This window comes from Neoarius graeffei, chromosome 2 (assembly GCF_027579695.1).
Source record: "Neoarius graeffei isolate fNeoGra1 chromosome 2, fNeoGra1.pri, whole genome shotgun sequence".
NCBI classification, from domain to species: domain Eukaryota; kingdom Metazoa; phylum Chordata; class Actinopteri; order Siluriformes; family Ariidae; genus Neoarius; species Neoarius graeffei.
In genome coordinates, this window is record NC_083570.1 from 96,724,990 (window position 1) to 96,797,078 (window position 72,089).

A 72,089-nucleotide genomic window follows, 5' to 3' on the forward strand; every position below is an offset into this window, starting at 1 on the left:
GAAAAAATTGAAAACGCCTTCCAGAGTGGATAAGTTAAAAACAGCCCCCATTGCATATCCGTCTAAACTACCCAATACGCGAAACTCTGCTCGGATCTGCTCACGTCGGGTACGCGTTTACGTCATACATATGTCATATACTGTACATGCCAGCCCGGGAAGTAAGAAAGTAAGTAAAAAAGTAAGAGCATGTCTGATTACATCGATCCAATGGACCTTCAAGCTGCTCTGGCAGCTTTAATAAACGTCCAGGAGTCCTTCGAACATCTATACCGAATCTGCACATACTGTATACCGTTAATGAACAGAGGCGGGTATAGTATGCTCTTACTTTTTTACTTACTTTCTTACTTACCATAGCCAGAGTAGTCAAAGTTTTCGCGGCGCAGATGTGCAGATCAGACAAGACGGAAGAAGTTGCGCATGCGTACAGACACAGCGGAGGTCTTTCACAGCACCACCTAGCCGCCTGGCATGCACATCCAATTGAATTCCATACATTTATGCGTCACCGTATAGACACAGATTTCCTCCTTGAAAACGGTCGTGTAGACGCAGAAAAAAAGTGAGAACGAAAACGGACTTCTGCGTTTTTGTTTCAGACCGTCCCCGTGTAAAGTGGGCCTAAAATATGAAACATATCTTGTTTTTTTAACACATTTTTTGTTTACCACATAATTACATCTATGTTCCATGTGTTATTTCATAGTTTTGCGATCTTCAGTATTGTTATACAATGTAGAATTTAGTCAAATTAGCAATAATGAATTATTTGTTGGAAATACTAGTGTTCTCTCGTTAATGTGGCGAGAAATCTTGGAAATTTGAATTTTAGTGTCCATCTAACTAAGTTGTGTAATTTAGCTTTTTACTCCTTGCATAATATCAGACACATTAGGAAATATCCTGAAGACACTGCCTGGTGCTCAGGAAACAACCTTTTACTATTAACACCGCAGCTGTCGTGAAGAAGGCACAGCAGCAGCTGTACTTCCTGCTTGTGCTTAGGAAAAACAACCTAGAAAAGAAGCTGCTGCTGGCTTTCCACCGCTCCTCTGTGGAGACTGTGCTCATGTACTGTCTATATGTGTGGTATGCAGGCTACACAGCAAAGGACAGGAAAGCCCTACAGAGAGTGATAGATACGGCACAAAATATCATCGGCTGCTCTCTGCCCTCCCTGGATGATATCTCAAGGTCCCACTGCCTCAGAAGAGTCGACTCAATAACCTCTGACCCCTCAAATCCAGCCCATCACCTGTTTAACCTGTTGCCCTCTGGGAAGCGCTACAGGTCAATCAAATCCCACACCACTAGACTGTCTAACAGTTTCTTCTCCTGGGCCATACGTACCAGAAACAATCACTGACACCTCCCCCCAATTTAATTCAATTCCATTCCATTTACTCATGCACACACACACACACACACACATACACACACACACACACACACACACACACACACACCTTCACCTGCTTCAAGGACCATTACACTATTTTAAGAACTTTTTTTGAAAGTTTTAACTTGTATTGCACACTGAGAATGCCACCTTTTATATGTTGTTTTTTATTTATTCTTTATTATTGTTTTTATTCTATTTGTTTCTGTACACTGTTTTGACTAGAGCGCCCACAATTTAATTGTACCCCACTATGCAATGACAATAAAAGTCTATTCTATTCTATTCTATTACACCTCAGTCCACACAAGCACTAATACATGCATTAGTCATTGGTAGACTGGATTGGATTATTGTAACAGCCTACTTTATGGATTACCTGCTGCACATATAGATAAGCTACAGCAGGTACAAAATGCAGCTGCTAGGTTGACTTCCAACACCCTGTGCTTTTACCAGATTTGGCCTGTTTTGTATGAGTTACACTGCTTACCAGTAAAAGGATATAGGATTATGTTTAAACTTATTTTAATTATCCCCCACCCAAGCAAAGTTTGACGGGGAATATAGAAATGAGTTCTGTCCGTCCGTCCATCCGGTCACGTTTTCGTTTCTGGGCCATATCTTTAAAACTACTGAAGATATATTCATGAAACTTTGTATACACATCAAGCAACATGTGATCTGGTGCCTTTTGCTATTTTGGATTTTTGAAAAAAAAAAGATTTTTAAAATTTTTACATAAAAAATAGATTTTGACTTAGTTTCTAAGAGCAATGTTCGTTTCCAGAGCATATATCCAAAACTATTCATGATATGTATTTGAAACTTGGTATACATGTTAACAAGGTGATGTAGATGTGCCTTTTCATACTAAGAAATTTGAGAAATTTTCATTTTTCATGTTTCCATGGAAACAATTTCAGACTTAGTCTCTCAGGTTAGTCTTGGGGTAGGTTTTGTTTCCGGAGCAGAACTTGAAAACTATGAGTGGTATGGTCTTGAAAGTTGGTATATTTGTTGATTAAGTAATGTGTATGTGCCTTTTGATACTAAGAAAGGTGAGAAATTTTAATTTTTAGCTCACCTGGACCAAAGGTCCGGTGGGTTTATGCCATGAGCTGCTGCGGTCAGTGTAAAGAGGTAGGGTTGGTTTCCTGTAGCAGAACTTGAAAAATGTGACAAATAATATCTTGAAACTTGGTATATAGTTGGTATATAGGGTAGAGGATATAGATGACTGTCTTTTTGTTACTTTTAAGGGTTTACTGGACCATGCCCCATCATACATCACTGACCTTCTATGCCTTAAAGTAGCGTCAAGATATAAATTGCTCTCAAATAATGAACGGTTACTTGCATCTCCTGTGCTAAGGACTAAGAAGACTATAGGAGATAAAGCTTTTGCTGTGGCTATGCCAGTCTTATGAAATTCGTTACCCAGCCAGCTTAGAGCTGATACTATTTTAGATCATTTTAAATCTGCTTTGAAGACACATTTATTTAAGGTTAGTTTATGATTTATAACATTATTGCTCATTATTTCCTATAAATAAGCATTTCAGGATAGTCTGTATATTCCATTTTATTTGATATATCATATTTGCATGAATTTTGTGCTCAATAAGCATGAAAATTATTATATAAAGTTATAGAAAATAGTCAAAATACAGACAAACCTCTGAATGAGTAGGGGTGTACAAACTTGACTGGTACTGTAAATGTGTTCACATGTATTAGATGTCAGAGTATGCATGCATTTTCAATTGATCCCATATATCTAGTTCACATGTTTGAAATAATACATGAGACTGTTCTGGTTAATGATTCTTTAATTACCCATGATAGATTGCACTTGTTTTATCAACTCCAGCCTTATCCTACTTACCATTCAGTGATGGCTATTTGCAAGATCAATTTCCCTGAACCATGCCGCTTCATTGGTTTGATTGACTGAATAGAAGTCTAAACACAGTGCAAATCTAATTTGTGAAATGTCACCTAATTAACATGCTATTACAAATGCAACTACACATAATGCACACTGTGATGCATGGCTATGTTCAACTGCTGGCAGGAAAACTAAATCATATTCCCAAGCTTGAATGCATACTACAAATTTACAAATCCCAAAGAAAAAAATAATAATTAAGATAAAAACTTACAGATGTTTTATCAATTAATTTGGATACGATGTGAAACATTTAAGATAAGATGAGATAAGATAAAACTTTATTTAATCCCCAAAGGGGAAATTCACTTATCACAGCAGCCAAAGAATAGATCAGACAAAGATAAGAATAAAAATATTTAGAACTACTACCTAAAAAAGTAGTAAAAGATGAAAACAATAAATAAATAGATTAATAAATCAATAATTTACACATTTTGGATTACAACATGCATCCCCCTGCATGTAGTAGATCCTGGCTTATGATATATCCAATATAAATATGATGTACACAACCAGAGATATGATATGCACAGTTGAACATGAAACATGATATATATACACAGTCACATCCATCGTAAAAAGCCTGATAAAAAGTCTAATATATAGCAGTACAGTATTTCATAACAGCAGTGTTGTACAATCTAATAGCAGATGGAATAAAAGACCTACGATAGCGTTCCCTTTTACACGCTGGATGAAGTAGTCTACTACTAAAAGAACTGCTGAGTGCAGTCACTGTCTAATAAAGGGGGTGAGAGGAGTTGGCTATAATGGATGCCAGCTTATCCAACATCCTTCTCTCACCAACCACCTCAACTGTGTCCAGGGAGCCCCCAAGAACAGAGCCTGCAGTCCTGACCAACTTGTTCAGTCTTTTCCTGTCCCTCTCTGTGTTACCACTGCCCCAACAGATAATGGCATAGAACACTACTGACGCCACTCCTGTATCGTAGAACGTCTTTAGTAGTGACCTGCACACACCAAAGGACCTCAGTCTCCTCAATAGGTGGAGGTGACTCTGTCCCTTCTTATACAGGGCATCAGTGTTGTGTGACCAATCCAGTTTGTTATTCAGGTGGACGCTGAGGTATTTATAGACTAACACAAATTCAATGTTCTCCCCCTGAATGCACACTGGTACAGGGGATGGCGCCTTCCGGCGAAAATCCACCACCATCTCTTTTGTCTTCCCAGTGTTCAACTGAAGATGGTTCTTGTCACACCATTCAACAAAATTGGCAATGACCTCCCTGTATTCCCCATCATTCCCCTTTGTTACACAGCCAACAATGGCTGTGTCATCAGAGAATTTCTGGAGATGGCAGGTATGTGTGTTGTATCTGAAATCTGATGTATAAAGGGTGAAGAGAAAGGGGGACAGTACTGTACCCTGTGGAGCCCCTGTACTGCAGACCACCACCTCAGACTCACAGTCACGCAGTCTCACATACTGTGGCCTGTTTGTAAGGTAGTCAGAGATCCATGTAGTCAGATGGCAGTTGACCCCCGCTCCTTCCAGATGGCAGGAGCGGGGGTCAATGGTTTATCAATTAATTTGGATACGATGTGAAACATTTTGCATGTCTCTAATCAGACTGAGCTTCAATAATATGCAAATAAAGATAACAGAGTCACATGCCTAAAAGACGCATTGAAGCTTTCTGATGCAATGTGTTCATGTCTGATGACATTGCTTATTTTTTTTTTCCCCCATCACAAAGCGTAGATGCTTAACTCCCAAGTCAAATCTCTGCTCCCACTTCAATTACAGTTCCAATCATTAATGGTGATGTTAAATCAGATCCATCACTTTCAGTTAGGCTCTGTGATTTCAGTCTGTCGCCTAAAGTGGGCTGTAATCAAGCATGTTCCAATCACTAATGTCACTTGGGATGTTTTCTCATCTCCTTTCAAATGCAGCATGCTTTTGGCCTTCTGCATCTTCATTCGTTTGACTTTCCCAAGCCACAGCCTAATGGTCTATTTTCATATCGGCTGTAAACAAAAGCAGGGAAGTGCTGAGGAAATTAGAGGGAGACGGAGTGGCTTTTGACCTCTTCCACTACCCTTACTCCTACCCTCAGCTCCAAACATAATGACGTATCCAGATATAGAAGAATAGATGTGAGAGAGAGAAAAAAAAATTATTATGGAAGACAAAAGGGAAAACAACAACAACAACAACAACAATAGGAGTTTCATAGAGGGGAAGATGAATGATATGTTGAAGATGATAAAGCAGAAAGAGACAGGAAGGGACTGCAGGAAGTGAAGGAGATGTGTTGGACACAGACTTCTCAGGCCCTGACTTCTTTTAAAAATGGCTTTCCCTCAGGCATTTATCATCAGACCAATGAGTTTTGCATTGCTTTTAGTCAGTCTCTCTGTCATGGGTGGGTGACCAAGGAAGCTGTCCTGGGTTCAGTTTAGTAGTCCATTGATATGCAGAAAAAATGTGAACTACATCTATTTGATCAAAATATGATGCTGTAGACCTCTGTGTGATTTCATTAGATTAGTTAATATTTCGCCTATTTTGTAAAATGACTTGGTGTCCTGTGTTTTCATGGCATAACCGCTGAAAAATGTTGGCTAATTACAGACATTTTCTCATATGTAGAGAGGATAATTGGATAATATTCTATCCACATTCACTGGAGATGAGCAATCACATGCTCTGATTGGCTTACTACTATGGATATCAGCTCATATACCATGAGTAGAGAAAAACAAAATGGTGGAGCGCAACAACTCAGATATATCACTTTGTTATCAACAGAGGTGGAAAAACTGGATTGACAAAGTAAAAGTCCTGCTTAGGTTTTCCTTCTGCCTGTGCTCTCAACACAGGTGATTTCACCAATTAGCTCATCAACCTGGCTTAGGGGATGTGGTAATTAGGATCAGCTGGTTCATTGAATTGGCTGGAGCAAAAATGTGGCAGGGTTTTTACTTTCTGCACCCGGGTTTTTACTTTCTGCACCCGGGTTTTTCCACCTCTGGTTATCAAGTATTTAAAAGAAACTGAAATAGCTAAAAGAATATACAGTGGTGCTTGAAAGTTTGTGATCCTTTTAGAATTTTCTATATTTCTGCATAAATATGCCCTAAAACATCATCAGATTCAACATTTTCACACGAGTCCTAAAAGTAGATAAAGAGAACCCAGTTAAACAAATGAGACAAAAATATTATATTTGGTCATTTTGAAGGTGAAATTAGAGTCAGGTGATTTCAATCAATGGGATGACAATCAGGTGTGAGTGGGTACCCGGTTTTATTTAAAGAACAGGGATCTATCAAAGTTTGATCTTCACAACACGTTTGTGGAAGTGTATCATGGCATGAACAAAGGAGATTTCTGAGGACCTTAGAAAAAGCATTGTTGATGTTCCTCAGGCTGGAAAAGGTTACAAAACCATCTCTAAAGAGTTTGGACTCCACCAATCCACAGTCAGACAGATTGTGTACAAATGGAGGAAATTCAAGACCATTGTTCTCAATGGTCAACCAACAAAGATCACTCCAAAAGCAAGGCGTGTAATAGTCAGCAAGGTCGCAAAGGACCCCAGGGTAACTTCTAAGCAACTGAAGGCCTCTATCACATTGGCTAATGTTAATGTTCATGAGTCCACCATCAGGAGAACACTGAACAACAGTGGTGTGCATGGCAGGGTTGCAAGGAGAAAGTCACTGCTCTCCAAAAAGAACATTGCTGCTTGTCTGCAGTTTGCTAAAGATCATGTGGACAAGCCAGAAGGCTATTGGAAAAAATATTTTGTGGATGGATGAGACCAAAATAGAACTTTTTGGTTTAAATGAGAAGCGTTATGTTTGGAGAACGGAAAACACTGCATTCCAGCATAAGAACCTTTTCCCATCTGTGAAACATGGTGGTGGTAGTATCATGGTTTGGGCCTGTTTTGCTGCATCTGGGCCAGGACGGCTTGCCATCATTGATGAAACAATGAATTCTGAATTATACCAGTGAATTCTAAAGGAAAATGTCAGGACATCTGTCCATGAACTGAATCTCAAGAGAGGGTGGGTCATGCAGCAAGACAACGACCCTAAGCACACAAGTCGTTCTACCAAAGAATGATTAAAGAAGAATGAAGTTAATGTTTTGGAATGGCCAAGTCAAAGTCCTGACCTTAATCCAATAGAAATGTTGTGGACCTGAAGCGAGCAGTTCATGTGAGGAAACACACCAACATCCCAGAGTTGAATCTGTTCTGTATGGAGGAATGGGCTAAAATTCTTCCAAGCCAGTGTGCAGGACTGATCAACAGTTACCATAAATGATTAGTTGCAGTTATTGCTGCACAAGGGGGTCATACCAGATACTGAAAGCAAAGGTTCACATACTTTTGCCACTCACAGATATGTAATATTGGATCATTTTCCTCAATAAATAAATGACCAAATATAATATTTTTGTCTCATTTGTTTAACTGGGTTCTCTTTATCTACTTTTAGGACTTGTGTGAAAATCTGATGATGTTTTAACTCATATTAATGCAGAAATATAGAAAATTCTAAAGGGTTCACAAACTTTCAAGCACCACTGTAGTTGTCGTCTCCCCCCCCCCCCCCCCCCAGTATCTCCTGTTTCACACTCCACAGCCCAGTCGGTGGGGGTAATGCACCACAAAAACCCTAAAGAATAAGAAGAAAATGGCGGTGCATGTTGCTGAACCAACTGAGGATGAAATAAAAACTACTTGAAAACAAAACCCCAAAATATACAAAAAAGGCAGCAAAATATGGAATAAAAGTATTTGATAGTAAGTATATCTTTTTTATTGTTCAAGAATTATTATTCCAATAGCATTTTTCACAAATTGCTACTGTCATTTCGCTGGTTTGTTTACATTCTAAGCAGAAATGATTTTGTCAGACATTTTGTATAAAGTTTTTATTTATCGAATTTGCAAAAAAAATGCTCTGTTTCTCAAAATCTAGTGAATGTGGAGTGAATAAAACAGTTATTCCACTCAATCTTGTCGTCCATGGCTGACAGCTGACTAAGTGCTACATGCCTCATCAGCTATCCGCTCATGTACAACCCCGATTCCAAAAATGTTGGGACAAAGTACAAATTGTAAATAAAAACGGAATGCAATGATGTGGAAGTTTCAAAATTCCATATTTTATTCAGAATAGAACATAGATGACATATCAAATGTTTAAACTGAGAAAATGTATCATTTAAAGAGAAAAATTAGGTGATTTTAAATTTCATGACAACAACACATCTCAAAAAAGTTGGGACAAGGCCATGTTTACCACTGTGAGACATACCCTTTTCTCTTTACAACAGTCTGTAAATGTCTGGGGACTGAGGAGACAAGTTGCTCAAGTTTAGGGATAGGAATGTTAACCCATTCTTGTCTAATGTAGGATTCTAGTTGCTCAACTGTCTTAGGTCTTTTTTGTTGTATCTTCCATTTTATGATGCACCAAATGTTTTCTATGGGTGAAAGATCTGGACCGCAGGCTGGTCAGTTCAGTACCCGGACCCTTCTTCTACGCAGCCATGATGCTGTAATTGATGCAGTATGTGGTTTGGCATTGTCATGTTGGAAAATGCAAGGTCTTCCCTGAAAGAGACGTCATCTGGATGGGAGCATATGTTGCTCTAGAACCTGGATATACCTTTCAGCATTGATGGTGTCTTTCCAGATGTGTAAGTTGCCCATGCAACCCCATACCATCAGAGATGCAGGCTTCTGAACTAAGCGCTGATAACAACTTGGGTCGTCCTTCTCCTCTTTAGTCCGAATGGCATGGCATCCCTGATTTCCATAAAGAACTTCAAATTTTGATTCGTATGACCACAGAACAGTTTTCCACTTTACCACAGTCCATTTTAAATGAGCCTTGGCCCATCTGCACTTCTGGATCATGTTTAGATATGGCTTCTTCTTTGAGCTATAGAGTTTTAGCTGGCAATGGCAGATGGCACGGTGAATTGTGTTCACAGATAATGTTCTCTGTGTCAGGAGAAACAGACGAGGACCCAAGAGTGCAAGTTAAATGTTGAGTTTTATTGATAACAGGGGAAAGGGAGTTGGGAGGATATGCGTGTGTGAAGTTCAGTGGCAGGAGGACTGAGAGGCAGGGATGGCTGGTGGGAGCATGGTGGTGATGTCTGCGGTTTCCCATCCAGGCACTGACCAGGCTCAATCCTGCTTAGCAGCAGAGATCAGACAGGATCAGGTGTTGTCAGAGTAGGGAAGCTGTAAGCTGATAGCACTAGGTGTTCAGGCAGTCTCCCAGCAAGCAGTCCCTCAGCAGACAGACAGGACAGCACAACAGACAGGAGTGGGGAACAGGCTGGAACACAGAGTCACAGATCAGGTAGCAAGATAAGGGACAGAAATGCAGGGTCAGGTTACCAGGACTGAAATGTTGACGGAGTTGATGCCTAGAAGACGATCTGACACTGAAGCTTGGGAGGACAGCAGCTTAAATACACACAGAGGAGGAGCAGGTGATAGGCAACAGCCAATGACAGCCACTGAGAGTTAATAAGAGGAAGTGAATGCGGGCGTGGCCGGTAATGCTGAGTGGAGAGGAGTGGAGATGTTATCCGAAGAGAGGAAACCCACAGGTAGGACCATGACAGAACCCCCCCCCCCCCCAAGGGACGGCTCCAGAAGTCCCTAGCCACAGATCCACCAAGACGGGCGGGAGGAGGGGGAATCCCGGTGGAGGGTCAGAATTCCTCTGACCGGTCAATGTCCATAGCCTCCGCACCATCTTTACTGTCGAAAGACTCATCATCCAAGGGCCCCCGCCCAGGATTCGGTTCAGTGTCAGGCTCGGGCACTGGAGCAGGGGCAGGGTCCGGAAGGGGATCCGCATGGTGAGAACCCCTACGTCAACCCCGTCGGATGGAGGGCTGGTCAGGGTGTAGTCGATGGAAGTCGGTGATGAGGGCCGGATCCAGAATCCTTCCAGCAGGGACCCATGCCCTCTCCTCAGGACCATAACCCTCCCAGTCTACCAAGTATTGGATGCCCCTACCCCTACGTCGCGAGCGGAGCAGTCGCCGGACTGTGTAGACTGGTCCACCATCAATGAAGCTTGGAGGAGGAGGTGGCGGTGTTGCTGGGACCAGGGGGCTCTCGTGCACTGGTTTGAGTTTGGAGACGTGGAAGGTGGGATGTATCCTCATGGTCTTGGGCAGCAGCAGCCGAACTGCCGTGGGACTGATGACCTTCTGTATGGGAAAGGGTCCGATGTAGCGAGGCGCCAATTTGCGTGACTCCACCCATAGTGGTAGGTCTCGAGCCGACAACCATACCTTCTGGCCGACATGGTAAACAGGTGCAGGGGTCCTCCGCTGGTTAGCCCCAATAGCATAGCTGGTACTGGACTTCAGGAGTGCGGTGCGGGCCTGGGCCCACGTGCGGCGGCAGTCCTTGCCCCATTCTCTTATCGCTCCAGTGGCCCAGTCGAGGTGAGGACTGTGCTGGCGGAGCCATGGATAGCCCAGGATGAGAGGTTGGCCGGGGGAACGGAGCAGGTGAAACTGGATGGTTTCGTGGTGGTTGCCTGACAGAGTCATCGGAACAGGGGCAGTGAGGTGGGTGACGGTGCCAAGGAGATGGCCATCCAGTGCCCTGGCTGGAACGGGAGAGGATAAGTGATGGCTTTGCAGACCCAACTGGCGCGCAAGCTCAGTGTCCATGATGTTAGCCTCGGCGCCAGAGTCAACCAGGGCGGCCAGGGTGTGGGTGGAATCCAACAGACGAAGACAAACTTGGAGCATAGGTTTCTGGCTGGTGGAGGAATGGATGGTCATTGAGCTCAGCTGGGCCCCTCCTATGTCCGTTGAGCTCGGGCTTTTACTGGGCAAGAGGCAGCACGGTGACCGTCACCCCCACAGTACAGGCACAGATTGGAGGTGATCCGACGCTGGCGCTCTGCCAGGCTGAGGGAAGCACGGCCGATCTCCATGAGCTCTGACTGGTCCAGAAGGCTCGGCAGAGAAACAGCAGGAGACGTAGAAGGGGCTGGGTTACTCCATGCGCTGGTGACTTGCTGAGTCTGGTGGGCCCTCTCTCGTCGACGGGTCTGGACCCGGCGGTCAATGCGGATGGCCAGGGCAATGGCCTCATCGAGTGTCGATGGTTGTTCATACGAGACCAATTCGTCCTTCATGTAGTCGGCCAGGCTGTGCAGAAAGGCATCCACCAGCGCCTGCATGTTCCACTTGCTGCGCCGGGCCAAGGTCCGGAAATCGATCGAGTAGTCAGCCACTGTTCATCTGCCTTGGCAAATACTCATCAGTCCTCCGGATGCCTCTACTGACGATGAGCCCAGGTCGAAGACCTTAGTCATCTCCGCTGCAAACAGGGAGAAGGAGGCACACGCCGGTGTCCGGCGTTCATACTCAGCAGTCCCCCACAGGCGGGCGCGGCCAGTCAGACGAGTGATGATGAAGGCCACCTTCGCCACCTCCGACGTGAAGGTTCTGGGCTGCAGGTCGAACAGCAACCGGCAGCTGGTCAGGAAAGCACGGACTTGGGAGGGGTCACCATCAAAACGCTCCGGACTGCCGACCTTGGGTTCTGGGGCATCGAGTGCAGCAGGATCACCTCCTGGAACTGGCACGTCAGCGGCGGGTATGACAGGGGCTGATGCAACGAGGCTGGGTTGGTCACGGAGGGCTTCCCGCACTCGTTCTTCGATGTCCCAGGTCAGAGCAACAACGATACAGGGGTCAGGTAGGATGGGAGCCGGATCCTTGGAGGGGGCATCATCCTTCTGGAACTGGCGGGAGAGTGCGTCAGGCTTGGTGTTGCGAGATCCGGGCCAGTACGAAAGGGTGAAATTGAATCTGGTGAAAAAGAGAGCCCAGCGGGCCTGTCTGGGGTTGAGTCGTTTGGCGGTGCGGATGTATTCCAGATTCTTATGGTCTGTCCAGACCAGGAATGGGACTATGCACCCCTCCAGCCAGTGACGCCATTCCTCCAGGGCGAGCTTGACCACCAGCAGTTCCCAGTTGCCTATGTCGTAATTGTGTTCGGCCGGCGATAGCCGGTGAGAGAAGAACGCACAGGGGTGGAGTTTGTTGTCATCCGCTGACCTCTGTGATAGCACTGCCCCGACTCCCACATCCGAGGTGTCCACCTCTACAATGAATTGCCGCTCCACATCTGGCATCCGGAGGACGGGAGCAGTGGTGAACCGAGCCTTGAGGGTGGCAAAGGCTTCATTGGCAGCCAGAGTCCAGGCGAAGGGCTGTTTGGTGCTGGTCAAGGCGGTGAGGGGTGACGCAATGGTGCTGTAATTATGAATTAATTTCCTGTAGAAATTTGCAAAGCTTCTTCCTGCTCTCTGGTACTGGCCATGAAGTCACTGCTGAGACTTTGGCAGGGTCCATCTGGATGCTTCCCTCTGCCACGATGTACCCCAGGAACCCCACAGACTTGGCATGAAACTCACACTTCATCACCTTGACAAAGAGGGAGTTTTCAAGGAGATCAATGGCGCAGTCATAGGGCCGGTGAGGAGGCAAGGAAGTGGCCTTGGCTTTGCTGAATACCTCCCGAAGGCTGTGATAACACACTGGGACATTAGTGAGGTCAGGGGCTGAGTTGGCAGGTGGAGTACAGGGCTGTAGAGTGGCAGCTCGTAAGCAGGTCCAGTGGCAGTCCTTGCCCCATTCTCTTATCACTCCAGTGGCCTAGTCGTTGTTGCTGCTAACCAAGCTGGATCAGGGCTGCAATGTCAGCAGACATCTCCTTCAGTGCGCTGCAGCTGGTTCAGGTGCTGACTCCATGTCAGGTCAGACTGTCAGGAGAAACAGATGAGGACCCAAGAGCACAAGTTAAATGTTGAGTTTTATTGATAACAGGGGAAAGGGAGTTGGGAGGATATGCATGTGTGAAGTTCAGTGGCAGGAGGACTGAGAGGCAGGGATTGCTGGTGATGCCTGCAGTCTCCCATCCAAGCACTGACCAGGCTTGACCCTCCTTAGCTTCAGAGATCAGACAGGCTCAGGTGTTGTCAGAGTAGGGAGGCTGTAAGCTGATAGCACTAGTTGTTCAGGCAGTCTCCCAGCGAGCAGTCCCTCAGCAGACAGACAGGACAGCACAACAGGCAGGAGTGGGGAACAGGCTGGAACACAGAGTCACAGATCAGGTAGCAAGATAAGGGACAGAAATGCAGGGTCAGGTTTCCAGGACTGAAGAGTTGACGGAGTCGACACCTAGAAGACGATCTGACACTGAAGCTTGGGAGGACAGCAGCTTAAATACACACAGAGGAGGAGCAGGTGATAGGCAACAGCCAATGACAGCCACTGAGAGTTAATAAGAGGAAGTGAATGCGGGTGTGGCCGGTAATGCTGAGTGGAGAGGAGTGGAGATGTTACCTGAAGAGAGGAAACCCACAGGTAGGACCATGACACTCTGGAAATACCTGAGCCCATTTTGTGATTTCCAATACAGAAGCATGCCTGTATGTGATGCAGTGCCATCTAAGGGCCCGAAGATCACGGGCACCCAGTATGGTTTTCCGGCGTTGACCCTTAGACACAGAGATTCTTCCAGATTCTCTGAATCTTTTGATGATATTATGCACTGTAGATGATGATGATATGTTTAAACTCTTTGCAATTTTACACTGTCGAACTCCTTTCTGATATTGCTCCACTATTTGTCGGCGCAGAATTAGGGGGATTGGTGATCCTCTTCCCAGCTTTACTTCTGAGAGCCACTGCGACTCCAAGATGCTCTTTTTATACCCAGTCATGTTAATGACCTATTGTCAATTGACCTAATGAGTTGCAATTTGGTCCTCCAGCTGTTCCTTTTTTGTACCTTTAACTTTTCCAGCCTCTTATTGTCCCTGTCCCAACTTTTTTGAGATGTGTTGCTGTCATGAAATTTCAAAATGTCTCACTTTCAACATTTGATATGTTGTCTATGTTCTATTGTGAATACAATATCAGTTTTTGAGATTTGTAAATTATTGCATTCTGTTTTTATTTACAATTTCAGGGTTCCCGCGGGGTTTTAAAAGGTAGTTAATTAAAATAGGCTAAATTATGGCCAGTAAAAAGTAGTAAAAGGTAGTAAACGTAATCTGACGTGGTAGTAAATTTTTTTGACCCCCATCCAACTGGGCCTATGTGTTTTCTAATTCGTTTAATTAACCTGCATGCCATAATATCCATAAATTACTACATTTGGGCGAATTTATTTTTATGTATCGAGGAGGACCGCAGTGAGGAGTTGGTGGCGCATGCGCACTGAATTCCAATAATGGTCGAATCCAGTATAAATTTATACCAGAGATTGTTTAGTACGAGACTGACTTGTTTATACAGCTGTAGTCGAATCTATCTGTTAACCCGACTGGCAACATCTGCACGAGAATTAAACAATGGGGAAATGCAAATTTTCAGACCTCTGGCTGGAGGAACCTGATTTTAAAGACTGGCTAAAGGCGGTAGATGGCAATTGGCGAGAGGCGTTCATTGAAAAGTTGATCGAAGAAAAGGTCAAACAACTGAGGCACATGTAATGCGTTGTGTGCGCGCGCCTGGTGCGTTGTGTGTGTGCGCGCGCCTGGTGCGTTGTGTGCGTGCGCGCACGCCTGGTGCGTTGTGCGCGCGCCATTTGAGGCATCCAAAATGTGATGAGCAAATCTGTTGAACTGTTCAAATGATTAAGATTAACCCTCTAAAACACTGATCTCTGGGAGGAAGGTGTTGACTCTGCCCACGGGCCTTCACGACTACAGGACTGGTGCAAATGACTATCTTAGGCAAACTTGGCAATGTGTTGAGAGACTGCCAAAATAGGGCTTGGGTTATGTGTGTTTTGTATCTTTAGGGTGTGTGTCTTGACTTTGTCATGTGTGTGTGCACCCATGTGTGCGTGCGCCTGGTGCGCTTTGTGTGTGTGTGTGTGGGTTCGTGTTTGCCATTTGACCTGATCTAAATGTAATGAGCTGATGTACCTAAGCACATAAGATTTTTTGTGCAAATCTGTTCACCTGTTCAAAAGATTATTCCACAAACAAAATGTTGGCCATCTTGAAAGTGTTGGCCGACAAAATGTAATCAGATCTTGTACCTAATGTGAAGTGTTGACCAGGCCCGGCGCCAGGAACAGTTTACTAAGGGGGCAATTAGAAATCGCAAGGGGGCAAATATTTTTCATATAGTGTGTAGTAGTGATGGCGGTCTGACAACGTGTTTCAAACAATTAACTGCGCCAACCACAAAACCACGGCCCCGAAGGTTGCTTTAGTCTGGGAAAATCATCATGTGGCACATTACCAGGGCAGTTGCGCTTTACCCATGCCCACCTGTTAACCCTCCCCTCCAATTTTCTCACAGACGCGCGTTACAACCGGAAAGATGCCAAACATAAAACAACACACACAAACCTACAGGCAAGTCCTTTACATTTAAAATACATACAAATAGCTCCGTGGCATGAAAACAAAACGTCAATGCAAGTCTAAGGTACTTGGCTCGGCAGCCAAAATCATAATTTAAAAAAAATCAACAGACCCCGCGGCTGCACCAGTAATAGCCTTCCTGACTCGCACCGAGTCAACGCTAACCACTTAATCCGCGATCCCAGTTTAGGCGTGAAGGGGACTAAACACTCTGAAGTGATGAATTTCACCCCCGCTGCATGGGGTGTGATGTCAACGACACATATTCTTAGGCTATTTGCGCACAAAGCGGACCATATATGAACACATACACCAACATAAACGGAGATAAACTTAGCCTACAAAGAAAGAAAATGGATTCACAATATTGTGATTGAATTCGTTTAATTCGGCGGGGGAAAGACTACTCCCGTAAACTGACTGCATATTACAGGATATTGCAGAGACAGTGCACTTGTAAGTGTGCATGTAAAACCCCCGCCCGCACGACCCCTCCCCTTGTCCTTATCACAGGTCTGTGTGTGCGCGGCTGTGTCAGCATTTCACACATACACCCACAATAACTAGTAGTCCCCAGTAGTTAGGATTGATACATATGTCTAAAACAGGGTTAATATTAAATTCAGGCTTTTTGAAATAATCCTACTTTAATACAGTTGAATTCTACGATTGCAACGTAAGAATCATAACAACCAATCAGATTTGTTCTACCGTGCCAGTTTTAGTAGTGATTTATGTGAAATGTGTTTTTGTGCAATGCGCAACCACTTAATATTTCGTATTTGAAAATGCAAATTATTAATACATCTATAATACATTATATTTTCATAAGAAAACAATTAAGTGATCTGAGTCTCCGTTGAGGGGGCGGGGCTGTAGCCACGAGGGGGCGACGCCCCCTTTCACCCCCCCATGGCGCCGGGCCTGGTGTTGACACACAAGGTTTAGTGCAAATCTGTGTACCCGTTAAGAGGTTATGGGCCACAGTTTCACAGTTCAATAAAATTATAACTTATATGTGGAAGTTTGTTTTCTTTTATGCAAATATGCATTACTCCATGTGTAGCCCTAGCAATGGGAGGTTCTATTATGCGTCCAAAGGGAAAGAGTTACACTACCGGTACGTTCAGATTTTCTTTCTATCTTGTCTCATCAATCCAACTCTTTGGGTAGAGTTGTCGCTAACTTATATGTAGCACATTCACTTGGACTAACACATACACTCAAAGATTACCTTGTTAAATTGTGAGAAAATGTCCAAATCCAAATTGTCGCTGTGGTAGTAAAAAAAATTGTGAAGGTAGTAAAAAGGTAGTAAAAAGGTAGTAAATTCAACATAAAATATCTGTAGGAACCCTGAATTTGTACTTTGTCCCAACTTTTTTGGAATTGGGGTTGTACGACTCGATTTCATGGAATAACTGTTAATTACTTTGGTTTGTGTAAGTTTGATAAGATTTCACAAAAGTCAGGAAAAAAGAAAAAGGACTGGTTGACTTAAAGCTAGACTGACTTTTGATTTCATAAAATTGGTGAAATTTAGTTCCCTCTGAAATTTGTTCATTGTGATATGTTTATTTCTGTAATATCTCACAAAATATCAGGCCATTCTGTGGCTGGGAAGTTATTTAATTTGAAGGGATTCCCGAGCAAATAATGTGCATGAAATCACTCGCTTCGCACAGTTAAGCAGACAGAGGAAGTCCAGTGTGCGCATGCGCAAGTTTACCTTCTTCTTTTGCCTCTTCTTTTGGGTTTTACGGCAGCTGGTATCCAGTGTTGCATTACTGCCATCTACAGGTTTACCTTGACTGTGCACTGACAGTTACATCATTCTGTCACATGGAGGTGCTGATCACATGAAGGTGCTCGCTGACTGTTGATATTTATTATTTTGGTCCTACGTTTCCTGTCCTTCGCAACATAACGTCTTGTCTTCTTGCTTTCCGTTACTGTAGTCGGCCTTTCACATTTAATTTCCTCCATTTTCCTCTCCTGTTTCAAATTTATATCCCTCAATGCCTTGCGCAAACAGGGAAAGCCCACCACGTGACGCATGATGTTGTATCTTGAATTGGGTTATGGTGAAGCAGGAAAAAATAGCAGAGAATTTAGGGCCATGTGGCCCTAAATTCATTAATTGTTGTATTTAAAAACAAACAAACACACACACAAAAAAAATAATAATAAAATTCGAAGTCTGTGATTCAAATTCACTAGCTTTTGGTTCACTAAATAAAAATAATTGGGTGTCAGGGAAAATTCTTTTTTATGACCTACACTTGAAAAATCTGAATGGCAGTCTACCTTTAAGGGAGTGTATAACTAAATTCTTAACGAAATACTGAATATTGCATAAGGATGAGTTGACTGATTATGCTTTCCATCTTGACATCCATTCACATTGTGTGTGTGTGTAAGTTTGAGCATGAATATTTCCTTGTGGGTCGCTTTTGAAAATGGTTTGTACCAGGTCTAGGTTTTTTTTTTACCATACTGTGAAACTACTGCTATCAACTTTCCAGCAACTGCTGTACAGCATAGGGGTTCGAAAACAGTGTATCAGATTTATTCTGATCCTTACAGACATCAATCACAAGAGCTAAATTTGACTCGAAAGCTCTGACCATGGGCAACATCGGCTCATGTCCCAGAACACCAGGCCATGCTCTTCATGTTTATGGCAAACATCAAAAGTTTTCTGATGGAGGAGGGGAGCGGTGAAACAGCGCTGCCTCACTGGCCCTGTGCCAGAGGCATAAGAGCAGCTGGAGATTTGACAACAAATAGACAGAGCCAAAGCCTTCCAGCAGGAGAGGTGAGCTCACTTCAGTCTTCAGTCACTTGAGACATTTACAGGCACGGTTTAAGATCGGCATTCAAAACAACAGCTTCATCTCCAAAGGCTACAGACCTGTGACTTCTGCCGAGACAAGAATTTGTACTTAGCAAGAAGCTAGAGCATGAATACTGTTCAATGGTGTTTAGTGAAATGTCTCAGCACTCCCTTCAATCCAGCAGGCAATCGCTAGGCTGTGAACAGACTACTAGACTCTGAGGTCAAGCCTGTGCTTATTCTCAAAGGAAATTAGTCAAACCCTGATGGGATCGTTGTGTAGGGGAGAGTGGGGTAAGATGAGCCACTTTTTACATTTTTCATCATAACTACATGTTAAAGCCATTTTTGCTTCCAGTCTACACACCATACCAAATTTCAAAGTGTACTGTTACTATCTGAGCAAAACATAACTGATAAGCTCTTATGGTTAGAGTGATATTACCTCTTGAAAAAAAAATGTCAAGTGGCTCAACTTACCCCATGCACAGGGTAAGATGAGCCACTGTGTGGGGTAAATTGAGCCAACACAAAACATGTTAGGTTAACAAAGTAAACAACTTTTATTATTAGAAATGCAATCAATGAATCAAGTCAAGTCAATCAAGTGGGGGATAGGGCCGTTGCATAGAGAAGGGGAGATGAAGAGAGAGGTGATAGAATGAGGGATAGATAGGGAGGGATAGATAGATGGATAGAGAGAGATATATGCGTAGATAGATAGAAAGAGGGATGGTTAGAGAGGGAATGAGAGATATACTATATTATAGAAATTACTAAAACAGTAGAACAGTGCGGCGGCACGGTGGTGTAGTGGTTAGCGCTGTCGCCTCACAGCAAGAAGGTCCTGGGTTCGAGCCCCGGGGCCGGCGAGGGCCTTTCTGTGTGGAGTTTGCATGTTCTCCCCGTGTCCACGTGGGTTTCCTCCGGGTGCTCCGGTTTCCCCCACAGTCCAAAGACATGCAGGTTAGGTTAACTGGTGACTCTAAAGTGAATGTGAGTGTGAATGGTTGTCTGTGTCTATGTGTCAGCCCTGTGATGACCTGGCGACTTGTCCAGGGTGTACCCCACCTTTCGCCCGTAGTCAGCTGGGATAGGCTCCAGCTTGCCTGCGACCCTGTAGAAGGATAAAGCGGCTAGAGATAATGAGATGAGATGAGTAGAACAGTGCCAAAAAAATCTTATTTCTTTCAGTAGGTTAAAACATGCAGCAATCATTCCATCAATCATTCAATCATTTCATCATTATTCAATGTTCCAAGCGTTCAAATTGCAAGGGAACACCATTTGCCTCTCCCTCCGTGCTGTCCCCCCAACAGTAAAGGGGCGGGGCAATTTTTTCACAATATCCTGTCTTGACAGGACAGCCTCATCTTTCTCTTTGAAGACAAAGGTTGGCTTTCTTGCAGAGCCATGGCATGACCGGCTTCTTTTGAAAAATCTTGCCTCTATTTCGAAGACATCCAATTTGATTATCTGGCCAATGAAGAAATGCACTTTCTTCTTCCCCGTGTATTTTGCCACAACATAATCCCCCACATCTAACAACTGGTCTTCCTCATCTGATGTCATATATATATATGTTGTTGTCATATATGACCAGTAAATGTGAAAACTTAAGTGTCATCCATATTGGGTAAGCTCAGCCACCAATGGGGTAAGTTGAGCCAGTGGCTCAACTTGCCCCACATCTAATGGCTCATCTTACCCCATGGCCACCATTTTGTAGAAAAATGCTAATAAAGGGGATTAGGCTAATCAAAATTATTTTTATTAGCATTCATATCATAGCTTAGAAAGCCACTAACTTAACCCTAATGTGTCTAAATATTATTCTACTTTTGTCTTCTCTAAATCATCTTCACTGTGGACAAACATGGAATTGACTTAGAAAGCACAAAAACACATTTTTATAAATATGTCCCTCACCTAGTTTGACATGTGGTGCTCCTCTCCACAAGTGTAAGTAAATGGTCCCGGCCCCCTTTGAACGTGGTCACATGGTCACATTTGTTTACTGTTTCTTAGAAACAGGGGGTGGCTCATCTTACCCCCTGGCTCATCTTACCCCGCTCTCCCCTATATGTATTGTATAAAGCATGTACGTGCCTCTTTTTCAGTGTCTAAGTGTCTTTTGACACACTGCATACTGTAAGTGTCTGTACAGGCTATGTATTTCATATACAGCATGTCTACTATGTTTAAAAGTCTGTGTGGACTCTCTTACTACATACTTTGTGTTTAAATGTCTGTCTATACTCTACTTTTAATACACTGAATGTGTACTGTCTGTAAGTGCCTGTTTAATAATAAGATCTTCTTTTGATATTTTACAGCCTACTGTATGTTTGAATATCATTTGGATTTTTTTTTTAAGAATAGCTCATAAAAAATGCACTAATTATCACATAAGGAGTAAATTCACATACATACTTTACGCGAGACTTTTTTTTCCCCCATAATCAAGGTGCTTGTTGGAGAAGTAGTACATAAACTTCTTGGTTAATGAGCTCTAAAATGGGGTGCTTAATAAATTGCAGATGACTCTAATAGAATTACAAACAAACAGTTTCTTACAGCTGTGTTTGTGTGTGTTTTGTATACTATAAACACTGCCCTCCATGATTACTGGGACCCCTTGAAAAGATTAGTAAAAACTGTTAGAAACAAATCCAACTTTTGGTGAAATCACTTTATCTCATACTGAAAAAATGAGAAAAATCCAACCTTTAATTGAAGTAACTTTATTCAGAGAAAAAAAAAAACAAATACCTCATCAATTTTTTTTTTTTCTGGTTGAGAGTACACTGTTTACATTTTGGCTGCTGCATCTCACCAGAGCTTTTTATTTTTCTTTTTTCCCTTTGTTTTTCTTTTTGTACTTGTACTGTATGGTTTGATCTTTGTTTGAATGTTTTGTCCGCCGGCTGCGGCGTAGCTCTGGACCCAGTTTTGGGTTTGCCATGGGTGATGCCTTTGCTGCTCAATATGCACTGCAGCAAGCTCGTTGATCTTTTTGACATCAGGGTTGTCCAGCACTCTGTACGGCAGTGCTTCTGTGCTCACTTTCTGTATCTATGGCGCAGTGTTCTGAGCAATGTTGCCCAGTAGTGTTGCGGCGGCTGTGCAGGTGGTGTGCGACATACCCTTGTATGCTTTTTGGTGTGATTGCAGGCAGCTACGCCACTGAAATTACATCCTGACCCTCTATTTATTTATTTTTTTAATTTTTCATTTTTTTGTCAAGCAACCTTGGGTGTGAGAAAGGCACTATACAAGTTGAACTTTATTATTATTATTAAGAAATAAATATAAAAAACAAACAAACACGTGCCACTATTATTGGCACCTCTGCATTTCATACCTTTGGCAGTAAAGCAGCCCTGAGTCCCTCCTATAACATTTTATAAAGGTTGGAGATGCAGAACAGGGCGTCTGCGATCCTTCCTTTTTAAACAATCTCTCCAGATTCAGAGAAGGAAATTTGATATGATGAAAAATAAATTTGGATCTGTCTTGATTGTTGTGAAATTTCAGATGGAAAATTATTACCTGACCAATCAAATTTCACCAGGTTTCACCAGGTTCCACTGATGTCACACACTAGAATGACGAGCAGAAAAAAGCTGGCAAAAATGGCTTTGAATATAGTGGTGGGCCTCTGCTTTGTGCCAGTGTCACTCACTTCCAGGAGCTGGGTGGCTATATTCACCCGTGAACACACAACACCGTGAGCATTGCTTTCCTTCTTATTGTCTAACATCCCATCTCTCAGCTTCAGCTCTTGAATGAGATTACGAAATTCTCCCTGTTATCCCTGTCTCCTTTCAAACTAGGGATGGACCCCAAATTGTATCTTTCTTGAGAGCATGTCTATTGCCGCTTTTCCACTACAAACGCGGCTGAGTCGGGCTGAGCCGAGCCGTGCTGAGTCGGGCTGAGCGGGGCTGTTGGAGTTGCATTTCAACTACAACCGCGCTGAACCGTGCTGGCTGGAAGTGGGTGGACACATTGGGTGGAGTTAGTGAAAGTGGGTGGACGTCAGGTGATGTCGTTAAGCAGCGCAAACAGTGACATCAGTGAGCTTTTAAGCGGTAGTCTCACGACCCGAATAGTAAACAATAAACATGGAGGACATGGAGTCGTTAGTGTTGCTGGTCTTGGTGCTGTGGCTTGTTGTCACCGACAACGCGGACAGATACTGGCAAGAGCGTATAGATGAGGCGAGGCGCATAAGGCTTCAGAAATTCTCGTAATTCGTAATTATTCTCCTTCCGGGTTTGCGGTGTTTACAGATCCCAGCACGCTCGCGGGGCGTGTGTGGGCATGTGAGGACACTCCTCCTCACCAATCAGTGCACAGGGGAGTGTCTGCTCACGCCCCCAGCCTCACTCGGCACGGCTTGGCTCGCTTCAGCCCCACTCCAAAACGGTGCGAGTTTTAGGGGCTAAGCAGGGCTGAAACGAGCTGAGTCGTGCTGGTTTTTGGTAGTCGAAACGCGAGCCGTGTCGGGCTGAAGTGAGCTGAAGCGAGCTGAAGTGAGCTGAAAAAGGGTAGTGGAAAAGGGCCATATGATTATTAAAGAGATCCTCCCGCTGATTTATTCTCAAACTTATTTTATGTAAAATTAATTGTAGATTTCAAAAATCAAATTCATTTTTGGAGCCCAAATAGTGTTTGAGAAAAAGGAATTTTCATTAACATGCCAGATGGTGATATATGCGATGACGTCAGGTAGTGGTAGCTTGGAGCAACTGAGTTGTTGATTTTCTCTGTTTACATCATAGTTTTGCTCGTTTTACAAGTATTTTACCAAATTTATAAGTTTTTAAATAAGTATGCCTCATTGTGTAGCATATAAATGCCACAGTGATGCTGAAAAGAAAGCACAAGCTGAAGCTAGACTGCATTTCCACAGAGAAAATGCAAAGTGTGCTTGATTAGCTCTGTGGCAGAGGGTTACTGACAGAAACTGGATCAGACAGGAGACCTCACACTGCAATTTTTTTTTTTTTTTTACGTGATCTCCAGATATATAACCCCGATTCCCAAAAAGTTGGGACAAAGTACAAATTGTAAATAAAAACAGAATGCAATAATTTACAAATCTCAAAAACTGATATTGTATTCACAATAGAACATAGACAACATATCAAATGTCGAAAGTGAGACATTTTGAAATTTCATGACAACAACACATCTCAAAAAAGGTGGGACAGGGGCAATAAGAGGCTGGAAAAGTTAAAGGTACAAAAAAGGAACAGCTGGAGGACCAAATTGCAACTCATTAGGTCAATTGGCAATAGGTCATTAACATGACTGGGTATAAAAAGAGCATCTTGGAGTGGCAGCGGCTCTCAGAAGTAAAGCTGGGAAGAGGATCACCAATCCCCCTAATTCTGCACCGACAAATAGTGGAGCAATATCAGAAAGGAGTTCGACAGTGTAAAATTGCAAAGAGTTTGAACACATCATCTACAGTGCATATCATCATCAAAAGATTCAGAGAATCTAGAAGAATCTCTGTGCGTAAGGGTCAAGGCCGGAAAACCATACTGGGTGCCCATGATCTTCGGGCCCTTAGACGGCACTGGATCACATACAGGCATGCTTCTGTATTGGAAATCACAAAATGGGCTCAGGAATATTTCCATAGAACATTATCTGTGAACACAATTCACCGTGCCATCCGCCGTTGCCAGCTAAAACTCTATAGTTCAAAGAAGAAGCCATATCTAAACATGATCCAGAAGCGCAGACATCTTCTCTGGGCCATGGTTCATTTAAAATGGACTGTGGTAAAGTGGAAAACTGTTCTGTGGTCAGACAAATCAAAATTTGAAGTTCTTTATGGAAATCAGGGACGCCGTGTCATTCGGACTAAAGAGGAGAAGGACGATCCAAGTTGTTATCAGCGCTCAGTTCAGAAGCCTGCATCTCTGATGGTATGGGGTTGCATTAGTGTGTGTGGCATGGGCAGCTTACACATCTGGAAAGACACCATCAATGCTGAAAGGTATATCCAGGTTCTAGAGCAACATATGCTCCCATCCAGACGACGTCTCTTTCAGGGAAGACCTTGCATTTTCCAACATGACAATGCCAAACCACATACTGCATCAATTACAGCATCATGGCTACGTAGAAGAAGGGTCCGGGTACTGAACTGGCCAGCCTGCAGTCCAGATCTTTCACCCATAGAAAACATTTGGCGCATCATAAAACGGAAGATACAACAAAAAAGATCTAAGACAGTTGAGCAACTAGAATCCTACATTAGACAAGAATGGGTTAACATTCCTATCCCTAAACTTGAGCAACTTGTCTCCTCAGTCCCCAGACGTTTACAGACTGTTGTAAAGAGAAAAGGGGATGTCTCATAGTGGTAAACATGCCCTTGTCCCAACTTTTTTGAGATGTGTTTCATGAAATTTAAAATCGCCTAATTTTTCTCTTTAAATGATACATTGTCTCAGTTTAAACATTTGGTATGCCATCTATGTTCTATTCTGAATAAAATATGGAATTTTGAAACTTTCACATCATTGGATTCCGTTTTTATTTACAATTTGTACTTTGTCCCAACTTTTTTGGAATCGGGGTTGTGTGTATATATATATATAAAATGAATGAGAGAGTGTGTGTGTGGCTGTGTGCTCTAAAATCTCAGTTTAAAATGGCTGATCTCATAGTGTGACATGACACTTAACACTCTAAAATCTTTTTTACATGATCTACAGCAGGGCTTTTCAAAGTGTGGGGTGCGCCTCCCCTAGGGGGCGCCAGAGTTCTTCGGAGGGGGGCGCAATGTGAGGAAAAATAAACCAGAATAAGTTACTATTGCGGACATTTAGCGAACTTCAGCTAGCCTTTGCCAGAGACAAAATGGATTTATTTTTAGTACCTAAAGCTACAGTGAGTGAGGAGACAGTGTCTGGGCCAAGCAAAAAAAGAAGGAAGTATGACCACGATTATTTAAAGTCTGGATTTTCATGGACTGGATCTGAAGATGCTCCACTGCCACAGTGTGTTGTCTGCCAAGAGGTGCTAGCTAACGATGCTATGAGATGTTTAAAATGTGTAAAACAAGATGTTTTAAAAAAAAAAAAAGCACAGATGTTTAAAATGTGTAAAAAAAAAAGAGGTTTTAAAAAAGCTCATATGTTTAAAATGTGTAAAAGAGAAAAATATGTACAACAACCTTTTTTTTAAATATGAATGGAACATTAAGTATAGCAACAACAAAAATTGTAAGGGAGGGGGGGGGCGCTGTTGTTTATTTGTTCTCTGAGGGGGGGCTGACTCTCCCACACTTTGAAAACCCCTGATCTACCGCATCCTGAACCGGTGTAGTGCACTTGTATACAGCTTTTGGATAGATGCACTTGTTCTCTCATTCTTGTCGCTTTTCTGTCATTTTTGTCCCATAGAGAATGAATAGGGCTCACAAATCAAATCGTCCTACTCGGACATGCTTCATTGGAGATGCACCAAACTTCATGTGATACCTCAGGCCAGCTCCCCCAACACATACATGCAATAGGTTCTGACACGCACTCATCTTTTCCTTTCTTTTCACTCATCCCTTTCCCCCCATTCACTTCTCTCCCATTCAAATGAATGGAGTTTCAATAGGAAAAAAAATTGTCATGCTGCACGCGTCACGCTCCAATTCTGTTTTAAACCATGCCACATACTGTCTGTTAATCTACCCAGAACCAGCTGTAGAGCATGCTAAAAAAAAGATTTTAGACTGCGAAGGGTCATGTTGTGCTGCAAGTTGAGCCATTTTACACTGAAGTTTTAGAGTGCACAGTCATACACACTACACACACTTTGCCTGACACACACACACACACACACACACACACACACACACACACACGATCATGTGAAAAAAAGATTTTGCAGTGCAAGGTCTCATGTCTGATCCAGTTTCTGTCAGTGACCCTCTGCTACAGCTGAGGAAGCACATTTGGCATTTTCCCTGTGGAAATGCAGTCTAATTCCAGCTTGTGCTTTCTTTTTCGCATCGTTGTGCTATTTTATATGCTACACAATGAAGTAGATTTAAAAATGGAAAAATACTTCTAAAACTAGCAAAAGTATGATGTAAACAGGGAATATAAACAGCTGAGTTGCTCCAAGTGACCGCTACCTGACGTCATCACATACTTCACCATCACAGGAAGCCCATCTGACAGAAAATTCTTTTTTTTTCGAATGCTATTTGGTCTCCAAAAATGAAAGTTTGATTTTTGAAATCTGTGACTACTTTTACTTAAAATAAGTTTGAGAATAAACCTGCTAGAGGATCCTTTCAAGTATTTTCATCGCTACTAAACCACTCCATCATTCACTCAATAAGGTGTGCGAGTTCTTTTTTTTTTTTTTTGACTGAGACATACACGCTGGCCCCTATGCACCTGTGGGGCTGTGAGTTACAGGTGTGACAGCCATTTTGGAGTCAAATCTTCCACAAACACATCGTATTCTGCTGCCATTACTGTATGAAAAAAAATTGTTTTCTAACATTGGAAGTGTTCACTTTTGAGAAAGTAGTGTTATGCCAAAAGTTTTCAGTGAGCTTAAACATTTCTGAATGTGAGTCTTTTTTTTCCCTTTTCCTTTTTTTTTTTTTGTCATGAGTGTCAAAACCCCAAACCAACCCCCACTTTTTGTACTATACTGGGTGTTTTTGTTGCTTTTGCTTTCTTTGCTTTTATTTTTGCACTATATTGCCTTTACTTCTTCTGCTTATTTATTTATTTGTAATTGGCATTCACGGTCGACAGCAAACTAAGAATTTCATTGTGCAAGTGGACATGTCCTTACTGTGCATATGACAATAAACACTTTGAACTTGAACTCTTAAATCCAAATCCAGGATTGTTTCTCATATTGTAGACAAAGTACTGCCAGTCATCTTTCAAAATAAATATTTAACAGCTTTTTCTTATTCTTTTTTTCTCCCCCAAAGTTTTCATTTCATTTTTGAATAAGAACAGGCTTGAGTTGTTGTATTTCAAAATATTCAAATCCATGCCCCATTATTTAGCCTGGATCTTGATGTCTTGGCTGGGTTGTAAAGAAAAAAGAACAAATATGACGGTTGTTTTGTATCAGTGTGTCCTGGAACAACTTTTATATTTGATTAATGAAGTCGGCTGAAGAGGGAATATTTACTGACTGAGCGAGCATGGTTGAAGTGCTTGCATAAGAAGAACATGTTGTTCAAACACAGACGGAAAACACACACAGACAAGCACACACAATTCAGTCATGTATATACACAAATGTACATCTGAAAACGTAAAAAGGGAGGAAAGACAGACTGTTCATCAAACTGAATAATAGACATCATGCAATTACAGTAAACCCAAATGAACACAAGCATTTGGTAGCTATTAACAAGGCAAAGAAAATGAAAGTTTTAAATCAACTGCCCCCTTGGCACATCCCTGACAGATGTCGTTTTACATGACTGCATTAATACTTCAAGTTACACAAACATCACCTTCAGCAGATAAACAAAGTTTGAGAGAGAATTGTATTTCATGTCACTATATATATATATATAAGCACACCTTTATTCATCACACACTTGCAAAATTTCCCCTCTGCATTTAACCCATCTGAAGCAGTAAACACACACAAGCACACACGTGAGCAATGAGCACACACACACAGCAGTGGGCAGCCATGCTAACAGCACCCAGGGAGCAGTTGGGTGTTAGGTGCCTCGCTCAAGGGCACCTCAGCCCAAGGCGGTCCCATATGAACCTAACCGGAGCACCCGGAGGAAACCCCACACAGACACAGGGAGAACATGCAAACTCCACACAGAAAGACCCTCGCCAGCCGCTGGGTTCAAAGCCAGAACCTTCTTCCTGTGAGGTGACCGTGCTAACCACTTACACCACCGTGCTGCCCAAAGGATCTGTCTGGTCCTTTGACATCAGTGAATGTTTTTCTATACATTTCCAACTTTGGTTTGCGCAAGAGAGCAAGAAAACCAAACAGGAAACCAGACAACTGGGCAAAAATGCCAATGCAACAGTTCCTGATGTAGGTAGAGCACAGAAGCACGGCAGGCAAGAGTTGATGTTGACACAAAATCACTTTATTTAGCTTGCTGCTTGCCACTCACTCAAGCATTGTGGTCAGGAAGAGAGACCCTTTTCTCTACTCTCTCTCTCCTTTTATGCTCCCTCCCTGTAACAAACACACACATACACACACTAATTGACAGCAGGTGGAATGACTTAGCCACTTACCTTCCCCGACCCCACCCTCCATTCACAGACTGCTGCTTGGCCACGCCCCCAGTGCCACAGCCACGATGGAGAAAAAGGTTTTTTGTTTGTTCAGGGTTTTTTTATGTAATTTGTGTCAGTTGAATTAATAATCAAAGCCTTAAGAGCAAACCGTAATGCACAACAGCTTGAATGCCATATGAACATACAAAATTTGTTACCATTCTCTGTTTTCAATAAAATCTGAGCAGTGTGAGAAACCATCTGGTACCTTTCTTCAGTCGTTCACTTCCTGTTCTCCAGCACCACATCCCACTCCACTGAGGGAAACAAAACAAAGACGCACCTGAAAAAGTTCTTCTGATTGTACTGAGTTCTGTACAGCTATAGTGCCCTCCACAATTATTGCCACCCCTTGTAAAGATTAATTTAAAATAAATAAATAAAAAGGGCGGCACGGTGGTGTAGTGGTTAGCGCTGTCGCCTCACAGCCAGAAGGTCCAGGTTCGAGCCCTGTGGCCGGCGAGGGCCTTTCTGTGCAGAGTTCGCATGTTCTCCGGGTGCTCCATTTTCCCCCACAGTCCAAAGACATGCAAGTTAGGTTAACTGGTGACTCTAAATTGACCGTAGGTCTGAATGTGAATGGTTATCTGTGTCTATGTGTCAGCCCTGTGATGACCTGGCGACTCGTCCAGGGTGTACCCTGCCTTTCGCCTGTCAGCTGGGATAGGCTCCAGCTTGCCTGCGACCCTGTAGAACAGGATAAAGTGGCTAGAGATAATGAGAGAATTTTTTTTTTTTTTTTAAATCCACCTTTTGGTGAAATGGCTTCAATTCACACTGAAAAAAAAAGAGAAAATTTCAACCTTTAACTGAAATAAAATTTATTCATAGAAAAACAAATCCCTCATCAAGAAATAATTATTAAAAAAAAAACATGAGTCACAATTATTGGCACCCCTGCATTTAATACTTTGTACAACCTCCCTTTGGCAGTAAAACAGCACTGATTCTTTTCCTAAAATATTTTATAAGGTTGGAGATCCAGGCAGGACATCGGAGACCATTCCTCTTCACATCATCCAGGGTCCTCAGCCCTCTCTTGTGCTCGCTCCTCTTTAGCTAACCCTACAGGTTTTCAGTGGGGTTCAGGTCAGGGGACTGAGATGGCTATGGCAGAAGCTTGGTTCTGCGGTCAGTGAACCATTTCTATCATGATTTGGACATATGCTTCAGATTATTGTCCTGCTGGAAGATCCAGTGATGATCCAGTTTTAGTTTCCTGGTAGAGGCAGCAAGATTTTGATAAAAAAAAAATGTCCTGGTATTTCATTGAGTCCATGATGCATGTACCCTAACAAGGTTTCTAGGGCCTTTGGAGGAAAAACAGCCCCAAAACATCACAGAACCTCCACCATATTTTACAGTTGGAATCGGGTTCTTTTCATTCTAGCCATCCTTCTTTTTACACCAAACCCACCTGATAATGGTTTTGGAGACTTGGTAACCCCAAGATTTTACTACTTCTTGTAATTCACCATCACTGATTCTTGGGAATTTTTTTCCTCTCTTACCCTTCTCCTCACTGTCAAAATCCCTCCTGTGCCAGGACCTGGTCATCCCAGGCAGTCTCCCGCCCCAGTACTAACCAGGCCCTTAAGGTACATTGGATGGCAGTTTCTATCCCCCTCTGTGTCTTGCCTATTACATAGCTAGGGTTACAGGGTTGTGTTTTTTTTTTTTTTGGGGGGGGGGGGGGGGGGGGGGCAGTCCTCTGGTTACCACGAGAGTTTGACTCACTACTCACATCTGTTTTAAACCATGCCCCACACACTCTGTTAATCTACCCAGAACCAGCTGTAGATCATGTGAAAAAAGATTTTAGACCGCGAAGGGTCATGTCACGCTGCGAGTTGAGCCATTTTAAACGGAGGTTTTAAGAGTGGACAGCCACACACACACACGTCTTACTATTCTTGTGAGGATGTTCCACTGACACAATTAATGCTAAGTAATGCTATGCTAAATTGAAATCTAACACTAATATAAACCTAAGTAACCAAAAGAAAAACAATTGGAACTTTTAGGTTATTATTATTAAATCTGCAGTTTTGTTTTAAAAAATCCTTGTGGGCACCAACCTAATATCCCCTCACTGTCAAAACTATCAGATATTCCCATCCTTGTGGGGACATTTAGTCCCCACCAACCTATACACTCACTGGCCACTTTATTAGGGATACCCATACACCTGCTCTTTTATACAGTTATCCAATCAATCAACCAATCTCTTGCCAGCAGCACAATGTGTAAATCATGCAGATACAAATCAAGAGCTTCAGTTAATGTTCACTTCAAACATCACACTGGGAAAATTGTGATCTCTGTGAATTTCACTGTGGCATGGGTGTTGGTTTGAGTATTTCAGAAACTGCTGATCTGCTGGAGCTTTCATACATAACAGTCTCTAGGGTTTGCACAGAATGGTGTGAAAAACAAAATACTGAGTGAGAGACAGTTCTGTGGGTGGAAACGCCTTGTTGAGAGGTCAGAGGAAAACAGCCAAATTGGTTCAAGCTGCCAGGAAGGATATAGCAACTCATATAATCACTGTTTACAACTGTGGTGAGCAGGAAAGCATCTTAGCATGCAACAGCAAAAGACCACATTGGGTTTCACTCCTGCAGCCAAGAACAGGAATCTTAGAATCAAGAACAAGTGTATTTATAAAAAATAAGTGTATTGAGGGGTAAATACAAGATGGAAGGAAAGGAACACAGACTAAAATGCTTTAATTTACTTCCTTACTCTTGAATCAAAATGAACAGCGCACACACACCCTTTGATAGAACTTTATGAAAGCTACTGTTCATAGTGTTGAATTACAGGTAAAATTGAAGACAAACCATGCAAACATTAACTGTTAAAGAAATTCACGTATACCTACCTGTTCCAAATACTAAACTCTTGAGAAAATGTGTCATTACAATGATGGTCTACAAAATCCATGAATTAAATCAATCAATATGTTGTAAAAAACTGCAACTTTTAGTGAAAAATTCCACCAAAAATTCAAATCAAGTCCACCTCAACAAAGTGTCCCAACTCAGTGTGTGTAAAAGGCCAGAATAAATCAGCCCACAGTGATGTCTCCAGAGTTAAATTAACTTCTGCAGATGTGGGTTCAGTTGGATTTATATAGGACAGCTCAATGAATGCAAAAACATTTTATGTAAAAAGTTCAGACTTGGAAATGTAACTTCAAAAGAGGAGACGAAGAGAAATTTGTTTCCAACATTCCTTGATTTTACATGTATACATAAATGAAAATATATTATATGAGAAAAAACATACTTCCACATATTCTCATATCTGATCATTTTCAGCATGCTATCAGTTTTAGTCCCGACTTCTATTAACAGTGAAATTACAAAGTGATCAACATCTCATCTCATCTCATTATCTCTAGCCGCTTTATCCTTCTACAGGGTCGCAGGCAAGCTGGAGCCTATCCCAGCTGACTACGGGCGAAAGGCGGGGTACACCCTGGACAAGTCGCCAGGTCATCACAGGGCTGACACATAGACACAGACAATCATTCACACTCACATTCACACCTACGGTCAATTTAGAGTCACCAGTTAACCTAACCTGCATGTCTTTGGACTGTGGGGGAAACCGGAGCACCCGGAGGAAACCCACGCGGACACGGGGAGAACATGCAAACTCCGCACAGAAAGGCCCTCGCCGGCCCCGGGGCTCGAACCCAGGACCTTCTTGCTGTGAGGCGACAGCGCTAACCACTACACCACCGTGCCGCCCTGTGATCAACATACTGTATATAAAACATTAAAATTATACAGTGCATACCTTTTTTTTTTTATAGCTTTCCAGAGCATAATACACTAATAATAAAGCACAAGAGGGAGATGGAGAGTATCTGCCAACAATACAGTACTTATTAGTAGTGACAACGTGATAAGGTTCTACAGAAAGTGAATATAAAAGTAAAGAGAGGAAGAAAAAAAAAACAGTGAGATATTAAACCAGTCAGCAACATAGATGCTTTTGGTCCTAACATACATGCATAAAATGTGTTAAAACATTTTGAAATTATAATGACATTTCATCAGAAATATGCATATGTATTTCATATGCAACAGAATAGGACTGTTTCAAAAAAGCCTTTTTTTTTTTTTTTTTAATCAAAAGAGGGCATTAAGCACTCAGGCCCATCATGGAAAAAGTCCAGATTAATTTGGTAAGAGTATTCCTTTATCCAGGCACTAAGGGAAAGCCAGATGGTCATATGATAGTATTTGTGTGAACCACTGGAATTAGCTTTGGGTAACACACACGCACACGCACACACTAATATATATATATATATATATATATATATATATATATATATATATATATATAAATAAAACACACACAGGTACAGAGAGAGAGAGAGAGAGAGAGAGAGAGCGCAACAAGGAAATGCTTGAACTAGCATTTTCCAAGATTAATGCCACAAAGTTTTCTGTATCCTATCCAATCTCACTCAAAATTAAATTCTGATGAACATGCATTATTCCATACAAACAACCTTGAAGAGAAAGTCATGCCTGGAAATCATAACGGTTTATAAATTCACACAAGATGACTCATGAGAATTCTTACGAATGTGCATGTGCAAGGCAAAATGTTTACTATCTAACTTGACTAATCCTGAAGGAAATTTCTTAAATGGTAACACTTGTAGACACTATTTTGAAGCAAAGTTCAACAGTGCACCATGTACTTTTTCTCTTCTGGTCCTATCTCCTCCCTCATCTTGCTATTGGTTAATTCCATCATTGTTTTCACCTAGCCATTGGCTGCATCTAAATTCTCAGTATGTACTAATGATGGTTAAGTCCCTACTACCCAATCGTAATTGCATGTTCTATGGGTACAGTGACTTGCAAAAGTATTCATCCCCCTTGGTGTTTGTCCTGTTTTGTTGCATTACAGTACAAGCTGGAATTAAAATGGATTTTTGGGCATGGGCATTAGCACCATTTGATTTACACAACATGCCTACCACTTTAAAGGTGCACATTGTTTATTGTGACACAAACAATAATTAAGATGAAAAAAAAAAAAAAACAGAAGTCTGGAGTGTGCATAAGTATTCACCCCCTTTCATATGAAACCCCTAAATAAGACCTGGTCCAACCAATTCACTTAAGTTACATAATTAATTGATTAAGATCCACCTGTGTGCAATCAAAGTGTCACATGATCTGTCACATGATGTCTGTATAAATCAACCTGTTCTGGAAGGACCCTGACTCTGCAACACTACTAAGCAAGCAACATGAAAACCAAGGAGCCTCCAAACAGGTCAGAGACAAAAGTTGTGGAGAAGTATAAATCAGGGTTGGGTTATAAAAAAAAAAATATCCCAAACTTTGAATATCCCAGGGAGCACCATTAAGTCCATTATAGCAAAACGGAAAGAATATGTCACCACTACAAAGCTGACAAGAGAAGGCCGCCCACCAAAACTCTCAGACCGGGCAAGGAGGGCATTAATCAGAGATACAACAAAGACGCCAACAATAATGCTGAGGGAGCTGCAAAGATCCACAGTGGAGATGCGAGTATCTATCCATAGGACCACTTTAAGCCATACACTCCACACAGTGGGGCTTTATGGAAGAGTGGCCAGAAAAAAGTAATTGCTTAAAAAAATAAAAATAAATCACATTTGGAGTTTGCCCAAAAGCATGTGGCAGACTCCCCAAACACATGGAAGAAGATTCTCTGGTCAAATGAGACAAAAATTGAACTTTTTGGCCATCATGGGAAATGCCATGTGTGGCGCAAACCCAACACCCTGAGAACACCATCCCTACAATGAAGCATGGTTGTGGCAGCATCATGCTGTGGGGATGTTTTTCATCTGCAGGTACAGGAAAGCTGGTCAGGACTGAAGGAAAGATGGATGGCACTAAATACAGGGCAATTCTGGAGGAAAACCTGTTTGAGTCCGCCAGAGGTTTCACACTGGGACGAACGTTCACATTCCAGCAGGACAATGACTCTAAACATACTGCTAAAGCTACACTGGAGTTCTTTTTTTTTAAAGGGAAACATTTAAATATCTTGGAATGGTCTAATCAAAGCCCAGACCTCAATCCAATTGAGAATCTGTGGCATAACTTGAAGATTGCTGTACACCAACATAACCCATCTAACTTGAAAGAGTTGGAGCAGTTTTGCCTTGAGGAATGAGCAAAAAATCCCAGTGGTTGATTTGCTAAGCTAATAGAGACATACCCCAAGAGACTTGCAGCTGTAATTGTAGCAAAAGGTGGCTCTACAAATTATTGACTTTGAGGGGATGAATACCTATGCACACTCCAGATTTCTTTTTTCATCTTATTGTTTGTCTCACAATTAAAAAAAAAGTGCATTTTTAAAGTGGTAGGCATGTTTTGTAAATCAAATGGTGCTAACCCCCCCAAAATCCATTTTAATTGCAGCTTGTAATGCAACAAAACAGGGCAAACACCAAGGGGGATGAATACTTTTGCAAGGCACTGTAAGAATAATAATTTCAATTTATATCATGCCTTTTTCACACCTGAGGTCACTTTACAAGTAAAAATGGGAAAAAAACAAACAAACAAAAAGGTCCACCAAAAGAGTGTCAGGATGCAATTCCAGTGACGTAGCTGCCCACAGTCCCACCAAAAGGTGCACAAAGGCATATCTCACACTGCATGCATGGTCACCGCAACACCACCAGGCAGCATCGTTCGGAACACCATGCCATGGATCCACAAAGCAAGCACAGAAGCACCACCGCACAGAGCGCTGGTATGTCCTAAACTGCCTGCACAGCCACCACAACGCCACCGGGCAATAAGGTATTAGGCAGAGACCCGTCCACCCGTAAATTTGACGGGCAATTGCCGATTTCAACGGGCAAGTATACACACAGACGGATACTGAAACGGACGATAATGCCGAAAATTTTCGCACATGAATACTCCCACATGTCATCCGATAAATCCAGTTATGTTCCGCCCACACACGGACTGGCCATCGGGAGTAGCGGGAGTTTTCCCGGTGGGCTGGTGGTTCAGCGTGGGCCGGCGGAGAAAAAAAAAAAAAAAACAGTTGCGCGCTGGCCTTTAATATGATAAGCAATGTTAACAGTTTCTTTAACAAACTGTTAACATTGCTTATTACAGTTGCGCGCTGGCCTTTAATATGATAAGCAATGTTAACAGTTTCTTTAACAAACTGTTAACATTGCTTATTACAGTTGCGCGCTGGCCTTTAATATGATAAGCAATGTTAACAGTTTGTTAAAGAAACTGTTAACATTGCTTATCATATTAAAGGCCAGCGCGCAACTGTTTTTTTTTTTTTTTTTTTCTCCGCTGGCCCACACTGAACCACCGGCCCACTGGGAAAACTCCCGCTACTCCCGATGGCCAGTCCGTGTGTGGTTCCGCCATCATTTACAAATCGTAAGAAACACAGTTTAATACGAAAAATACTGAAAACTTGAAATGAAAAATCAGAATATTTCATCGTTTCCGCCATTTTGGCCCGCACTGAATCTTGTAACATGCGGACTGAATAAATCGCGAATTCTGATTGGTCGAAAATTGCCAAACACCCTGCGTTGTAGTTTCCTCTTTCTTGGCGGGAGAACCGCATTTTTTTTTGCTGACTCACTCTTCTGGATCAAGATGAATCCCAACAAACGCCCCAAATTGAATGTGACAAAAACTGATTCGTTTTTCCACAAAAAGACAGAAAAGGTATGTGTGATACATTGATTAACAAGGGGGGTTCATTGGGGTATGGTAAAATAGAATACTGTTGTTTTTTTTTTTTATTAAATACTGTAACTAGATCAAAAGATTATATACAATTCATTGTTGTTTATTTTCTTTTCACTTTTGTTACCAAATCAAACACCATACATACATCTGATACATTCAGGAGTGAAACTGAAAAAAATACAAAGTAAAAATATGCAATATTTCTGATCAAAAATTACACGCCATTTCACCCTGAAAATGTCCTAGAATGCAGGAAATGAAGTCTAAATTTCAAAAATTTTCTGGGGGGGCATGCCCCCAGACCCCCCTAGAGGGACTTCGCGCCTGCGGCGCTCGTCTTCGCACCTGCGGCGCTTATCAGGATTATATAAAATATTATTTTTGACTGGTAAATTTCTTTTTCTGCCTAATACCCTACCGGGCAACGTCACTCGGAACACCGCACCAAGCACAGAAGCACCACCGCACAGAGCACGGGACAACCCTGATGTTAAAAAGAGCAATGAGCTCACTGCAGTCCAAAACAAGGAGCACAGGCATCATCCATAGCAGACCAAGGCCCAAAGGAAGCAGACGCCCAAAACTGGTTCCGGAGCCACGCTACAACCAGTGTACAAAACACCCAAACAAAGAACAAACATCAAATCATACAAAATCACAAAAAGAAAAACAAAAAGGGGGAAAAAAAGTAAAATAAAAAGCACCGGTGAAAAGTGGCAGCCAAAATGCGCACAGCGTACTCTCAACCAGAAACGGAAATTCAGAAACAGAAAGGCCACAAGATTAAAGTCGAATATACATTTCCATCTTCTTTCAACTTTTCCCAGGGGAATTCTTCCTCTGTGGTTATTCTGAGGCTCTAGCTGAATTATGGGATAGCACAGTGTAGCGTAGTACGTTTGCATACTATGGATGTAGTAGATCACCCAGAAAGTGTTTGACTACTATTACATGCCTACTGAGTATTACGACACCCTACATACTGCTTTTTGCATACAAATAGCAAGGAAGTATGCATATTCAGATGCATAGTTTCCCCTTTATTAGTTTCAGAATTTATAACCTCAGCTAAGCCTTCTCATGCATTTATATAACATTTCTGAACCATGTTCATCCAAATATTTTCTCATTATTATATCCTGTGTTGTTGGCTTCTTTTCCCATTTCATGCATTGTTTACCAACAGTCCTGCCTCCTATTATAACAAATTAAAATCGTCTCATAAAATTTGTAATGATTCCCTTTGATGTTTTTTAGGCCATTTGGTTTTAAAAAATATTTTCAAATGACACGATTTGCAGTATTGCCATACAATGGATCTGGCGAGTTTCTTCATCTTATAAGCTGTTAAAAGAGAAAATTCTGGCCTCAAAATTAGCTCTGCTCCCAGACAAAACAGAGTTGTACATGCTATAATTTTAACAAATAGTGTTAGATGGTTAGGAGGAAAATAAGGCTCATAACTGTTTTCATTACAGTTCACCTCACAGGCAGCAGGGGGCTCTAAAAAGACATACTGCTCCTTTAATGACGTTGCTTCTTAAATGTTTTTGGTTTATATAATATATTTGTCTTGGGTTAAACTAATGATAAAATAGGACCATTGGTGTGTATGCTGTATTCAGATACAATACTCCCAAGCACTCATGGTAGTTTTTTTTTTTTTATTAATACTGAACAGAGTGACTCAAGAGGTCAGGGTTTAACACAAAAACCTCAAGACACTAAAATGATGTCGCAATACAACACCTCTGTATTATTTTCCCATCACTTCAATATAGATCTTTCAAGGTTCCACTGTGGGTAAAGAGAAATGAAGAAAATGTTTGCATTGGCTACTTACTATATCGAAGTTAGGACAATTAACAACTTCAGAATTGCTGTAGTTACCTTTAATCTTGTCACTTCCTCCCAGTTGGCCTGATATTGAAGAAGCTGTCCTGATTCTCAGCTTAATCACTGAACTCTCTGGGGACGACAGTTTTGCTTGTACCATCTTTTTGTCTTTGTTCTGTACAGGTACTGGAAAAATCTGGGTTCTAGTTCTGTGGTCTGAAAGTTATAAATTTTATCATTAGAAATGAATATCATTATCACCACAGCAATAAAGTTCTCAAACTCAAATAAAAGAACAAAAATACGATCAGATGGGAATAAGCTCTAATGCTCTTTAGTACCTTTTTTTTTTTTTAAACAGAAAAAGCACTGGCACATACTGTAACTAGTTCTAGTGAGGACTGGTTAACTAACTTGACTAGGTTGATTATTAGTAATAGTAAATATTAAAATTAAGACCAGTTTAATGAGGATGCTGTTTGCCTTAGCTGGAGCATTGGAGAAAGAGGAGCTGCTTCTGTGACATTACCCTGCACAGAGATGGCGAAAGTGGGATGACACATCGCGCACTGGTGACTGTCCCCAAAATAGACAAGTTTATTTTTTGCTATATTTCAACAGTGGAATGTTGGCATTGAAAATATTTTGAGTCAACATTTCAATTCACTGTATAATGACTCACTAAATTTTTTAGCAGAACTTTATCTTCCATGTTGGATTTTCTCGCAGCCCAAATTGCAACCTAGTTGGATAGGTTTTAAATAAATAAATAAATAAATAAATAAATAAATAAAAAACATGAGAAAGAAAAAAAAAAAGAAAGGAGTGTGAAAGTACTCCTACAGTAAAATGGTAGCTTAAGGACACAGTAATTTAACTCAGGCCAAAGTCCACTTGATTACACACACCCTAATGCTGTAATTGACCTTTATGTTTTTCAAATCTCATGTGTTTGACTGAATAGTTAGGGCACATGTTCAAGCCAAATGACTCTTCTGACTGAAAATCTCGAAAAGAATGGCACAGCAAATAGTTTATTTGGCTTTTGAACAAAAACACATGGCCTTTAAGGTAACATGTGATTGTTAGACCAACTGTTGTAACTATTAACTAAAAATAAGTCATTCAATTACAAGAGCACTGTGTCTCAACTGTGAGGGAGTATTTTTGCTCTTGGGTGGTCTGAACTTGTGGTTGGACTGCAGAGACAAAACCAAAGTGGAACAAATAACCCCAAAGTGAAAATATAGTGAAATACAGAACACTGAGCTGTCAGCAACATAAAAGCATGAGCTGTTTCAGAGAGCAGGAAGCCATCAAAGATTGACGCTCATCTCAGCAGCTGTGGAAGAAACAATGATTGTGTTGTTTTTTTTTTATTATTATTTTGGGTTTATCACAACTCATATACATATGTACAGCAAATGAGAGCTGAGATTTTACAGCATACACTACAATAAATATCCAGGGACATTTACTCAGATTATTATAATATTATCAGACCCATCAATCCTCATGCTGTCAGGATGCAGGCACTTACAGATGTAAGTGCAGGAAGAAGTGGCAAGCAAAGTGTACTGAGCCAAACTGCGAAGCAAAAGTCGTAGTCAGAAAGCAGGCAAGGGTTGGTCGATCAGCAATCAGATTGACATAGGAAGCAAAAATGGTGAAAGGATAGCAAGACTCAAAGAACAGCAAAAGAGGCAGAGAATAACAGATGCTCAGTATGGACTGGAAACTCAGAACAATACTTTGTATTAACACTGAATGAGGGAGAGGTTTAAGTAGCGTGGTGGTGATGAGTAAATGAGCAACAGCTGAGTTCAATACTCTGGTGACAGGGGGCACTGTGAGTCTTGGTTGTTGTAGTTCTGAGTGGCCATGTTTGTAGTTTGGTTAGCGCTGCTGGTTTCAGCGCTCTTGCTGACATATGCATTTTGTGTAGGAATTCTGCAATTTAACATTGAAGTACAGTAATAAGACATATTGCTCAAAAACTTGCCCAAACACTTGTATTTTTCTGATGAAACAGGAGGTGACCTAATCGACATATTAAATCACAAATAGGTTGCACAAATATTTTTAACTCCCCGATATTAACCGAGGGGCGGCACGGTGGGTGTAGTGGTTAGCGCTGTCGCCTCACAGCAAGAAGGTCCGGGTTCAAGCCCCGTGGCTGACGAGGGCCTTTCTGTGCGGAGTTTGCATGTTCTCCCCGTGTCCGTGTGGGTTTCCTCCGGGTGCTCCGGTTTCCCCCACAGTCCAAAGACATGCAGGTTAGGTTAACTGGTGACTCTAAATTGACCGTAGGTGTGAATGTGAGTATGAATGGTTGTCTGTGTCTACGTGTCAGCCCTGTGATGACCTGGCAACTTGTCCAGGGTGTACCCCGCCTTTCGCCCATAGTCAGCTGGGATAGGCTCCAGCTTGCCTGCGACCCTGTAGAACAGGATAAAGCAGCTAGAGATAATGAGATGAGATATTAACTGAAGCCCTGCCCCCATCTTCCATCTCACATGCTCCTGACTGAACTTGCAGGGTGCCCTCACTTTCTGTCTCAGTAAATGTTGAATATTTTGAGTTCATTAATATAACATTTATAAAAAAATTGACTTAGCTAACATTGGACAAGTGAATTGTTAACATAGGTTAAAAGGTACTGATTGCAAAGTGGAATTCTGAGCAAAATATTCTAGTTCTATAGCTGTTAGAGTTTCAAGATGTTTCACTGCTGCACACACCATTTATCCTATGTGTAAATGTTTTGCTCAGATAAAATGCGTTAGACATTTTACGATTCCTGAGATTGTCGAAGCAAGTGAGCAACAATACCACGTGAAAACCATGGGGCGTGTTTGACCTACTTTTAACCAAAACAAGTTGGCATGGGCAAGCATAGCGGACTCCACTCTCCCGCCAGCTAAAAGCCAGTGGCAAAGAAAAGGAAAACCTACCTAGTGAGTCCAACTGCAAGATAGAGCAAGGTTAGATGATGTCATTTTTCTGGATAAATAACTAAGGGCCCGTTTACACGAGGACGCTGTCGGGTAAAAACGACTAAATATTTTATCAGAAGTGCCTTTTGTTTACACGGGGATGGCGTTTCCGAGGCTGAAAAACGGATAAAATTGAAAATGCCTTCCAAAGTGTATAAGTTAAAAACGGCCCCCGTTGCATAGCCGTCTAAACTACCCAATACGCGAAACTCTGCTCGGATCTGCTCACGTCGGGTACGCATTTACGTCATACATATGTCATATACTGCACATGCCAGCCCGGGAAGTAAGAAAGTAAATAAAAAAGTAAGAGCATGTCTGATTACATCGATCCAACAGACCTTCAAGCTGCTCTGTGTTTTAATGCAGTAGATGTGTTTTCCTGCTCACCCGCCCAGCTGGAGCTCCTCAGTTTGGTGTCGCCAAGTTACACACACACGCACGCGCGCGCCGCCTATTCAAGCCGCTCGTGAAACCATAAACCCGAGACTGAAAACAAAACTAGCAGCCGAACGGGTTTATTTTGCTGAGATGGACACTGCCTTTTCTCTTCTTCACCGAAACAAGAGTGAGTGTTACTTAATAAAGGCAGATTAAAAGAGTTTCGGTTTGCTCCTGCTCCTCCCTCGAGCACTACAGTACCTCAGCCGGACCGGTGTTCTGTAAAGTTATCCTAGCAAGTTCTCATACAGACCGTTTTATTATTCAAAACAAGTCATTACAAATTATTTGACTCGGCCAAAGACTCGACCAATACACACAAAACATAAAAATTGGCAAATGCGTGAAATTCTCACCAATTTTCTATCAGCCCAGCTGATCGGTGGGACAAAACTACTGTTAAATTTTCCTACCCTCCTGGATTTCGCGCATGTGTAGTAGGCTTGGTAGGATAACTTGACAGAACAGCGGCGCAGATGTGCAGATCAGACAGGACGGAAGATGTTGCGCATGCGTGCAGACATAGCGGAGACATTTATGCGTCACCGTATAGACGCAGATTTCCTCCTTGAAAACGGTCGTGTAGACGCGGAAAAAAGTGAGAACGAAAACGGACTTTTGCGTTTTTGTTTTATACCGTCCCCGTGTAAAGTGGGCCTAAATCATTCTAGCTCGTGCTTAGCTAGTTTAGACTTAGAATGCATAGGTTCGACTCTACGGTAGCGAGTATGGAGTTATACACCTAATGTTTTGATCTTACAGAGAAAGAAATGATAACACAAAAGCAGTAACAGAGAAAATACTGTATATTCATCTTTTGTTTCACAGATCTATTCACAAGTATCAACCACAAATTACATCCCTGCGACTCAAAACTCTCCGAGGTTGATGCAGAGTCACAATGTTTTCCATGCGTCACCATCTTGGTTTGATGCAGTTCCATAATTATGCTAGTTACTTCAAGATCCTCACATTTGGCTATCTCCATAGGGGCATACTGTTTACCTCAAGAGGTAGGAATATGGTTCCAAAATGGAGAAAAGAGACCCTTAGCACATCTAAATGATCACATCTCAGCCGCACGATATTGTTCTTGCGAGACATAGGAAAATGCCATGCACAATTAAAAAAAGAAAAAGAAAATTTCAAATGCACTCAACACCTTTAACTACAGTTATTAGGGATAACACCCAAAAAATGTAGTGGTTAAATGGTAGGAAAATAGTTTTTAAAAAAAAAGCACCAAAGGGGGAAAAAGGACAAAGAGTTTTACCTCAAGACCTCCAACAAAGTATCAAATATAGTAACTTATAAACAAGACTGGGACGGCATGGTGGTGTAGTGGTTAGCCCTGTCACCTCACAGCAAGAAGGTCCAGGTTCAAGCCCCGTGGCCGGCGAGGGCCTTTCTGTGCAGAGTTTGCATGGTTTCCCCGTGTCTGCGTGGGTTTCCTCTGGGTGCTCCGGTTTCCCCCACAGTCCAAAGACATGCAGGTTAGGTTAACTGGTGACTCTAAAGTGAGTGTGAATGGTTGTCTGTGTCTATGTGTCAGCCCTGTGATGACCTGGCGACTTGTCCAGGGTGTACCCTGCCTTTTGCCCGTAGTCAGCTGGGATAGGCTCCAGCTTGCCTGCGACCCTGTAGAACAGGATAAAGCAGCTAGAGATAATGAGATGAGATGAAATGAATAAATCAACCAAAGCATTTCCCCATGACAATAAACTAAAAGGACAATCAAAATGAGAAATGCCTGTATAGAAATGAAATGTGACATGCATTACAGCCCATGTCAAAAGTGTATTCTGACCAGAGAAATCAGCTTTTCTGAAAGAATTCTTCAAAGCATTTATTTTTTAACAATTCATCCCCTTATTATTCAGTTACTCATTTTAAAGTACATTATTCAGTAACTACTATGAATTATTTAGGAACAGTGAAACTAATAGGAGAAATCTGTATGAAAGGCAGGAACTGAAGTCTGAACCTGGCAATATGGGGTTAAGGGGTTAATGAGGAAAAGAAAAATGCAATTAGACTTATGGCCCAACAGCTAGCCGCTGTGTTCGGGGATCAGGTCGTCGAGGCCCCTGCCTTTGACTGCCACCCAATCCACACTGCACCGGCCCCCTACGGCTACCTCTGTGGGTGGTGAACCCACAGGAAGTCGGGCCCACGTCACCGCTTTGGGCTGAGCCATACATGTCAACCTTTGGTCAATCAAACCTGTATAACCAACCTCCAAAATCCGTATTTCCCTTATAAAATCCGTATAAGATGCAAATTAAAATAATTTACCTAAAATTTGAATGATAATTAACAATGATATATCCAAGTTACTTTTTATTCAATATTAATAACAATAAACCTTCAGAATGAATACAAAGCTCCAATGTTTGACAAAAACACAAAGTGTTATCAGTGTAGTTACGAAGGAAATACTTCGTTGTTTGGAGACAGGTTTCACCGAGCGGCTATTATGCGCGAGACTTCATATTAGCCGCAAAGTCAGGAAAATCTGTTTGTAAAATTATGTTATAATGACCAAATACAATGAAAAGTATTTTTCCAGTCTCACCTGTGAAAGGTAATCCCATGTGATCTCGTTTGGACGGTAAACCTGTTGGTACAGTTAAATGCAGCACATGAATGAGGCATCTTTATTCTCGGCTACTGTCTAGACGCTATACCAGAGACAGTTGAAGAATCTCCACTTTGCCACATCCAATATGGCGGCGAGGATGACGTATGATTCTATGCAGAAGGCAGCGTCTATGTTTATGTCTATGACTTCCCGGTTGGCGGGATTCTCGCAATGCGGTGTGCACATGATCAAAAGTGGAACGAAGTCTCGCTACCACAAGATAATGCGCGATTTCATAAGACTCTTTACTGGCTGTCTATGGTGTACAGTACGTTTGTAAATGTTATGCGCTCTTTTATCATCGTGGGAATTGATTATAGCTCTAAATAAATATTGAAGTTTTTTTAAAGAATCCGTATAACTTTATTCATACGCCCGTATACTACGTTTATTGAATCAAATCCATATAAAATATGGACATTCCGTATAGGTTGACATGTATGGCTGAGCCCGGCCGGGCCCCATGGGCAAAGGCCCGGCCACCAAGCGCTTGCATACGAGCCCCAACCCCGGGCCTGGCTCCAGGGTGGGGCCCCAGCTGCGCCATACCGGACGACATCACGGTCCTTGATTGATTATTCTCCATAAGGGTTTTGGTGAACTGCTCTTGGTCTGGCCTGTCACCTAGGACCTGTCTGCCTTGGGAGACCCTAACAGGGGCGTAATGCCCCCGACAACATAGCTCCTAGGATCATTCAAGCACACAAACCCCTCCACCACAATAAGGTGGCAGTTCTAGGAGGGGCCAGTGTGAAGCGGCTGGGATGAGAATCAGCACCTCCAAGTCCGAGGCCATGGTTCTCGACCAGAAAAGGGTGGCTTGCCCTCTCCAGGTTGGTGGAGAAGTCCTGCCTCAAGTGGAGGAGTTTAAGTATCTCGGGATCTTGTTCACGAGTGAGGGAAGGATAGAGCGTGAGGTCGACAGGCGGATCGGTGCAGCCTCCGCAGTGATGCGGTCGCTTTACCGGTCCGTTGTGGTGAAGAAGGAGCTGAGCCAAAAGGCGAAGCTCTCAATTTACCGGTCGATCTACGTTCCGACTCTCACCTATGGTCATGAGCTTTGGGTAATGACCGAAAGAACAAGATCGCGGATACAAGCAGCCGAAATGGGTTTCCTTTGCAGGGTGGCTGGGCGCTCCCTTAGAGATAGGGTGAGAAGCACAGTCACTCAGGAGGAGCTCGGAGTAGAGCCGCTGCTCCTCCACATCGAGAGGAATCAGCTGAGGTTGCTCGGGCATCTCTTTCAGATGCCTCCTGGACGCCTCCCTGGGGAGGTGTTCCAGGCATGTCCCCCCGGGAGGAGGCCCCAGGGCAGACCCAGGACACACTGGAGGGACTATGTCTCTCGGCTGGCCTGGGAACATCTCGGTGTTCTTCCCGAGGAGCTGGCTGAGGTGTCTGGGGAAAGGGAAGTTTGGGCTTTCATGCTTAGACTGCTGCCTCCGCAACCCGGCCCCGGATAAGCAGAAGAAGACGAGATGAAACGAGACGAGACTTATGGCCTTTGCCACAAAGCACTAAATGAGATTTTATAATAATTCCATTAAGAAAAGAAGAGCATGCAGGCCTCTGGAGTTATTAAGAACTTGCTGAACAGCCAAAGTCAAAAGCACTGAGACAAAATGTTCAATTATGGCATCTGTTTGGGGACTAGAACAACAAATGGGAAATCCTTTGAGACTGCATAACTTTTAATACCAATTACACACTCCATCTCTCTCTCTCACACACACACACACACACACGATTTTATTACTATCTTTGTGGGGTGTTTCCGTTAGCTTGTGTATTACTACACATACAGTACTAAATAAATCTATAACTGTGTCTAATGGCTTATGCCATGTTAGCTGTAATGCATCCAATTCATTTTAATAAAAAGCTTTCAGATCAGTCCAGTGCATAACAGTCACAATGGATAAAAGCTGGCTTACCATGCAAATAAATGTCATCCAAGTGGAAAGAGTTTAATTCTCTTCTAAACATCATAAGGAATGGAAATCATGTTTTCACAATATTGTTAAAATAATAACTAAGCATTATTTTTTTAACAGTAGAAGGTTAAGGTTTACTTACCAACATGACGTATTTAGCATGCTGGACAGATCCAAGCTAGCTAGCCATTTGAGAATGTGCTAGCTTGGTAGCATACTATCGAGAGCCAAGCTAGCCAACCAATTGAGAGAGTGCTCACTAATTGGCTGAGATAGTGTAAGCTTGGTCGTGTGCTAGGGAGAGCCAAGCTAGATAAACAATAGTGTGTGAGCTAACCATGTGAGAGTGTGCTAGCTTGGGAGCATGCTAGTGACATCCATAATAGCTAAACAATTGAGAGTGTACTACCTAGCCAAGTGCAGTACACAATTAAGTAAAAGAGATTCACCAACTACAATTTATTCTTAGTTTATTTAAACTTTGATTTTCCATTAAATAAACTTAGCAAATAGTAAGCATTCTATCACACTGTTTACTCCCAAAAAGACATGTTTGTCAGTAAGGTTTGATACTGTCAGAGAAAAGACAATCAGCTCAAAGTAGAGAGAGGTGATGCAACAAAATTTGCTATGAAACGTGGAAGCATACTGTACTTTTACATAAAGTAAAATAAAAGAGAAAGAATGCTGAAAAGCAGAAATGAGAATAAAAATGCCAGCAAAGTACCGCGCTTGTCTCTGTCCTTCAGTGTTCCAATCTATCCTGGAAGTGTTACATTGGTACCAAAACGCTGAAGTGCCATCATGGAGTCATAGCCCTTGCCACCGCCCACCAAAACCAACACCAAACGCTCATCACCATGTGCATGGAGCCTGCACAGGCCCTGCAGGAGGATTAGCAGTTGCTTCAGAGCCTGATTATATCAGTGGGTACCCTAGTAGCAGTCCCTGTGGCAGCTACAGGCTTCCAGCATGTCACCTTCACCAAAATAGGGCCTCAAGACGATCCAGAGGCCTTCTTGGAACTCTTTAAGAAAGACATGGAGGCATGGGGATAGCCGGAAGAGCAGCGAGCAGCATGGATACTGCCACTCCTGTCTGGAGAGGCCCAGCTTGTGGCACATATACGAGTAGATACCATGCGTTGGTGGATTCAGGCTGTAACCGGACCTCCATCCACCAAAGCCTGATTCAAGGTGAGGCACTGGGTGCAGCACGTGTGGTGAAGGTGCAGTGTGTGCACAGGGATATTCACAAATACCATCTGCTGTCTGCCAGAATTCAATTTTGGGGAGAAAATTATAGTGTAGAGGTGGTGGTTAGCCCCCCTCATCCATCTGCTGATTTTGAGAACAAACTGGCCGGGTCTCAAAATGCTCCTGAAGCACCTGTTTGCAAATGGCACCAGTGGTAGACAGACACAGTATGGGATGTGCACTGCATTAGCTGAGGAGGTGATTCCAGGGCTATCTGGCGCACGTGGTTGCAGCGGCTCATGGCTCTCCTTTTCATTCTCTTTTTTTTGTTTGTTTTTGTATTTCTTTCTTGCTTGTTTGTGCACCATCAGTTCCACAAACATCCAGTACACCCGCCAGACACTTTTGGCCATTGGTGACCAACACCAGATATCTGTTTCAAGCGACTTTCACTACACGCATAACATCCCAGATGACATAGCGAGACCGCCGGGCTCTCCGTGGATTGTTGTCGGGTCTGGGAGGCGGCGCAGACGGAGGAGGGAGAGGAAGCAGAAGCAGGTCCACAGGTCCGGTGCTATGCTAAGGCTAAGAAAACAACCACACAAGCCACCTCTACTGAGCCTGTATCTCTCCAATGCCAGATCCCTGGTGCATAAAACGGATGACTTGGAATTACAACTTGATGGAAATCGCTATGTTCGTGATTGTTGTGTTTTAATTATTACCGAAACCTGGCTTCATCCGGAAATACCTGATGCTAGCTAGCAGGTCACACTCTGCTCCGCTGGGACAGGACTGAGGACTCCGGTAAGAGCAGAGGAGGGGGGGCTCTGTACTTATGTGCATGATAATTGGTGTAACAACGGAACAATTATAGACAAGCACTGTTCCCCAAACCTTGAGTACATGTCTGTAAGATGCCGGCCTTTTTTTTCTACCGAGAGAGTTAACTGTAGTGATTGTCACAGCTGTGTATATTCCACCCGACGCCTGTGTAAACACAGCGCTCTCTCTCCTGCTGAACACCATAAAAGAGCAACAGTGAGCTCACCCTGATGGTGTTCACATAATCGCAGGAGACTTTAATAAGGCCAACTTAAAGACTGTACTGCCCAAGTTTTACCAACATGTTAAGTGTTCTACTAGAGGGGAGAACACTCTGGATCATGTTTACTCCAACATCAAGTATGTGTACAGAGCTATACCCCTCCCCCACCTCGGCCAGCCAGACCATCTTTCCCTCCTGCTCTCCCCAGCCTACACCTCCCTCAGACGCAGAGCCAGGCCCACCACAAGGACCATCACAACCTGGCCTGACAACGCACTCTCCAAACTACAGGACTGCTTTAAACAGACAGAATGAGACTTATTTGAACACCAGGAGCTGGAGACATTCACAGGAATGGTGCTGGACTACATCAAGTTCTGCATTGGGAATGTGATGGTGGATAAAAACATCCAGGTTTTCCCAAACCAGAAACCCTGGATGATCAGCCAGGTCCGCTCACTCCTCAGGGCTCGTGATGCTGCCTTCAGGTCAGGTGACAGAGCTCTGTTCAGAGCCGCTCGAGCTGATCTGAAAAGAGGAATAAATAAAGCCAAGGTGGACCATAGGCTGCGTATAGAGTCCCACCTGTCCAGCAACAACACACAGGAGGTGTGGCAGGGCATACAAGACATCACAAACTTCAGAGACTGTGATGCATAAACAGGAGACTGGAGTGCGCCGCTGGCAGAGGAGCTAAATTGCTTCTTTGCTCGCTTTGAAACATCTCAGCAGCACTCATCTGCTCCAGCCCTGCCCCCACCACCATACAGTTCCTACACCACTCCATTCACTGTACAGGAGCACGATGTCAGATGGGTGCTCCTGGCAGTGAACCCCAAGAAAGCTGCCAGCCCAGATGGTGTACCTGGTAAGGTGCTCAGAGCGTGCACCCACCAGCTCACCCCTACCTTCACCAGGATCTTTAACCTCTCCCTGGCTCAGGCAGTCATCCCGCCCTGCCTAAAATCTGCAACAATAATCCCGTGCCAAAGAAGTCTCCCGTCACCAGCCTGAATGATTACCGTCCTGTGGCCCTCACCCCGGTAATCATGAAGTGCTTCGAGAGACTAGTTCTTCAGCACATCAAGGACCACCTCCCCCCAGACTTCGACCCCTACCAGTTCACATATTGTGCAAACAGATCCACAGAGGACGCCATCTCCGTAGCTCTCCACTCTGTGCTGAACCACCTGGAGCAGCAGCAGAGCTACATCCGCATACTCTTTGTGGATTACAGTTCAGCTTTAAATACAATAATCCCGGACATCCTTATCAGAAAACTGAACACTCTCGGCCTCCCCCCCTCACATGTGCCTGGATAAAGGATTTTCTTACCAACCGGCCCCAGACTATGAGACTTAGCCCCCACTTCTCCTCCACCTGCACATTGAGCACCAGCTCTCCACAGGCCTGTGTGCTGAGCCTCCTCCTATACTGCCTCTACACCCACGACTGTAGTTCAACGCACAACAACAACCTTGTCATCAAGTTTGCTGACAACACCACAGTGGTCGGACTCATCTCAAAGGGAGACGAGGCAGCCTACAGAGAGGAGGTCCTGAAGTTGGCAGCCTGGTGTTCAGAGAATAACCTTGCTCTGAACACCAAGAAAACCAAAGAACTCATCATTGACTTCAGGAAGCACAGCACTGACCTAACCCCCCTTTGCATCAACAACGAGTATGTGGAGAGGGTCCACACCTTCTGGTTTCTCGGCATCCTCATCTCCGCCGACATCTCCTGGTCAGAGAACATTACAACAGTCATTAAGAAGGCTCAGTAGTGGCTACACTTCCTGAGAGTCCTCAGGAAACACAACCTTGACTCCAACCTGCTGCTGACCTTCTATCACTCATCCATCGAAAGACTGCTGACATACTGTATCACAGTATGGTATGGCAGCTGCACTGCTGCAGAAAGGGAGAGGCTCCAGAGAGTAGTAAAGGCAACACAAAAGATCATCGGCTGCCCTCTCCCCTCCCTGATGGACATTTACACCTCCCGCTGCCTTAGCAGAGCTAAGAACATTATCAAGGACAGCTCCCACCCTGGCTTTGATCTGTTTGACCTGTTGCCCTCAGGGAGGCACTACAGGTGCATCAGGACAAAAACTAATAGATTCAAAAACAGCTTCTTTCCAAAAGCCATAACCACCCTGAACTCGAATATGCTCTGACTTTATAGTCTAACCCCCTGTGCAAGACTTCATAATGTGAAATACTTTATTTTATAATGACTCTCTTCGTGCAATAATTTATAATGTGCAATACCTTATAATATGACTCTCTCTGTTAGGGGTGTGCAAAAATATCGATACGGCGATATATTGCGATACTTTGTCTTCCGATTCAATATCGATACTCAAAATTTGAATATCGATATTTTTTCAAATAATAAATCATGTTTCAGACGGGTTGTAAATCCAGTACGACTTCCGCACCTCCGCTCCGCGAGGTGTCGCTGTGCCGCTACCTCACTGCAAGGCACTCTTCGTCTTCTCTTTTTTCCCCGGCGGTTGCAGTGAGGAAAAAAAATAAGCAAGCATGGCTGTTAAAGTAAACCTAGAGATGCCGCCGAACTTTAAGGCAGATGTTTGGAGGCACTTTGGATTCCAAAGGAAAGGAGAAAAAAACAGTGAGCTGGACACTGACCCACACTGCACTTTGTTTCATAATTGTGCTCAGGGAGACTAAGATGCACACTGCACTTTTCAGTGTGTTTCAGACAGTGTTGTTCCTGCAAAATAAGCACAAGTTAAATGTTCTCAGGTTCTCAAGTTTACGAAGAACAAATTGATATTAGTGTTAGCACTGAAATGTATGTGCAGTCTGCAGTGCAAGTTTTAAGTTTTCATAAAACAATTTGATTCTGCTTGTTAAGCAGCACTGATGTGTCCATGCTTACAGAAAAGTTGATAATACTAGCACAGAAATGAGAATTTTCTGTATGTTGTAGTGAAGCAACTCTTGGTTTTGCCAGCAGTGGAATAGAGACAAATGTATGTCTGGCAAGAGTGTGTAGTTATGTATGTGAAATGTAATTTTACAGTGGTCAATAAATTCTGATTTTCTTCAGTGACACAGATATCGTGATGTGGTTGAAATTTCTTGCAATATATCGATTATCGCAGAATCGCTGTACCGTGATATTATCGTTATCGTGGGCAAAATATCGCCATAGTATCGTATCGTGAGGTATCTGGTGATACCCAGCCCTACTCTCTGTGCAATACTTTATAATGTGCAATACCTCACTCCATAATGTGAAACACAACCCATACACCTCAGAACTGTGCACCTTACCCCCCCCTTACACCCTCCCCCTTTTTTTCCTTCTTCTCCTCTACACACTGTTTGCACTGTTATTGGAGTTGCTTTTAATCTCATTGTACATGGGTATAGTGAGAATAAAGGCATTCTATTCTACAACCCCGATTCCAAAAAAAGTTGGGACAAAGTACAAATTGTAAATAAAAACGGAATGCAATAATTTACAAATCTCAAAAACTGATATTGTATTCACAATAGAACATAGACAACATATCAAATGTTGAAAGTGAGACATTTTGAAATTTCATGCCAAATATTGGCTCATTTGAAATTTCATGACAGCAACACATCTCAAAAAAGTTGGGACGGGGGCAATAAGAGGCTGGAAAAGTTAAAGGTACAAAAAAGGAACAGCTGGAGGACCAAATTGCAACTCATTAGGTCAACTGGCAATAGGTCATTAACATGACTGGGTATAAAAAGAGCATCTTGGAGTGGCAGCGGCTCTCAGGAGTAAAGATGGGAAGAGGATCACCAATCCCCCTAATTCTGTGCTGACAAATAGTGGAGCAATATCAGAAAGGAGTTCGACAGTGTAAAATTGCAAAGAGTTTGAACATATCATCATCTACAGTGCATAATATCATCAAAAGATTTGGAGAATCTGGAAGAATCTCTGTGCGTAAGGATCAAGGCTGGAAAACCATACTGGGTGCCCATGATCTTTGGGCCCTTAGACAACACTGCATCACATACAGGCATGCTTCTGTATTGGAAATCACAAAATGGGCTCAGGAATATTTCCAGAGAACATTATCTGTGAACACAATTCACCGTGCCATTCGCTGTTGCCAGCTAAAACTCTATAGTTCAAAGAAGAAGCCGTATCTAAACATGATCCAGAAGCGCAGACGTCTTCTCTGGGCCAAGGCTCATTTAAAATGGACTGTGGCAAAGTGGAAAACTGTTCTGTGGTCAGATGAATCAAAATTTGAAGTTCCTTATGGAAATCAGGGACGCCATGTCATTCGTACTAAAGAGGAGAAGGACGACCCAAGTTATCAGCGCTCAGTTCAGAAGCCTGCATCTCTGATGGTATGGGGTTGCATTAGTGCGTGTGGCATGGGCAGCTTACACATCTGGAAAGACACCATCAATGCTGAAAGGTATATCCAGGTTCTAGAGCAACATATGCTCCCATCCAGACGATGTCTCTTTCAGGGAGGACCTTGCATTTTCCAACGTGACAATGCCAAACCACATACTGCATCAATTACAGCATCATGGCTGCGTAGAAGAAGGGTCCAGGTACTGAACTGGCCAGCTTGCAGTCCAGATCTTTCACCTATAGAAAACATTTGGCGCATCATAAAACGGAAGATACGACAAAAAAGACCTAAGACAGTTGAGCAACTAGAATCCTACATTAGGCAAGAATGGGTTAACATTCCTATCCCTAAACTTGAGCAACTTGTCTCCTCAGTCCCCAGACATTTACAGACTGTTGTAAAGAGAAAAGGGGATGTCTTACATTGGTAAACATGGCCTTGTCCCAACTTTTTTGAGATGTGTTGTTGTCATGAAATTTAAAATCTCCTAATTTTTCTCTTTAAATGATACATTTTCTCAGTTTAAACATTTGATATGTCATCTATGTTCTATTCTGAATAAAATATGGAATTTTGAAACTTCCACATCATTGTATTCCATTTTTATTTACAATTTGTACTTTGTCCCAACTTTTTTGAAATCGGGGTTCTATTCTATTCTATTCTATTCTATTCTATTCTATCAGCTCCACAACAGGGGGAGACAGAAGGTGGAGAGGGCACCACCCTCGGGATTTCCCTCTGGGATTTCCCAGTGGAGCAGAAGTGCAATGAGACTCTGAAACACACTTTTGACCAAGTGAGAGTAATCAATGGTCAAACCCTCCAGCTTCGCATTGCACTTGCCCATCTATATTTTTCAATTATTAAGGATAGGCTGTATCAAGTGATGCTGGACACTCAAACACAGGAAGAGACGACTCAGTTGTTGGTCTTGAAGAGCCATAGGGAACTACTGTTCCATGTGGCTCACCATACTCCCATGGCTGGACACTTGGGGCAGGATAAAATACTAAACTGTCTTATGGCTCGCTTCTACTGGCTGGACATTCATGGCAATGTTTTCAGATGATGTGCAGTGTGCCATGAATGTCAACTAGTAAACCCACCAGTCACCCCAAAAGTCCCATTGTGCCCTTTACACCTAACTGAGATCCACTTCAAAAGAATTGCCATGGATCTTGCCGGGCCAATAAATCAGAATACATGGGAGGCATCACTTTATTTTAGTCCTAGTGAATTATGCAACATAATACCCAGAAGCCATACCACTGCACAACATTTCCAAGAGAGAAAATTCAAACTACTAATTTAAGGCCAGACAATTTAAGTAACCCTGTTGTTAACAATATACCTGTATCAGATCAGCAATTAGAATGTTTCACTCCCCTTAGAGAAATCGAACTAATTTCATTAATCTCCATATCAAAATCTTCAAATTGTATACTAGATCCCTTACCTACATGACTCTTCAAACAGATAATACCAGAAGCAATTGAGCCTCTTCTAAAACTAATAAATTCTTCCCTTAGAATTGGCTATGTCCCTAAATCCTTTAAACTATCAGTTATCAAACCCCTGATTAAAAAAAAACTGACCGCGACCCCTCTCAGCCATCCAATTATAGGCCAATGTCAAGCATCCCCTTTATCTGCAAGATCCTAGAAAAAGCTGTGGCCCAGCAGTTATGCTCATATCTACATAGGAATAACATCCATGAAATTTATCAGTCAGGATTAGACCTCATCATAGCACAGAGACAGCTCTGGTTAAAGTAGTAAATGACGTACTGTTGGCATCTGATCAGGGCTGTGTCGTCTTTCTTGTATTGCTTGACATTAGTGCAGCCTTTGGCATCATTTACTACTTTAACCAGAGCTGTCTCTGTGCTATGATGAGGTCTAATCCTGACTGATGCATTTAACTATAATGATCATTCCATTCTCCTAGATAGAAAATGTTGGGGGACTTATGGGAACAGCCCTCTCCTGGCTCAGGTCTTCTCATTCATCTCATTATCTCTAGCCGCTTTAGCCTGTTCTACAGGGTCGCAGGCAAGCTGGAGCCTATCCCAGCTGACTACGGGCGAGAGGCGGGGTACACCCTGGACAAGTCGCCAGGTCATCACAGGGCTGACACATAGACACGGACAACCATTCACACTCATATTCACACCTACGGTCAATTTAGAGTCACCAGTTAACCTAACCTGCATGTCTTTGGACTGTGGGGGAAACCGGAGCACCCAGAGGAAATCCACGTGGACACGGGGAGAACATGCAAACTCCGCACAGAAAGGCCCTCGCTGGCCACGGGGCTCGAACCTGGACCTTTTTGCTGTGAGGCAACAGCGCTAACCACTACACCACCGTGCCGCCCCAGCTCAGGTCTTATTTAAGTTATTGCTATCAGTTTGTTGATGTAAATGGTGATTTTTCTAGACATACTGAGGTAAAGTTTGGTGTTCCACAAGGTTCTGTCTCAGGGCCACTGTTTTTTCTTTACATATGTTACCCCTGGGGGATATTATTTGTAAGCATGGTATTAGTTTCCACTGTTATGCTGATGGCACACAGTTGTATGTTTCTGCAAAGCCAGATGACAGACACCAGCTTAATAGAATTAAGGAACGTGTAAAGGACATTACATACTGGATGCATATTAACTTCATTCTGCTTAACTCTCACAAGACAGAAGTACTTGTATTAGGACCACATGCAGCTAGATGTAGGTTTTCTGATTACACAGTAACTCTTTTGTTCCCTCCAGGTTGGATTACTGTAATGCCTTACTGTCTGGATGTTCCAATAAGTGCATAAACAAGCTCCAGTTAGTTCAAAATGCAGCAGCAAGAGTCCTTACTAGAACTAGAAGATATGACCACATCACCCCTGTCTTATCCACACCGCATTGGCTCCCAATCAAATTTCATACACTGTGTGCACAATTATTAGGCAAGTGAGTACTCTGACCGTACCATTATTTCTATGCATGTTTTGCAACCGCAAGCTAGATACACTTGAATGCTAATTGGATTTAAGCATTCTCAGGTGGTATTTATTTGTGTAATGAGGGAGGGTGTGACCTAAAGTCATTAATACCCTATATTAAGGTGTGCATAAATATTAGGCAGCTTCTTTATCTCAGGCAAAATGGGCCAAAAAAGAGATTTAACAGACACTGAAAAGACGAAAATTGTAAAATGCCTATCAGAGGGATGCAGCACTCTTGAAATAGCTAAGCTATAGAAATGTGAGCACAGAACAATCAAACGTTTTGTTGCAAATAGTCAACAGGGTCGCAAAAAATGTGTGGAGAAGAAAAGACACAAATTAACCACAAAAGACTTGAGAAGGATTAAACATGAAGCTACCAGGAACCCATTATCCTCCAGTGCCACAATATTCTAGAACTGCAACCGACCTGGAGTGTCCAGAAGGACAAGGTGTTCGGTGCTCAGAGACATGGCCAAGGTAAGGAAGGCTGAAACACGACCACCACTAAACAAGGCTCACAAGTTGAAATGTCAAGATTGGGCCAAGAAATATCTGAAGACAGATTTTCCAAAGGTTTTATGGACGGATGAAATGAGAGTGACTCTGGATAGACCAGATGGATGGGCCCATAGCTGGATAACTAATGGACACAGGGCACTTTGACTCAGACACCAGCAAGGTGGTGGAGGGGTAATGGCATGGGCTGCTATTATTAAGGATGAGCTAGTTTGACCATTTCAGGTTGAAGATGGACTTAACATCAACTCCCAAACCTACTGCCAGTTTCTAAAAGATACATTCTTCAAGCAGTGGTATGGGAAGAAGTCTGCATCATTCAAGAAGGCCATGATTGTTATGCAGAACAATGCACCATCACATGCACCCTAGTACTCCACTGCTTGGCGAGCCCGCAAAGGCCTTAAAGATGACAAAGTAATGACATGGCCCCCTTCCTCACCTGACTTAAACCCTATTGAGTACTTGTGGCCCCTTCTTAAGCATGAGATTTACAGCGAGGGAAGACAATACACCACTCTGAATAGCATTTGGGAGGCCGTGGTTGCTCCTGCACAAAAAGTTGATCGTCAACAAATCAAAAAACTAACAGACTGGATGGACGGCTCATGGCAGTTATTGAAAAGAAGGGTGGCTATATTGGTCACTGAATATTTTTGAAATGCTAAAAGTGTTTATTTGTTAATTCTGAGTTGTTTATTTGTTACACTGAAAATTAAAATAAACAAGTGAGATGGGAAACTTTAAGCTTTTCATTTAGTTGCATAATAATTCTGCACACTAAATGTTGCCTAATAATTGTGCACACTTATATATTCCCCTGAGAAGGCCTAAACTCCCCTTTCCTTTGTTAATCATTCTGGTTTAAGGTTTATTAACAATTTGGATTGACTGAGAGCACTGTATTTGTTCAACGATAAAATTAATCATCAGGAATACAACTTGCCTAATAATTGTGCACACAGTGTATTGATTATAAAATACTATTTATTGACCTTTAAAGCACTGAATGGCCTTTCACCACAGTACCTGAGTGAATTTCTAGTCCTTTATGACCCGCTATGCCTACTTAGATCAAAAGGTGCAGGCTATCTGATGGTACCTCATATAGTGAAGGCTACAGTACATTGGGAGGCAGAGCCTTTTCTTACAAAGCCCCACAGTTATAGAATAGCCTTCCAAGTAGTGTTTAGGACTCAGACACATTCTCAGTGTTTAAGTCTAGGCTGAAAACATATCTGTTTAGTCAAGCCTTTTGTTAATCGTTTTTATTAGGTAAAGGAGTGGATCTGGAGGGTCCTCAGGCATAGAGTGTTTTGGTAAACTGGGATGTATGAATGCTGTCACCCCCCCCCCACACACACACACACACATGGGGATAGATTAGGGACAAAATTAGCTCGTGTTTTAAATCATTCAAATTCTGTAAAGCTGCTTTGCAACAATGTTTATTGTTAAAAGCGCTATACAAATAAACTTGACTTGACATACTCGCTCACTTGAGTTTGTTGACGGTGTAGTGTCTGGCTGCTTTATGTCCCAGGGCACCCTCATGTCTGTTACTTTCTGGCTCTTCCCTACTTACACTCAATGCAAAATGTCTCCATTCTTACTCTTTAGGTGACATTGGGCATACCTAACAACCTGTTTTCTCTCTCTCTTTCTCCCCCTCCCCCTGTCTCTTCCCTCTGTCTGTCCCTCTGTGAGTTATATGTTGATCCTGAGACACCAGTAAGATGCTGACCTCTTCTGCTCCTTGGACTTGCCTGATCCACCCTGATGCCCTACATCTGGCTGGAGTCTCATTTCATCACTCCTGTGGAGGATGGCCCCTTATGGATAATTGAAGTTGCACTTGAAAGATGGCTCTGGACACTTACAGTAATACATTTATGTCTGAGCACTACAGTTGACTTGCTAACTTTAGGACTGCAGTTGTCATGAACAGTTTTGCACTCAAGTTTCCATCAATGAACAGTTTATAACTTAAACAAAATAGACTTTATGTTAAAACTATAATGATTTTCCTGGTTTCACAGTTATACTTTGTGACTATATAGGACACAGTTATAGAAGCAAGTTATTTATAATCATGCTATCTGTTATCACCCAAATGAGGATGGGTTCCCTTTTGAGTCTGGTTCCTCCCTAATGTCATCTGAGGGAGATTTTCCTTGCCATCGGCAAGGAAAATCACATGCAAACTCCGCACAGAAAGGCCGTCGCCGGCCACGGGGCTCGAACCCGGACCTTCTTGCTGTGAGGCGACAGTGCTAACCACTATACCACCGTGTCGCCCTTGATGACCAGATGATGGAACATTTTTGTTCTCTCCTTGGTCTCCACCTGTAGCTCATATTTGAGGTGAAATGATTAGTTTCAAGTGTGCAGTGAGCTGAGAAACAGAAAAATGTGAACAAACTGGGGATCACCAGTAATCAGAAACACTGGTCTTCTCATTACTGTCAGAGAGTCTAATGGTTTTTATCACTCATTATAATCAGAACCATTCACAGGAAGAAGACATTTGATAACTATCGCAACCAACGATAGTGGTGTGTAGTGAAAAGCAAAACTCTCACAAACCTTTTTTCAAAATCAATTGATTTTATCTGTCAGAGTTATAGGGCATTTGCTTCCCAGACTGATAAAATCATTGCATGCAAATGTGAACTATGCTCCACCAAAGTTCACACATTTTTAAGCACTTATTTTGTTTTTGGCCAGGTTACATACACAACCCTGCATTTGTTATTGGAGTGTCTATTTTTTAGTGCCATGTTACAATTTCAGTAGCTGCTCGTCACAGTTGTTGTTCTATTTTCTCACTTTTCTCTGCCATTAAGTCTACACTATATGGCCAAATGTTTGTGGACAATGGAGCCTCACATGCATGTTCCCATTCCAGATTTAGTCCCTTCTTTACTGTCCACTCTTCTAGGAAGGCCTTCCATGAGATTTTGGATTTGTGCTCATTCAGCCCCAAGAACATTACTGAGATCAGGATCTGGTTTTGGGCGAGGAGGCCTGGGGTACAGCTAGTGTTCTAGTTCATCCAAAAGGTGTTCAGTGGGGTTGAGGTCAGGACACTCAAGTTGTTCCACTTCAACCTGAGCAAATCATGTCTTCGTGAACCTCACTTTGTGCATTCAGGCATTGTCATGCTGGAAAATGCTTAAGTCTCTTAGTTCCAGTGAAGGGAAATTAATGCTACAGCATACAAAGACTTTCTATACAATTGTCTGCTTCCACCTTTTTGGTGCACATATGGGTGTGATAGTCATGTGTGTACAAAAATTTGGCCATATACCAGTAGTGTATGTTCCAACTGGCACTGTGATGTAGTTAACGATTTCATCCTAGAATATGTCAGAGGGCCTGAAATACTGTATATGGCTGAATGTTTACCACTTAAATGCCTGCTGGAGAATTATATATCAGCGTGATCAATCAGGCCATTGCTCTTCAGCCATATTTCTGCTGCAAGAATATGGTTTAGCTCTTTGTGGGGATCAAATATTCCAATGATGATAGGAACACATGAACATTTAAACACTGGGGAAATTCCAGGTGATTGCGTTGAGACTACATGGGAAGCCTGACTTCCCCTAAAATTTAATTAAAATGTGGCAATGAAATGTTGCTGTATTAAATGGAGAAACATGTCTATATTATTCTTCATATGTGGTGAAATTCAATATTTCACTAAATCAAATGATCAATTATACAGTACGTCTTCAGTGCTGGGCTTTTTGTTTATTTAACACAAACTATTTTCAGTGGACAGCAAAACCTTAATGAAAACTGCATTTGAAATCCCCAACATGATGCCTATAGATACCCATGTCATGATCTGCCCCGGACTTCCACTCTGGAGAATCATTATCTCCCAGTTCAGCGCAATCCAGATCCAGGACGGGACTTCCACCTTGCCGGCATCAACTTCCTGGTTTGCTCTGCTGTGCATAAAAGGCCCGTTCTCAGAAGGGGACTTTGTCAGAATGTCTTGTTGGTTTCTTACGTTGTCTCTGTGCCATTATTGCTTCCTGGATTGTTGCTCTCTGTTTTTGCCTATTCTTTGCCACAGTTTTTGCACTCTTGTCTTGCCATTTTTTCATGTTTTTTTGGTGCTGCTTTTTTTTAGCTTTTTTTTGTCAGGATTATTTTTCATGTTTTTTCATACTAGCATTTTGTCTTTGCCTACCTCGTTTTTGTCTGGACTATTTTTGCTATTTTTGTTTATTTACTCTCTTGGACTTCAATTAAATCTTTTCTTATTCATTGGATTTTCTGGTTTGTATTTCTGCTTTTGGATCCTAACTCACTACATCTCATCACCCATAACAGTACATTCTGGCCAACATAAATCCAGCGGAACTTAATCATCTGAGAACAGCTATGCAGCAGCAAGAAGCCCTCCTCGGGACCCACCAACAGGAACTCAGGAAGATCACCCAGAACGTGGCCACCCTGTCTGACTCACTCAACCTCCTAGCCACACAACTCCAGCACTCCCAAGCCATGCCTACCCCTGCCCAGCCATCTCTTCACCTCCCGCCACTGCTGCTCTCCACGAACCAAGACTCCCTTCGCCTCAGCCCTACAGTGGAGAACCAGGTACCTGCAGATCTTTTTTTGTCACAGTGTTCACTGATCTTGGAGTGTCAACCTCTGGCTTTCCCCATAGAATGCTCCCGGGTAGCCTATACCATCACACTCCTCACTGGCAAGGCCAGGGAATGGGGGATGGCGGTCTGGGACGCTGATGCACCCTGTTCCAGCTTCAAGGAATTCTCTGAGGAAATGAGGCGAACATTTGACTGCTCTCTGTCCAGCTGGGAGGCAGCAAGAGAGCTCATGGAGTTGTGGCAGGGGTCCCGATCTACCTCAGATTATGCCATCGAGTTCCGGACATTGGCAGCGTCATGCGGTTGGAATGAGAGTGCCCTGGTCGATGCGTTCCTACATGGCTTATCCAACACCATTAAGGATGAACTCGTCTTGTGGGAACTGCCATTGGACCTCTCCAGCCTGATGGACCTTGCCAATCATATTGATGTGCAGGTTCAACAACGGAGGAGAGAGAGGAGCCACCTCAACTTCAACCCCTCTCCACCACCCGCCTCATCCATCAAACGCAGGTAGATCGGGTATGGGTGTCAGTGGAGGAACAACTGTGCTGACTGAGCACGGGGGCTTGCTTCTACTGTGGTCAGCAGGGACACATCTGCCAAGCCTGCCCGCTAAAAGGACGAGCCCACCAGTGAATCGAAGGGCCCTGGTTGGCAATGCTTGGAACCAGTCCCCCTGCCGACCGACCGTTGATCCCCGTTATCACACTCAAAAACCGACATTTCACCATCTTCAGGTGCTCGTCAACTCAGGGGCAGACAGGAACCTGATCTGCTCCGCCACCGCCAAGGATCTTGGAATCCCGTTACTCGCCCTCGAGGTCTCTCTCGCCGTCCTGGCACTCAATGGCACTGGCTTGACCACCATCACTCACCTCACCACCCCACTAACCCTAAGGATTTCAGGTAATCACTCTGAAACTATACAACTTCACGCCATGAACAACACTCACGTTCCCATTATTCTTGGATTACCCTGGTTGATGCAGCACAACCCCCACCTAAACTGGACTGACTACACCATCTTAGACTGGAGTCCTTCCTGCCTGGCCTCCTGCCTGAACTCCGTTCTGCCTCCTGCCAAACCACCTCTGCCCTCAGCCAGCGAGTTTCCCAACCTTTCTCATGTGCCTCCGGAGTATCTGGACCTCAAGCCAGTCTTCAGTAAGACCTGAGCAGTGTCCCTTCTCCCTCATAGGCCCTATGACTGTGGTATTGACTTCCTGCTAGGGATGGCACCACCCAAGGGACATCTCTACTCTCTTTCCCCTGCCGAGAGACAGGCCATGGAGAAATGCATCACTGAGTCTCTGGCAGCTGGGATTATCCGCCCTTCCTCCTCCCCGGCAGGGGCGGGATTCTTCTTTGTGGAGAAGAAAGACAAGTCGCTCCACCCCTGCATTGACTATCAAGGTCTCAATGCCATCACAGTCAAGAACCACTACCCACTACCGCTCATGACTACAGCCTTCGAACTACTCCAGAGAGCCAAGGTGTTCACTAAACTGGACTTGCGCAATGCCTATCACCTAGTTAGGATCAGGGAAGGGGACGAGTGGAAGACGGCCTTCAACACCACCACAGGCCATTATGAGTACCTCGTAGTCCTTTTCGGCCTGACTAATGCGCCCGCAGTATTCCAGGCGTTGGTTAATGATGTCTTGAGGGACTTTCTTAACACCTTTGTCTGTTTACCTGGATGATACCTTGACTTTCTCTCGCTCCCTGGAGGAACATCGGGGTCATGTCCGGCAGATTCTTCAACGCCTGCTGGAGAATAAGCTGTTCATTAAGGCAGAGAAGAGCGAGTTCCACCAAGGCTCTGTCTTGTTCCTGGGGTTCATCATTTCATCAGCAAAGATCCAGATGGACCCCCTCAAGCTGGAGGCAGTCACTGACTGGCCCACCCCATCTTCGAGATGAGAGCTACAGCGCTTCCTGGGGTTCGTCAACTTTTACAGGTGTTTCATCCGCAACTTCAGCTTGGTGGCTGGACCTCTCTCAGCCCTGACCTTGACCAAGACCAAGTTCAAGTGGGGGGAGGAAGCAGTAAAAGCATTTTCCAGTCTCAAGCACAGGTTTACCACAGCACCCATTCTCACCATACCCGATTCTACCAAGTAGTTTATCATCGAGGTCAATACCTCAGAGTCAGGGGTCGGAGCCATCCTATCCCAGAGAGCCAATGATAACAAGGTCCACCCATGCTCCTTCTCCCGCCGGCTATCCCCAGCCGAACGAAACTACAACATCGGCAACCATGAACTACTGGCCATGAAACTAGCCTTGGAGGAGTGGAGGCACTGGCTCAAGGGGTCTGACCTCCCATTCCTAGTCTGGACCGACCATAAAAACTTGGAGTATCTCAAGTCTGCCAAATGTCTCAACTCCCGTCAAGCCCGTTGGTCTCTCTCTTCTTCTCCCGATTCAACTTCATGCTCTCCTACCACCCAGGCTCCAAGAACCGCAAACCCGACACCCTGTCCAGGATGTTCAATTCCCACCAAGAGGAGTCCAAGCCAGCCGAGACTATCCTTCCTCCATGCTGCCTGGTGGGAGCCACTATTTTAGAGGTTGAGGCACTTGTGCAAAAGGCCCTGGAGCAGGACCCCAGTGAAGGTAACTCCAACAATATTCCTTGTAACCATCTGTTTGTCCCCTGTCATGTGCGAACTCAGGTGCTGCAGTGGGGTCAGGGTTCCAAGTTGGCCTGTCATCCGGGACCCGCCTGAACCCTGGCTCTCATCCAGCAGCACTTTTGGTGGCCATCCATCAAGGAGGACGTCCAGGAGTTTGTGGCAGCCTGCGACACATGCTCCCAGAACAAGACAGCCAATCAACCCCTTGCCGGCCTACTAAGACCCCTTCCTACTCCGCATCGACCTTGATCTCACATCGCCCTGGACTTTATCACAGGACTCCCCAACTCAGGTGGCAATACATACATCCTCACTGTCATTGACCACTTTTCTAAGACCATCCATTTCATTCCTCTGCCCAAGCTCCCCTCAGCCAAAGAGACCGCAGAACTACTCACCCACCATGTTTTCTGCCTACATGGTCTGCCTACTGACACAGTTTCTGACCAGGGTCCTCAGTTTACTGCACAGTTCTGGAGATCCTTCTGCAAACTCATTGGGGCCATCTGTAGTCTCTCCTCAGGCTTCCACCCACAGACCAATGGCCAGGCAGAACGGGCTAACCAGGCTTTGGAGGTTGCACTCTGGTGCATGGTGTCCAAGGATGCCAGTTCTTGGAGCAAGTACCTACCTTGGATCAAATACGCACAACACTCTTCCTTCCTCTGCCACAGGTCCAGTTCCAGTGCTCACTAGGGTACCAACCACCACTGTTCCCCAGCCAGGAGGAGGAGGTTGCCGTACCATCAGCCCAGGCCTTTATACACCGCTGCAGGAGGACGTGGGCATTGGCCCAGAGAAGACTCATTCGCTCCGCACTCACATCCAAGAAGCAGGCTGACAAACATCGCTCCAAGGCACCCACCTACCGAGTGGGCCAACGAGTTATGCTCTCCACGTGCCACCTGCCACTTAGGGCCATCTCTCGCAAGCTGGCACCCAGGTTCCTTGGACCCTTCCTCATCAAGAAGGTAATCAATCCATGTTCCATTAGACTGGCATTACCACTCACCATGCGATGTGTTCACCCTACCTTTCATGTATCACAGCTTAAACCTCTGGTTTCCAGTCCTTTTTTTATTCATTGGAATTTCTGGTTTGTGTTTCTGCTTTTGGATCCTAACTCGCCACATCTAGTCACCCATAACAACCCAGTGAAGCACAGCTTCAATGGGATCCTATGGCAAATTCAAGTGTTTTTAAGGGGCAGAAAGATTAACGCTCATTGGACAGCAGTCTTCTCATTATCTCTAGCCGCTTTTATCCTGTCCTACAGGGTCACAGGCAAGCTGGAGCCTATCCCAGCTGACTACGGGTGAAAGGCGGGGTACACCCTGGACAAGTCGCCAGGTCATCACAGGGCTGACACATAGACACAGACAACCATTCACACTCACACCTACGGTCAATTTAGAGTCACCAGTTAACCTAACCTGCATGTCTTTGGAGTGTGGGGGAAACCAGAGCACCCGGAGGAAACCCACGCGGACACAGGGAGAACAGGCAAACTCCACACAGAAAGGCCCTCGTCGGCCGCTGGGCTCGAACCCAGGACCTTCTTGCTGTGAGGCGACAGTGCTAACCACTAAACCACTGTGCCGCCCAGCAGTCTTTTAATACATCATTTTGGGTCCTGCTCCAGGAAGGAAAGGGAGTGTGGGTGGGTGGGTGTATTAGGACAAAAAACAAACAAAACAAAAAAAGCCTTTTGATACTCTTACTTAGAAATAGAGATTGAGAATTAAACAGCAAGCCAGACCAACAGATAAAACAGAATACACACATAATGTAGCTATGTATTCTTCAATACCAGACATCTGTGGTTCCTCTTTTTTGACCTGGCAGATGAGTGTGAGCTGAAATCATTCATCCTGCAACTGAGAATGCACAGCATGGAAGCTCATGCCTGTCACCAGAGACCTCCCTAAAGGTAGTAAGAGAGTCTAGAATTTTTGCTCATTCAGCTTTACCAAGAACTATCGACTTTCACAGAAAGAAGCCATTTGACTAATATTGCAACCAACCACAGTGGTGTGAAATCGAAAGCAACTGTGAATGTCACCACCCTACCTTTTTTTTTTTTCAAATCAAGTGATTTATATCTTACTCTAAAATAGCTTGAGGTTGCTGGGTGTTTGTTTCCCCAGGCACGCAGCTTGTGAACAGGCAAGGCAGGCAACTTCTTGGGGCCCCCCGAGAGTTGGGGCCCGAGGGCTGTTTTATGTACCAAAATGTCTCATATATTTGAGATTTTTTTTAAAAAACAGAATTGAAGGGCAGCTTGCTCTCAGCTGACTTCCCTGTTAAAAATAAAGGTTAAATAAAATAAACAACAATGGGTGACTTGCAATGACATCTCAGTAGGAAACCTCCCAAACGGGGCCCCACGTCAATCCCACCTCACGTTAACCTGTGTGATGTTAACAGACTGCAATGGAAAAGAAGCTGAGGGAAAATGAAGTTATCCATCTGGTAGTGAGAAGAGGAAGAAAAAAGAGAAAGTGGTAAGTGGAGCAGATAATGATTTAAGCATAACATTAACAGTAAATGACTGCTGTTATTGAACAAATGGTGTTACTTTGTGTGAGACCAACCTGTGCTAACATTAGCTTCAGAACATGACCACTGCGTAAAGCTGACGCTAACGCTAACTTGCGCGACTGTTAGCTGCTGTTCAAGTGTCTCCCTGGTCTCCCTTCTTCTTTACCATTGTATTTTCACATTTGGAATTTAAAAAACTTTGGTTTCATACATATTTTTTTTTCCATTGGAGTCAGATTATTTATAACATATTGGTGATGAACACTGGTCAGAAGGGCCCCCTGGAAATTTTTGCTTGGGGTCACAACAGACTCTAGAATCACCTCTGTCTATGATTAACATCATCTCTATGTTGACCTCTTCCAGCAAAGTACGGAAAAGCGAGGGCGGGAGTTACATATGGCTTGCAGATACTGTGGAAACAGACACAAGCATGGCAGAGAGCAGTGCCCAGCCTATGGTAAGATGTGCCGAGTGTGTGGCGTCCCAAACCACTTCGCTAAAGTATGCCAAGCTAGCAGCAAAAGGAAAGACGTCAGTGCACTAGAAGACGCAGAGCAGGAGGACATCGACACAGACAACATGTTCCTAGCCACGGAATGTATCAGCAACATGCAATCAAAGGGGCTCAAATGGTTTGTGCATCTGCATCTGAACAAGAAAAGACAAGCATGTCAGTTAGATACAGGTGCAACTTGCAATGTAATGAGTCGCCAAATCAAAGAGAAGCTGTCTCCTGGAACAGCACTCCATCCTAGCACGACTAAATTAAAACTTTATTCTGGGGAAACAATGCACTCACAGGGGAAGTTTCACACAGATTGTGTCATTAGAGGAGTAAAGCACAGCCTGGTCTTTGAGATAGTGGAAGCACAGCAGGAGCCTCTCCTCTCCGGGGCCACATGCCAGCGCCTAGGCCTCATGACTTTCACTATCCCTGAGGAGTTACACAAAGTAGAGGTAGACCAGTGCACGCCCCTCGCTAGAGAGCAGCTACTTGCCACCTACGCCGATGTCTTCACGGACCCCATCGAGTCGGTCCCAGGGGAAATACACTTCGAGCTGGATCCGAATATAACTCCAGTACAATGTGCACCTCATAATGTTCCGGTAGCCTTGAGGGAGAGAGTCAAGGATGAGCTGGACAGGCACATCAGGGCAGGCAATATCACCCCAGTGAGCGAGCCCACAGCATGGATAAGTAACATGGTGACTGTCGCAAAACCAGGGAAAATAAGGCTATGCATTGACCCTAAGCCCCTTAACCGAGCATTACTGAGATCTCACTATCACATGCCAACATTGGAGGATGTGCTGTACAAGCTGCCCAAGGTTCGCCTCTTCACCCTAGTGAATGCTCGCGATGCTTTTCTCCAGTGCAAGCTCAACGATGAAAGCAGCCATCTGACGACCTTCTGGACGCCTTGGGGCCACATGAGGCGGCTCAAACTCCCATTCGGTGTCTCAGTAGCACCAGAAATATACCAACGCAAACAGCACGAACTGCTAGCAGGCCTGGCTGGCATTGAACCGATAGCTGACGACATCCTGGTGGTCGGGTGTGGCGACACGGATGCTGATGCAGAACGTGATCATGACAAAAACCTGCGTGCTCTCATGGAGCGATGCAGAGCTGTGAGATTGCGACTGAGCCAGCGGAAACTGCAGTTCAAACTTCAAGCTGTCCACTTCCATGGGCACATACTGTCCTCAGAAGGACTGAAGATCGACCCAGAGAAAACACGGGCTGTATTGGAGATGCCAACTCCAACAGATGCAAAAGCGGTACAACGCTTCATTGGGTTTGTGACATACCTTGCAAAATTCCTGCCAAAGCTCTCGGAGGTCTGTGAGCCTCTCCGCCGACTCCTGGACAAGGACACAGAATGGCATTGGCTGGCCAAACACGAGGATGCAGTGCAAGAAATAAAGCGACTGGTCTCCAACACGCCTGTTCTCCGATATTACGATGTCACAAAGCCTGTAACCATCCAAAGTGATGCAAGCATGACGGGGCTGGGATGCTGCTTGCTGCAGGGGGGGCAGCCGGTGGCTTTTGGCTCGAGAGCCCTGACACAAACAAAGCAAAACTATGCTCAAATTGAGAAAGAATGCTTGAGTATAGTCTTCGCATGCCAGAGATTCCACCAATATCTATATGGTAGAGACACAGTCACAGCAGAAACAGACCACAAGCCACTGATCACAATCTTCAAGAAGCCCCTCCTGAGTGCACCTAAACGCCTTCAAGGAATGCTAATGCAGCTTCAATGCTACAACCTTGATGTGGTGTACAAGCCCGGTCCTGAAATGTACGTCAGTGACACCTTAAGCCGAGCTGCGCTACCTCTCCATTGTCCGGACACCCCACATGTGCGACATGCAGTGTTTGCCACCCAGGCAGAGTACGCACAGTTGGACCAAGCCCAGCACCTGAATGTCACTTCTTTCAGATTCCATCAAATAGCACAGCACACTGGCACGGATGATGTACTCCAAGAGCTGAAGACAGTGATCCTGAATGGTTGGCCTGACTTCAAGGAGGACACCCCGCCGACAGTGCGTGACTATTGGGCCTTCAGGGATGAACTGAATGTGCAAAATGGTGTGATATACAGAGGACAGTGCATTGTCATCCCAAAGGCCCTGAGAGCAGAACTCCTCAAGCGCATACACGCAAGCCACATAGGTGGTGAAGCATGTTATAGACGGGCCAGAGATACCCTCTTCTGGCCAAGCATGAGAGCCGAAATCAAAGACTTTGTGGCCAACTGTTCAGCATGCAATGAATACGCAAGGAACCAGCAGAAGGAACCCATGATGTCGCATGAGATACCCACTCGTCCCTGGGAAACGGTGAGCATGGACATCTACTCATATGCGGGCAAAGAATTCCTGATCATGGTAGACCACTACTCTGACTTTTGGGAAATTGACCAGCTGCCGGACCTCTCAGCCAACACACTCATTGCACGCTGCAGAGCACAGTTTGTGAGATATGGACAGCCTGACAAAGTCATCACGGATAATGGTCCACAGTTCGCCTGTGAGCAATTCAGGAAGTTTGCAACAAGCTGGGGCTTCACCCACGTCACGTCCTCCCCCCATCACCCAAAGTCAAACGGCAAGGCCGAGTTGGCTGTGAAGATAGTGAAATCACTCTGCAAGCGGGCGAAAGCAGATGGGACGGATGCGTGGATGGCCATTCTCCACTGGCGCAACACACCCACAGATGGGATGGACAGCAGCCCGGCACAGCGCCTAATGTCACGGAGGCTCAAAAGCTCACTACCAGTGGCAGGCAGTCTGCTGCAACCACACGTGGTAGCTGGAGTGACTGAAAAGCTGCGGTGGAAACGGCGGATGGCAAAATCAACCTATGACAGATCCGCCAGGGACCTCCCAGAGCTGGTCGTGGGAGAACGGATCAGAATGAAACCTCTACCTGGTGACCGCACTGGAAAGTGGCTGCTGGGTCACTGTGTCCAGAAAGTCGCTCCCCGCTCATTTGTAGTGGATGTTGATGGCACACTCTACAGACACAACCGAGTGGATCTTCGAATGGCAGAGCGCTCCGCAGCAGCACGGCCGATCATCGGGCTCGAGGAGAATAGCCTGGAACAGGGGCACAGGGACGCGATGCCAGCCTCTGCCAGGACTGGGCATGGGCCGTGCCAGGAAGGGACAAAAGGGTCCGAGGATGTACACCCCCCAAGCAGTCCGGCGCCTCACACCTCAGCTGCCCCACGGCCTGGACAGTGCCAGACACCAGGGGAGCACAGCGGCACACTGGGCCATGCCGTCACCACACGCAGCGGCCGTCTCTCACGGCCACCTCAGAGGCTGAACTGGTGACACTCTCTTCTAGAGCTGGCATGCACTGACACCTCACATGACCTGGGGCTCAACTAGGGTGTAGGTGGATCGCTGCCCTTACTAACACACACGCGCGCACACACACACACACACACACACACACACACAGACCAAAAAAAAAAGAAGAAAGTTTGTGAACAGACATTTGAATGTAAGTTGTTGATTTGCTGATTTATGTTAACACAGAATAGACCTGACTTGTTTTGACAAATTTGATACATACCAGAATAAGGAGATAGTATGTCAAAAAAAAAAGGACTTTTGTTATTACACTAATGGGTAGTCAGGCATGTTAACATGTGAGAGTACTAGTTGTTCATAAGTTAGAGTTCATAAGTTATAAGTTTTATTACGGTAATGTTGGCACAGCCTACAAATGTTCTTGTAAAGCTAAGTGTTGAAAGCTAGTTAATGAGTTGATGAAACCTCAATCTAAAGAAAGGGAGATGTTGGATGGTGGGTTATGTGCACAGTGTGACACCTTGTGGTGTTGCCATGGTATGGCATAACGTATAAGGCTGTACACTGCGATTGCGCGACATTCAATAAAGTGTGATCTGAAACACTTCCGTACAAATTTCGGCACTTAATAACCCAATAACCGTATGTCGCACACATACAAACAATATATCAAAACATGCGGCTCGATCGGACTCGGTATGCTATTACTTTGTTCATCAGAATACAATTTTTTCGTGACGTAGTCGTGAAAAAAATCGTCCAAAATTTCCCATCAATTTCTATGGAATTATTTGAAAAACTTTGCCGGCCCCAGAACCGTCTGGTGAAAAGTTGTGAAATTTTGCACACTGATTCTTGGCTGCCTCAAGGTTCTTCTCAGCAAGTTTCAAGTCACCACCTTAAACTCTCTAGCGCCACCAGCAGCTCAAAATCGCAGGTACATTTCTGCTTGTAACTTTTGAACCGTTGGTACGATTTTCAAAACCTTGGTATCCCTGGAATCCTTGGGCCAAGACGAATCCAGCGCACCCTATGACGTCATTTTCAACCCCGGAAAGTTTTCCCGCCATTTTAAATTTTGTGAAAATCAATTAAAATGCTTCTCCTCCCTCAATTTTTGACCAATTTCTCCCAAACTTGGTACATAGCAACTTTGGACTAGGCTGCACAAAAAAACTTAACCGGTGTTTAGAATTTCATAGCCGTTTGGCTGTGGCAGCCAATCAAGTTTGCCTGCGCAGACGCAAAACAGGAAGTGTCCTCATATCTCGGCCGCCCTTTGGTGTATCTTAACGAAACTTGGTGGCATTATGCCGCACCCCACCAGAAAGGCCCACAAAAAAATTGGAACAAATTGGCCACTAGGGGGCGCTATACCTAGGAAAAATGGGATTTTTTTGAAAAACTACACACATTTTCAGACATCCGCTGCTCTGGCATACTTTCACCTAGAGACGTGGCTACGTGCACTGCATCACTCTCACAATTTCCCCCGGGGAATTGTCAACTCTAGTTCTTAAATTGTTGCACTATTTTTCCCATGCAGTCTTTCACAGAGCGGTGAACCCCTCCCGATCTTTACTTCTGAGAGACTCTGCCTCTCTGGGATGCTCTTTTTATATCAAATCATGTTACTGACCTGTTACCAATGAACTGAATTAGGTGTTTTTTAGCATTACACAACATTTTCAGTCTGGCAGTACGGTGATGTAGTGGTTAGCACTGTCGCCTCACAGCAAGAAGG